Below are 71211 nucleotides of genomic sequence, written 5' to 3' on the forward strand. Positions count from 1 at the left end.
GCACGAGGGCAGTTTCGTGTACCTAAAGGCAGACACCTTTAAGCTCATCCTTTGGGCAAACACCTCAATAAAGGGTATGTGGACCCAGGCCCGTGTCTCAGAGGGCCCCGCGTTTACAAAGCGTTTATGGAGCATTTGCAGAGTAAGCCCCGTGCAGGGGAGGGGTAGGTGGGGTAGGCCAGCGGCCAGGAGGCCTCTGTGGTCTGGAGTGCTCGGCAATGATCTTGGGGTTCCCTGTACCCTGAATCCCTGCAGAGACCTGGTGGTGGGTATGCCTTAGAGGGGAGGAGGCTCAGCTTTGGCTTTAGGCTGATGTCACTAGAGTTGTAGAAAAATGAGTGCCCCACCCCTGTCAGACCCTAGTGTGGGTGGGCATGAGGTATTTTCTGCCAGACTCAGGGGCTTTCCCCAACCTAGGGGGCTGCAGGAGAGATTCTACTCACTACTAGCTTGCTATGTCATGAGGAAGTGCCCAGGAACCTGGGCAGACACTGAGGCCTTTCCATGCTGTGTCTTGTTTCCTGGGGTGTGGCTGCGAGTGACATTGTCTCCCTTCATAGGCAGGAAAGCTGTGTCCATCTGCCTCTGGTTCCAAGCAAACCTGTGTAGATTGGTTTTCCTACTTAATTTTGTTCCTTGGTCACACCTTGGCAATGCTAGGGAGGTCCTCTCCTGAATTGCTTGGTTGGTAGAAGTTGTGTGTGGGGGGGAACCATGCAGTTCCAGGGGTGAATTCTGGGCAGAGCTAATATACATGGAGCAATCACCCTGGCTCAGTGTTCCTACATTTTGCAGAGGGCAAGGTAGAAGTTAGTGGAGAGGTCAGACACTCCCAGGGCCAAAGGCTTCCAGGGGCCTCTCAACCCCAAAGCACAGAGAGGACTTGTGGCCTTTCCTGAGCCTGTGACATGGACATCAGTGAACTGTGGCTTGGCCAGAATGAGACACGGATTCTTGCAGGCTTTGACTTGGTACATCGGGTCTCTCAGTTTTGGAGCCTCGTGGTGAGACCCAGAGTTTTCAGGGCTGAGCCCAGAGAGGCCTCAGATTTCTGGGGAAATAAATGGGGACCCTGAAGGTTGCCTGAAAGCCATCAAAACACCTCTTTCTGTGACCCTCCAAGCCCAAGTCCTTACCCAGGAATCTCAGGCAGGGCGGCCATTTTTTTAATTGGTTTCAACTGTCAGCAAATTGTTAGTTTATTATAAAAAGCCAACTTTCCAGTGTTGGCCTACCTGGAATACATTTTCTCCTGGGGGGCCCACCGCCCCAAGGTCCCTCTCTGTCAACACTGCGGTGGGAGGCCCCTCCCTAGCTGAGGCAAGTTGAATGAGGTGGTTCTTTGCTCCTCCGAAGGAAATATTTCCAGGGGGTTGGGCCAAGAAAACCCCGAATCCGGGGCTGGCCCATGCCCAGAGCTGGGGTGGCAGTGGTACCAGCTGGGGACAGGCCAGGCAGTGTGGCCTAGATGCCCTAGTGTCAGGATGGGGTCCCATTCTCTAGCTGGGCCTGGCCCACTCTGCCAAGACTGCTTTATGGCCTTCCCTTGCTCTGGGCTTTTTTTGGTCTTGAGCTTGGATCTGGTCTTCTCACATCCTTCAGAACTTGGGGACTGCGACTCCATGCGTGAACTGCTTCCTGCACTCAGGCTAGCCCTTAAAGAGTCGATTTTTTGAGGTGAGGAAATGGTGTTCTGGGTGACACCTGGTGGTGTTCAGGGCTTACTCCTGGCCGGCTGCTCTAGGATCATTGCTAGGGATCTTGGGTGATGCTGGGGATTGAATCCGGACAAGCCTTGGGCAAGGCAAGCACCATAACCCTGGACTCATGTCCAGTCCTGAGACTCTGAGTTTGAACTTTATTCTTAGAAAATGACTTTATCGGGGCCGGAGAGATAGTATGGAGGTAAGGCCTTTACCTTTCATGCAGAAGGTCATCGGTTCAAATCCCGGCGTCCCATATGGTCCCCCATGCCTGCCAGGAGCAATTTCTGAGCACGGAGCCAGGAAAAACCCCTGAGCACTGCTGGGTGTGACCCAAAAACCACACACACACACACACACACACACACACACACACACACACACACACACAAAGACTTTATCTTTGTGTCTCCTAAGGGAGAGATGGGAAATGGTCAGCCTTCATGAACGACAACCCTTAGTTCTTTATTTCTTTATGTGTCTTTTCTGGCAGTGCCGGGATGGACCCCAGGGGAGCCCCACTGGACCCCGACCACCTACGTCTTTTTTAAGCTGCACATAATAGAGGTGTGACGTGCCGGTAAAGAATCCACAGGAGTAGGAAGAAGAAAAAAGGCTTCGATTCTATTCACCAAAATAAAGGTTTTTGTTATTTTTTTTTTGAGGGAGGTATTTTTCCCCTTTCTAGGTATTTTTCATTGGCTCTTCTCATGGTAAGGACCCCTAAAGTGACACCCCCCCTTCTTATTAAGACACCCCCTTGCAAGTTGATAGACACCTATCCCCCCTAGTCTTGCCTTGTCCTTTCCTGGGAAATGTTGCATTTTATTTGTTGCTTACTGAATCTCTAGTTTGTCCAACTCCACCAGTCCAGAATTAGGGCTGTGTCTGTCTGGAATGGGGGGAAGGAATGCATGGCATTCCCCACATTGGGTTCTGAGGCAAGCAAAATTCATAGGTTGACCCCCTAAACATTGAGAGTGTGACATAGAGAGGTGGGTATACTTGATATTATTAAAAAAAAATGCCAGTTTATAGGGCTAGAAAAATAGCACAGTGGGGAGGGCACTTGACTTGAATAAGGTCCACCTTGCTTTGATCTCTGACATCCCCTAGGGTCCCCTAAGCCTTGCCAGGGGTGATTCTTGAGCACAGAGCCAGGAGTAAGCCCTGAACATCACTAAGTATGACCCCTCAACACACAACACACAAAACTAGAAGAGAGCCTGGAGAGATCTCTGAATTCACAGTTCTATTTTTCAGGGGAATTCCCCAGATTAGGAAGAGGTGCTGAAAGGGACAGGCCCACAGGGGTTGCATATTGCAGAGCCCTTAAAAAGCAGCTTTCAGGGGGCCCCCTTCTGCCCCAGGCAAACCTCCACTTTAAATTCTGGGTGAATCCGAACACTTGCCCGCAAGTATGTGCCTATGGACCAGAGTCTGCTCACGTGGCCATGGAGGGTTCCCAAGTATGAATTTAAAAAAAAAGAAGAAAAATGTGTGCTTTGAATTAGATCTACGTGAAGAAGAAGGAAAAAAAAAAAAAAGGCAGTGGGTGTAGCTGGGACTCTGGCTGGGGGCCAGGCTCTCTAAGGAGCTGGGTTTCAGCTCGGCCGGGCCGCGGTCTGGGTCTTAGACCTGGATTTCCTGCTCCTCTCTACCCAGGAAAGAAGAACCTAGGCTGCAACAAGCTTCTGTATGGCCAGGCTTGGGCCAAAACCCAGCGTGTGGCACCAAGCAGCCCTGGGCCAAATCTCCCAGTCTCTCCATTCAGGTGTCCTTCGAGGCTCGGACTACCCTAGCTCAGAACCAGCACGTATTGGAAAGTGAGGTCGTGAGCTACAGAAAAAAGCCAACAAAAGCAGTTTAAATAGAGGAGCTGTGCGGATGTGTGTAAATGTGTGTGTGTGTGTGTGTTTAAGCCAAGAGCACTTTAAACAGAGGGTTGTGTGCTTGAGTGTGCGTGCGTGTTTAAACCGTGCTCTGCCCAGATTCATTTTCAGCCGTCTGTCATTTTCTCTTTGGCCTTGTCTCCCCCCTCCCCACACCCCCTATCTTTTTCTTTCTCTCTTCCCTCCTTTTAGGAAGCCAGGAGGATAAACATGTTGCCATGGAGTTCTGTTTAAAATAAAATACAATGGAAAGAAAAGCAACATGATGAAGTAACCACATGGGCGGCAGGATACACCTGATACTAATTACTGTCATGCAGAATGTTCTGGAAGACATTTGACTCGGCTGATGTATACATTCAAATCAAGCCCAGCAGGACGGGAAGGATCCTTGGGGACCATCTTGTCCAACTCTTTCCTTTTTTCCAGATGAGGAAATCGGGGGGGCCCTTGAGAGCAGGGCCTGGCCCTCACTCAGCCTTCCAGCTTGGGTAGAGAGAGACACACACATAGAGAAAGAGACAGAGAAACGGAGACAGAGACAGTAAAGAGACAGAGAGACAGAGCAGGGCCAGGGATTCCAAGTCCTCCTGCTTTTTCTCGGAAATTCAGAAATTTCCAGAGTCCTTTCCTTTGGCCTCTCAGCTAAACCCTGAAGAAGAAAAAAAAAAGAGGGGTGGGATTTATTGCTTAACTCTGGGAAGCCAGGAGCCAGGGAGCCCAGAAGGGGGAGAAAAAAAATGAAGAAGAAGAAGAAAAAAAGCGAGAGGCCCACTGAGCTGGGGCGGCTCGGGGCCAGCAGGGAGAGACTCAGCGGCGGCTGCAGTTGCTCCTAGCGGGGCCTCTCAGGGGCCCCCTGAGCAGGGCCGGGGGTTCCTCCCAGAACATTGACTCATGTCCTTTTGGGGCCCTCGGGCGGGCGCCAGGAGAAGGTACTGGTCTTGGAGGCTGCCAGCTGCAAGGCCTCGAATGCGCGACCACTGCCGCTCCCTGGTGGCGGGCCTTGGCTCCCACGCAGGCGTCCACGCGCGCCTTGGCCCCCCTGGCAAGCCGGGCTCACCCCTCGTCTCTGCCCCGGAGGGGCTAGCAACCAGGCCTGCCGGCGTCTGATTGGCTGTGCTCGCTTGACGACTGGGAATCCTGGCTGCTGATTGGCCCAGCCAGCTCGGGCTGTTTCTTAGCTATTACTCCGGGGCTTCATATGATGTCCCCGGGTGGACGCTGGTGCTCCAAGCCATGGTTTGATTTGGTTCTATTTTATTTTAATTTAAAAGAAAAAAGGCTCCTGACAGTCGTTTGGGGTTCAACATTCACACTTTTTTCTCCAGGGTTCTAACGCCCCTTATTAAGGGGTGCTTAATTTCTCCCTCCCGTTAGGAGGAGTATGAAGATACCCCCCAAAGCCACTCTGAGCCTTTCACCCAATGTCCATGGAATCTCCAATTTAGAATGTCCCGGGGATTGGGGAGGGTCCCCTCAGTTGCAACAGGCTGACCACGGTGGTTTCACAGCCCTTGCCCGTTCCGAGTTACCTGGGCATAAGTCCACGGGGGTCTCCGGGAGCACTATCCCCTCTGTCTTCCTCTCTAGAAGTCCAAGTTAGCAGTTCTAACTTGATCCTTCCCACAGGAGCTCCCTGCTTTCCCCTTTGGACTCATCACTCACTCTCTCCCCGTTTCTGTCGCCGGCCGCTTCATCTATGGCTCCCGGCTGTCACCCACCTGTCACCCTAAGATAGATCCTTGGTCCCTTTCAGCAGCATTCTGACCTTTTGCGCGGGGACATTTGATTGACAACCCAGGCGGTGCTGCCCCTCTTCCCACCTGTTAGGGATTAGGCCCCCGGCTGGCCTGGGAACACATGTTGACACTGGCCCCCTGCCGGAGAGGGGCTTTCTCCCCCTCCAGTCCCCCCCAAATGTTCCAGTGGGCAAAGATCTCCAGGTGGGGGTCCTCACTATGCACCTTCATGTGGCACCCACTGGTTGTCCTCCCCCCGAAAAAAGTTCCTGTCCTGGAAACACACCGATCACGTCTAGATTTTTTTTATTACTTTTCAGGGTCTTGGGAAAGGTACCCGTAGGGTCCATGTGGTGGAAAGGGCCTCCGGCAAAGGAAGGCAGTTGCTGGGTGGGCTCTGGGGAAATAACCCCATCTCCAGTAGCATAGCTGAAACCCCCCAGTCCTCTCCGACTTGGAAATGTTCTTCCCAAGAGGCCCGCCTTCACGACAACCGATTAGAGAGACATGGGGTGGCCAACAACGGAGGGGGGAGGAATGACCACCCACCCGCTCAGGGGTCTCTGAGTATAGGATCTTCCCTGAAAAACAGTTCCCCCACCCCAGGCTGCATCCTCTGGATATTCCGAGAGGGCCCAGTGTGGTTCTGCTACCCTCGGTGGGGCGACCCAGTCCTACCCTCGGGCCGCCCCCCAATGGGAAACCATCCTTTCCCCCCCCTTTTTTTTTTTTGCACAAACACCCCCCTGTGATCCCCAGGGTCTCGTGGGCACTCTAGGGAGGGTGGTCTGGTGAAGGGGGCTCGTGCCAGCCTAAGGTGCCAGCCATGGCGGCGAGGGGGGCACTGCGGCAGAATTTTTTTCCCTCCCTCCTTTGCTGCAATCTGGGTGCGGCTGGAGCAATTTGTCATCGAATCTGGGGGGCTCATTTTTCCGGCCAATCATTTTTAGAGAAATGAGCGCATTGCAGCAGAATGCGCTGACGTCAGAGACCACCCCCTCTGCGCGGCCATAAAAACCCCACCCAGCCGAGCCTTAGCGCAGACGGCGGGGAGCAGAGATACAGCGCGCCTTGGCCCGCTTAGCCTGGCCGGCCCGCTGCTCCCGGACCAGACCGGGGTGCCCTGGAGAGCCTTCCCACGGGTGAGTGGCTCGGTCGTGTCTGCCCGGAGGATGCGCGCCACGGAGATGCCCAGCATCGCTGGACAAGCTGGAGGCGGCCGATGCACCCCGGCAGGCAGGCAGGAGCGTTCCTGGGCACCAAAGAGACCCACTGGGCACCACATCAGGCTCCTGGAAACATGATTTTTTTATTTGAGCATTTTCCCACGGGTGGGCTGCCCTGCCCTCGCGGGAGGCGGGTTCCAGAGAGGGGAGAAACTCTTATCTTTTTCTTCCCCCCGTTTGGGATCCAATGTGCCGAAGCCCCTGGTTGGTGTGTGTGTGCGCGTGTGCTTGAAGCCCCCTGTTAGGGGTCACGCAGAGTGGGAGATCGGGCGGAGGAATCATTTCCTCACCCCTTCTCCATGAATTTTAGGGGGCTAGGAGGGGAGGAAAAGCACCCCCAGAGTCTGCTTCCCATATTAGTTTTGGGGGATCCCTGGTAGCCCGTAGGTGGGAGGTTCCTCGGGAGATTCCCAATCCTTGTGCGCTTGCAAGGCGAGGTGTCCACCTGGTTCACACCCGCTGGCGCCACACTCACCCACTTGATAGTGGAGGGAGATGGCGCCCTAGTGTAGACTTGCCAGACACCCCCCCCCCAATCCTCCCCACCGCCTTTCCCGCATCCAATCCATGCAGAAGAGGTAGCTGAGGGAGGGTCGGGCAACTGGGGGTTCAGACAGCATGGAAATAAGGGTGGGCTGGGGGTGTAGAGAAGATCATCTCCTTGGATCTTAATCAGGAGGGAAGAAAAAAAATTAAGCCTGGTTTTGGGGGTCTGGGATGAGGGATGTGGCGCGGGAAGCTGGGAATTGCGGGGTCTGGGGTCTTTGGGGGGTATCACTTGCGGGTTCTGACAGGTCTAGCTTTGGACTTTTGGTCATGTCGCTTTGGGCTATTTCCTTTGTCCCTGTCAAGCCCCCCAGGTCCCCTCTCCACGTAGCCCCCTCCTCACTCTGGGCAGGCTAGCTAGGTTGGGGGGGGGGGCGGGTTGCTACGTGGCAGGTTTCTGGAAGATTCTCTTGCTGGGCGCTAGGGGGCGTCGGCGGCACTGCGGAATTTTGGGGGGCGGGGTGGGGAGGGGAGGGGAGGGGAGGTGGCCTTTGTTCTGCTGGAGGGGGTCGAGCAGGGATTTGCTAGAGAATTCTGGATTCGCCCATCCCAAGGGGCAATGATGCAGGACCCCGAGAGTGCAGAAGCTCCTGGTGCTTGGGGGGGGGGAAGCGGGGTCGCTGTTGGATTGGTTTCTGTCGTTTTGGGGGGTCTTAGGACAGTGTCATTTGAGTAGGATGAAGGGGCTGTGAAAATGATTAATTAGGGGGTCTTAGCGGGTCTGGAAATTCTGGTGGGGGGAGATGGGGGTGTGTGGGGATGATGATCTTGATGGTTAATATGATTTGGGGCGTCTTTATTAGGATCTTGGAATTATGCTGTATCATATGTCCAGAGACAGCCCCCCCCCCAAAGAAGGGGATATGGTGTTTGGGGAATCGGGTGTTCTGTTGTTGTTGAATCTTAATTAATTGATGCTTAATTGGGTTGATTGATGGTTGGAGCCAGGCTCTGCATTTTGAACCTATGAAAAGTGGAATCGTCTTCTGGAAGGTTCTGATGGCGGGTGTCGTCGTGATTGCCTGATGTCTTTTGGTGCAGAGTGACCTCACAGTTGGGGGGGCCAGAAGACCCCCCCCTGGACATTTTGGTGGGACTGTTGCCTGCTGGCTACAGGTGGATTCTGACTGGTGGTTGTGGGGGTGACCTTGTGGGGAACTCAGTGGACCTGCACAGTGGGTTGGGGTGGGCTGTGCACCCCCCCCCAGCTTGAGACCTGTTGGGCGCCCCCCCCCCCCCGCCCAGCTTCGCCAGCTGTGCCTTGGCAGCTGTGGGCCAGGCGCGGGCGGGGGCACGGGAGACTCCTGCAGTGCGCGTGCGCGCGTGCGCGAGTTTGTGCGCGTGCGTGTATGTGCACGCGCAAGCGCGTGCGCAGCAGGTGGCTTGGCCCCAAAGTCTGGCGGCGCGCCACCTAGCGGTCAATGTCTGCAAGTGCGGTGCGGCCTGCGGAAGCGGGCTGCGGGTGGCGCATGCGTAGTCTGTTAACACTTGTGACCTGTCAATCAAGTCCTCCTTACCCCCTCCCATTTGTCTCCCTCCGCCCCTTTCCTACTCTCTCCCTCCTCCCCTTCCATTTCTCCTCCCCTTCTCCCCGCCCATTTCCCCCTTTCCCTCCCCTCTCCCATTTCTCCTCCCCCTCCCCTCATCTCTCTCTTTCCCCCTCCCCTTTCTCTCTCCCTCTTCCCTCCCACCCTTTCCTCCCTCCCACCCTCCTCCTCCTTCCCTCCCTTCTCCATGCTCCTCCCCCCGCCCCTCCATGCTCCTCCCTCTCCCAGCACACTCCTCCCTCTGTTCTGTTCCTCCCTCTTCCCTCCCGGCTCCTCCCTCCTCTCCGCCTTCTCCCGTATCCTATCCCCCTCCCTCCATCTTGCTCTCTGCTATTCCTGTGCTGGCCATCAGGGGTCGACAGGATGGTCTCTAATCTAGCCCCTCCCATGCCATAGGGTCTCTCCAGGGATGACGTCACCTGCCCACCATCTAGTCTTCAAAGACCACCTGTGCCAGCCGATGCCAGCCGATGCCAGCCGATGCCAAGCAGATGCCAAGTGCCTGCTGATCACCTGCATCTCATGGTACCTCTCCCCTTGTTGGCTTACTTTTCACATGAGTGGGTCATTCCCCCACCCTCCTCCCCTCTCGCATCACCCCCAGACCCATTAACAAGTAAAAGATAATCTTATATTTTAGCTTATTGATGGGTGTTGTCATGAAAGCATTTGCATATTGATTCTTGTCTTTCTCTCCCCCCACCCTGGGCTTTTGTGGGGGACCCTCACTCATGATGTATCAATTGTAGGGGGCACGAGAGTCACCAGCTCTTGGATCCCACCACCCTGCTCCGAGGCCTCCAGCAGCACCACCTCCCACGCCCCCCAGCAGGATGTAGAAGAATGAAGAGGACCAGAGAGGACCAGTTTACCTCCACTCGCCCTCATGGCTCAAGGCTTCTGCCCAGGCCCTAGTGAGGGGGCTCTGGCCATTAGCTCTTCACCTTTGTGCTATGCATTTGCTTGATGCTCTGAGCACCTTCCTGTAAGTCTCTGCTTGCCTTAACATGCCCGTGAACTGGAGTGTTACCTTCCCCCTCCCCTTGGGAGGCCACAGTTTGCCTCGACTTGCCTCCCGTGTGCCCTCCACAGGTCCTGAATTGGAAGGACCCCTTTGGGAATGTTACAGGAGGGGGACCTGGGCTGCGGGCAATTTAGGGTTCAGGAGTGGGAGAATGGAATTAGCATGAGCTTTGAGACCACAGCAGTCCTGATGACTACCAGGGCATGAACCTACCCCGCTGTAGTATCTCCTTGTCTTTCTGGGTCACAAAGTGGGGTGGGATGGGGTGTTTGTGTAAAGAGGAGCACCGTTCCAGGACGGCGTGAGGACTGAAGGAGATCAGGTAACCTGGGGCCACAGCTGGGCATGAAGGACTCTGGAAATGTTTGGTGAAGGGTTTCTGCAGGGATTTCACAGGCCATATGCCCTGCCCCACCCTCACCTGCTCTTGTCCGTTCCCCCCCTCCCCCCAAGCATGCAGACCCAGACCGACTCCTTCCCAGGTAGGTCCCCTGGGGCACACTTAGTCTTAAGTCAGCCACATATGCAAATGAGGACACTCATTGTATGGGAAAGACCCCCTGACACCCACACGATGCCTCCATCTGGTCTCCCACACACCTGGCCAGCCCAGTGGACTGAGACCCACTTGTGGGACGTTCAGTTTTTGGCACCATCAGGGGTTAGAGTTGAACCCAGGATGCCACTGTCTCTGCCCCCTTTCCCTGCCCGCTCCTGCACCCCACAGTCCCCCTCCCCATTTGACTTGGAGCACTTTTATTTCTTACCAGTCACCCATTCCCACCATGGGACAGCAGTGTGTCTGGCCCTGCCAGCCCGACTTCTCTCTCTGTGCCTGTGCAACCTTGAATAAGTTGCCACCCCTCTTTTTTTCCCAAATCTCTTTCCTCTCCAAACCCCAACCCACCCCCCATAGGGGCCTCTATAGGGGACCTTTAGAAGACCCACGAGTGACTCCAGGCTCTATGGTGGGTGTGACAACTTTCTCTGCGCCCTCATCTCCCCTACCCCACACCCCATGTTCTGGCTCTCATCGTCTTGACCCAGAGCAGCCAAGGGGCCTGTCTGTGCACCTGAAGTCCCTGGCTAGAGGAAGCCCCTTGCAGCATCCACTCAGCAAACATTTCTGGACTGCCAACACCCTGGCCTGCCCACCTGGCCTGGTACGTGACACAGAGACAAGAGACTCGCTCACTTGCTCGCTCTTTTTCTCCCCTCTTCAGCCAGCCAGTTTGGTCTGGACAAGACAAAAGTCCCCCCTCCCCCCAAAGGGGCTGGGCTGGATGAACAATGACCACCCCCCACCCAAGTTGTCTGATTTGGATTATTAGGAAGGTGGAAAAGGGGGGTCTGGCTGTGGAAGGGGGAGGGGAGTTGGCAGGCCCTACAGGGCCTTGTCTCTATTTCCTCTGTGCCCTTCACAAGAGGACCTGTGTCATGTCGGGCGTTCGAAACCCAGGCCCCGTGAGTTTGAAATTAGTCCCCTAGGGCTTCTGCTCTAGGGGGTAACTCCGGAGACAAACTATGCCCCACAATACTGGTGGCAAAGGCCCCGGTGCCCTTCTCCATTCACGTAAACCTCACAGCATGTCCTGCCCGCGCCTCCAAAGGGAACAGGGGTCGTCAAGTGACACAGGGGAGTCCGAGGGACTTGTGCACCCCCATTGTCTTCTGCCTTGCAAAAGGAGACACATCTTTGGTGCTGGCCCCACCCCTTACCTGATTTCCCCTCCTCTTCCTTCTAAGCCCTCTGGACCCCAAACTTGGCTCCTTCTATAGACGATTCAGGGCCATGGCTGCTCCCCCCCTCTTGGCTCCCTCACCGGCTTCTACAGTCTCTCTCTTTCCTTTCCAGCCCAGCTTCTTGAAAGGCCCGTCTACACTCGTGCCTGTCTACATTCGCTGTCTCCTTCCTCACCTCCAATTTCCTCTCCAACTCACTGCTTCTAGACTTGCTCTCCTGCAGCGAAGGCCTCTGCCAGGTAAAGGCTTGTCCACAGCTTCCCTGGACATGCTCCCAGCCCATAGACACACACAGAAACACACACATACACATACGGACATGGACATACACATTGACAAAGACACACATAAACACTTTCTAGCACTAAAAAATGAAAAGAAAAAAAAAAGGGCTGGAGTGATAGCACAGCTGGGAGGGTGTTTGCCTTCCACACAATCTACTTCGGTTCAATCCTTGGCATCCCATAGGGTCCTCTAAGCACTGCCAGGAGTAATTTCTGAGTGCAGAGCCAGGAGTACCTGAGTACCACCATGTGTGCTCCCCCAAAATAGATGAATAAAACATTAAAAAACATTCAATTCCAACATAGAAAAAGTTTCTGACAGAAAATTTCTGTTGGCTTCCTTTGTTTAATACAGGGAGGACCAGAAAGCAAAATATTTGTGGGAGTGATAAAAGGAAGCAGAATTCTCTCTGCCCCACTCCCCAACAAAGGCTTAAAGTCAAAAAGGTCAGGAAGGGAAACTTAGAAATTATTGAAATCTCCCCCAAACCCAAACCCCTTCAGAGAAAGGTGAGCTCTTATGTTTGGGGAAGGAAAGACTTTATCCCGTGATCCTGCAAATCCCAGGAAGCTTTCAAGGCAAATAGGCCCATTCTGGTGGGCTCTAAGCTTCTTTCACCAAATTTAGCTTCTTTACCTTCCTGGGGACCCCCCCTTCTCACCACCCCTCAGCAGATGATTAAATCCTGAAGGGGCACTGGGCTTCCTGGGAGGGGCCCCCAGGAAGCGAGGGCCCCCCAACTGAGAGGCCCAGGCTCTTCTCTTAATGAAGTAGCTAATGGGGCACTGGCTAATGAGGAGACTGGGCTCCTTTGTCTGCCCAGGAAAAGCTCCTGATTAGCATAATGAGGTGACCTGTGCTTTGGGCCAGGGCTCACCCCCAACTCCCACTCTCAGTGTCTTATGAATCCCCATGAGCACAGCCCTTGGGACCTCCAGGATATAATCTTGGGATGTTGGGGACCCTGCCTCCTTCCTCAGAGGGACAGAAATTTCACCATCAGGCCCTGTCCAGGAAGAGACAGATGGGGAACCACCAAGAGACTGCCCCCTGTGGTGCTTTGTGGGGTTCACTCTTGGCACCCTGCTAGGCTGAAGAGTCCATAGATTTTTCACTGGAGGGGTATGCCTAGACCTCCAATCTGCAGCAAGAAAGCCCCTGTTACTCATACTAATCAAACATCAGACTCAGGTCAGACCTCTGGTCCCAGGAAGAACCCTGTGGGGGGGGGGGCAGGAGTAAGGGGCCCCATCCAGTACTTAAGAGGACAGTCCCACTCACTCTAACCCTTTAGCTGGGACTCCTTTAGACTTGACTCCTTCATAAGCCTGGTGCCTAGTACCCCATTGATTACACGTGGAGGGAGGGTCCTAGTGGCAGTTGGGGCGCTGCCATACCTTTTTGGAGACTGGGACTCAAGTGTTCTCCACTAAAGTGACTGGGTGAGAGTGAGCACTTCTGAAAATGGAGATTCTATCAGTGCCCCCATCATGAAGGCATATTGGCTGTTCTGGGTGGTTTCAGGAACCCACAGAGGGGTCAAGCTGGCCCTCCCCCTATCGCTCTCTACCCCAGCCCTGGGGTCTCACAGCCCTCATTCCTGGAGACTTAGCAGTCAGGGAACTAGAGGTCAGAGAGGTCAGGAGTCCCCCCACCCCAAGTGCCACCAGTTCTTAGCTGCTATTTCTTGGCATCTCCCTCCCTCTCTCTCTTTCCCCTCCCTCCTCACCCTTGTCCTCTCCACCTCCTCCCCCTCCCCCTCCCCACTCCCCAGCACCATTTTCTAGTTAGATCCTCTGGGGGTGCCTAGGCCAGCCCACATTTCCTTCGGGTGTCCCAGCCCCAGCCTAGCACAAAGTGGGGTTCAGTGAGAGTATGTGGGATGTCTGCTTGAACAGGTGAGTCCAGGAAGGACCCGGACAGCATCTGGAACAGTTGTTAGTGGGATGCTGGGCAGGATAGGAAAAAGGGTGGAGGCGGTGGATCTGGCCTGTCTGTGGAGCCCAATTGGGGGCTTTCGGGTCCTCCGCCTTCCTGCACTCACGCGTCCATCGGTCAGCCAACAGTCGATCCTTGCCGACCAAGCCCACGCCCAGCTCGGAGCGGGACACCCCTCACGCTAGTGGGTCCTTGACGGCCTCTGGTCCCAGGGAGGGCGGCCTGGTGGGGGGGGGGCTTGCGGCGTTGGGGTACATGCGTCGAGGGAGTGTGTTCTTTGTTAGCTAGACTGGGGGGTGGGGTGGGGTGGGGGCGTGATCCACTGAGTTCTGGTGACTGGTCTTGACCTACAGGCCAGTTCGGAACTAATTAGGCCGGAGGACAGGGGTATCATGACGGGGTTTGGTTATTTAGGTCTCGCTCTTGAGTTGGGGGGGTGGAGCTCGAACCGGACCCCCTCCCTCCATTCTGCCTTTCTCCCCAAACTCCACTTGGGCCTGTCCCTGTCCCCATGTGAAGGACAGATGGCCGGAAACCTCCAGGGAAGCGAGTGTAATAGCTCCACACTGCCTGGCTAACCCCCTCCCCCCTCATTGCTGGCCTCAGAATCCCAACTTCACCTTGTCCCCCCATTTGCGGCTTGCACCCTCCCCCGATCTAATTCACCTTTGACCCCTGTCTCAGGCCCCCCCCCTCCCTAACAGGCTGCTCCTCTGAGCCTCTGTGCCCCAGAAATGCTTGCCACCGTGCCCACCTCACACCTGCTCATTTCTGCCCACAGAGCTCTGCTCTCAACCCTGCCCACCCCCAAGTCACGCCTAAGTGAACCTGGGCAAAGCCAGGCTGTGTTCTTGACTTACCTTCCCCATCAGTCCCTGAGACTTGCTCTGAGCCCTCATAGGTCTGCCCCGGTGGCATCCCGGTTCCGGGCCCGGGGCTTTGGTGTGATTTTAGGTTTGGGAGCTGCCCGAGTCCCCCTCGGTGGCCTGGCCCGGCCCTCGCCCACTGGCCCGGCCCTCGCCCACCTTTCTCGGCGCAGAGCAAGCACAGGTGAGCTGGGTTCCACTGAGTTTCTGGGGGTACATGCGGCCCGAGCTCTAACTCCCTGCTCTCCCCAAGGTGGGTGCACCCTGCACCCGTGGTCAAAGGAGAGAAAAGGCCGGACCTGCTGTGGACCTGCTGTGGACCTGCTGTGGACCTGCTGTGGACCTGCTGTGGACCCACTGTGGACCCATCGTGGACCCTGCCCGGACCCCTCCCGGACTCCTCCTGGACCCTGCTGACGCCCCTCCAGCCCCTGACTGCTGCTGCTGCTTCTTTGCTCTGGATTCAGGTGAGTTGTTCTCGCCGGCCATGGGCACGGGGTCTTGGGGCACCACATTCACATTCGCAGACACAGAGCCAGGGCAACCCTTTTACAACCCCTAGGGCTGGGCGTGCAGCAGTGGCTTGAAGTGGAGACCCTGGATGCAAGCCAACTTCCGGACCAGCATGGTAAGTGGTGTGTCGCACTCTGGCAGGGACCCCAAGACAGGGACACAGAACATGCAAAGGCCCCCCACGATGCTGGGGCGTGGCCAACAAGGGAATGGGTCACTAAGGGGCATGGTTCACATTGGGGGTGTGACTCCACTGGGTGCAATTCGTGTGGGGACATGGCCACACTGGGATGCAGCTCACATGGGGGCGTGGCTACACTGAGATGTGACTTATGTTGGGGTGTGGCTACATTCAGGGTCATGGCTGATGCTGGGAGCTATGGACTCTCCACCTTGTGCTCACCACACCCTATAGGAGGCCTGTCTGGAAGTACTCAAGCACAAGTGCTCTCTATCTTCAACCCCTTCCTCAGCTGCTAGCATGAAACAGAGTTTACGTATCCCCTAAAGTCAAGAAGTCATGTATGGGATTGTCGTTCTCATGCCACCTGTAGGGGGATTGGACTACAGGGGTCTCCGGTGGACCTAGATTGGAGTGAGGCCAGTGGAATCCCCACAGACTGATGTTTGGGCCTGGGGCAGAAGATTCCTCTTTTTCAGGGGCTCTGTAGTTAAGCCCCATGTCAAGACAGAGCCTGAGATTTATGGGGGCCCTAGGGGTGCTTTCAGGCGTCACCCAGGGTACCTGCTAGGGAGAAGAGAAATAAGGTGCTGGGGGCCGGTGGGAAGTGAGGCCATGGAGGTTGAGCCTGAACTGTGAGGGGCCTAGGCAGTCTGATGAGATAGGTACTCCCCCCCCCCCATTCTCCCCCTAAACTCGGAAACAAGGCATTTCCCTGCTCTCCGGGGAAGCCCATGCAGGTTGGCTCAGCAGAGGCGGGTAGCCATGATATTTGCTCAGGCCTTGGCATTTGCCCAGTGGCAGGGAGGGGCTTCATGCAGGCAGAAAGAGGGGCTCTCCCCCCCCCCCCCCGCCACCTCCGTGGTTGCATTTTCCAGAAGATTCCAGGACTCAGACTTCTATGCTGGGTCTTTGGACCCTGGGATGGGGGACTTAATCCACCCAACCCTTGCTGGTGCTGGTGGACCCCAGGAGCCCCTAGAAGCCCACATGGGGGGTGTGTCCTTAATCCTGAGGAAGAAGATCTTAGCTATAGAGATCTCCATGGGAGATGCTGAAATTTGGAAATCAGTGTGGAATGTGGGTTGAGAGGAGGACTTTCTTTAGAGGTTGGTTGGCCAGCCCCATCCTGAGCAAGAGGAGGGGGTGCAAGTGAGACCCTTCAGGAACCAGCAGACCCCAAGTCTGTCCTGGGTGGGGTCTCGCTTCCCACTTGTTACTTCGAAAGTCAGGTGTGTCTTCTGTTTGTGGGGGGCACAGTGGTAGGGGAGGTAGGAAGGTCTGTGTGAAACTTACCCCCAGTCTTTCCCATTGGCAGCTCTGGGGCATGTGGCCATGTTACCCCCAAGTTGTGAGTCAAATCCTAAATGCATTTCCAGGCTCTTGGCTTTTCCTCTTAGTCTTCACGCATCTTTCACGCATCTTTCTCATTCAGGGGCAAGACACAGCTTAAGAGTGTGTGTGTGTGTGTGTGTGTGTGTGTGTGTGTGTGTGTGTGTGTGTGTGTGTGTGTGTGTTATGAGCAATCTCACTCTGGAAAAAAAAGAAAAAAAGAAAAGCCTGCCTTGTCTCTAATGAGCTTGCTAATGAATTTTTCCTTGAAAAGAGGAAGCGGAGTCTACACAGAAGGGGGCAGGGGGCACATGAAGGACTCGGGGGTTAGAGAGCAGTGGGCAGGCCAGAGGCCTGCATTGTTTGCCGAATTGGGGAGGTCTGGGGGCTCTTGGGGCCACCTTTGGATGAGAAGATTGGAATTTAACACTCAAAAGCTAGTCTCCCCACCCCCCAACCCTCTGTTCCTGTGAGGCTCAGGATATACCTAGTCCCTTGTCAAGAACAGACAGACACCCCCATATCCCTTCTCTGGAACTCTCCTGGGGGGTCAGAATCTCTTAATTCGAGGAAGCCAAGTCTGTGCTGGGGGGCCAGAGGAAGGATCTCCCTTGGGAACCTTCCAGAAAGAAGCTGCAGGGATGTGTATGTGTGAGGGAGATAGAAGAGGAGGAGGAAAAGAAGGAGGAGGAGGAGAGGGCACCCCACCCACCTGGTCCGACTGCAGGGGGTGCTGGTGAGAGAGGAATTAATTAGGGGAGAGGAGGGCAGTGGAGGGTGGAGCCCGAGCCCCTAATTGCTGTCGGATTTCTTTGGGCTTAAAAGACAATCCAGCTGGAGGCCTCGACGCTCCACCTTTGGTGACCGGGTGGCCGGTGAATGGGGTCTTTGCGAGGCTTTAGGCTGGAGTTTCTCAGCCTGATTGCTTCGGGGTGGGGGGGCCAGGCCATGGGAGCTGGAACAAAGATGCAGGCTGAAAGGAATGTGGGCGCCCCCACAGCCCAGGCCACCTGAGGGTAATTGGAGGGCCAAGCGGCTCAGTCCTGAATGCATTCTTTCAGGGGAAGGTGCTTTTCTTTGGACAGAAAGGAGGAAACCTCAATTACCTTCCTGAGATGAGATTGTGTGTATTTGTGTGTGTGTGTGTGTGTGTGTGTGTGTGTGTGTGTGTGTGTGTGTTCCTCAGGACCCCTGGCCATGCAGACAGCCCCCCCCTGCCCAATGCACAATGACCTGTCAAGCTGGCACCCGACCCTGTGTCCCCACAAATCCCCGCATACCTCCTTTCCTGGATGGCTGGGACCTAGAATTGGGTCAAACTATGCCTGGAAGATGGGATCCTGGACCTGGGAAGTAGAGGAGTGAGAAGAGGTCTCTCCCCAAAACACGACTGAGTTCCTGGCACTTTTTTTGGGCTATCTGGGGGTTCAGAGTCATTTCCAAGGGTTAAGAAATTGGGGGTGTTAGGGACTAAAGCAGGTAAAAGAGATATATCATATAGGAACATGAAGGAGGGGATCCCAAACAGGGGGTCTTTTGTTTCTTTTTTGTTTTGTTTTGGGGCCACTCCTGGCACTACTTAGGGCTGATTCCTGACTGCTGAGGGGATTTGGGGGGCAGTATGGGGTACTGGGGATTGAACCTGTGTTGATAGTATGCAAAGCAAGCTGTCTGTCCACTTTGCTATCTCTTTGACCCCAATAAGTGGTCACTTTGACTTTTTTTTGAGGCACAGTTTGTCTCATGGTGGCCCTTTGGGAAAAGTTAGGGTTAAAGACCCTCCATGGGGCTGGAGTGATAGTACAGCAGGTAGGGCTTTTGCTTTGCATTGTGCTGACCTGGGTTTGATTCCCAGCATCCTATAGGGTCCTATGAGACTGCCAGGAATTATTTCTGAGCACAGAGCCAGGAGTAACCTCTGAGCACTGCTAGTTGTGGACCAAAAACAAAACAAAAACAAAAAAAGGGCCTCAATGGACCTTTGAGCTCTAAATAGCAGCGGGCAGCAATAGTTTAGGGACATCAGCACCCCCAATGTCCAGACTGAGCTCCCTTATGGCTGAGCATGAGATGAACCATATTCCTTGCCAGTATCCTGGGTATGTCAGCTGGCCCCAGCCCGACTCAAGAGCCTTGGTTTCTGACCCTCAGTTTCCCCATCTGGGAAATGGGAGGTGCCAATTGGAGAAACCTCAAAATTTTTCCTGGCTACCCTAGCCTTTACTGGAGCTGGGTCTTCTAGAATCTTAGGAACTGGGATTTTACCTGGGTGTGTGTGGACATGGGAAATTAGGGTTATTTATGTGGAGGATCAGTGATAAGTGACCCCTGCCCCCATTATCCTCTGACTTTGAGCCTTGCTTAGCCACTCAAAACCCAGAAGAAGCCACCAGGGGTGGCAAGTTTGGGAAAAAGTGATGAGTGGTCAGGCACTATGCCAGCTACTGGCCTGGCCCAGGGTGGCAACTGGCCTAGCCCAGACTCTGTCTTCTCTCGCCCACAGCCGTGGGACTGCGCTGGTCTGGTGACCTTGGCACGGTATTGCCTGCCAGCCAAAATGAGGGCTTTGGAAATTGCCAGTTCAATTAGACCTTCGGCTGCCCTTTCAGGGCCGCCCTCGCCACTCTCTCCATTAACGGTAAACACGCCCCAAATGGGCCCTAATTCCCTCTAATTGCTCGTTCCTGGAACACAAGCCCGGTTTCCAGGAAGACGCCCGTGGAAGCATCCTCGGGGACCCGCCCAAGAGGACCAGGCTGGGGACCCCAAATATGTCCCAATTATGTGTCCTGTTTCCATCAGTGGCTCAAGGCCACCAGCACAAAGCCCAGATGAGCTCTGCAGAGAGCTCGCCTTTGTTGGTGTACATGTGAGCGAGGTAGGTGTGTGTGTGTGTGTGTGTGTGTGTGTGTGTGTGTGTGTGTGTGTGTGTGTGTGTGTGTTTTGCTCAACAGGTAGTGCAAACAGGGAATAGAGGGTGATCTACATAGTGGCTTTATGGCTCACACCACACCCACCTTTCTCTGTGGCCAGGGTGGACCTGGCCCATTAGGGTACTACTCAGTCCCCCCTGAACGGAGGATGCTGAAAACATTTTTCTTTGAGATGCAGACTCTGAATTCTCTAACCCACTTAGGGAGGGAGGAAGTTCTGGGGGTGCCTCCCAAGTATTTTGAGCAGATCGAGGTTCTCTGCACCTCATACCCTGATCCCAGGTCACTGGATTTTATCCCTGAATACTTGTCCTCCATTTCCCATTTTTTGGGTAAACACCTCCAACAGCTATTGGAGGGGGACTTGTCCAGTAGCTGGGATCCTCAAGAAAACAAAGTCAGGAAAATGGGGGCTCTAAGGCCCTAATACTGAAGTGGGGAACTGTTATTTGTGTTTTTGCTTTTAAAGCATGAATCCTTTCTCAAAGGCAGAAATTCAGAATAACTTATTTATTTTGACCAGAAATATTAGTCCTTTCCCTGAGAGCTGCTCCAAAGTCTTTTTCTTATATCCCTGTGGGAAGTAGTGGGGTTAGCAGGGGTCATGACCTGATGACCAAGTGGATGATGAGAAGGGCACCCCAGTGCTCATGAATTGGGGCACTCAACACAAGTTGGGGTCCCTAGGGCCTCAGAGAGCAGGAGAGGTGAGACTCACCCACCCTGAGGTGAGACATGACCATGAGTCTGGGAAGACAGGTCTGCAGTGTTTAGGCATGGTCAGTGGTATTTGATTCCAGAATTTGGGTCAAAGAGATTTTTTTTTTTCTGGAAAGATCTTGGCCCCTTTGACCCAGAGCCATTTCCAGGCTTTCACCAGCTTTCCCTGTCTCTTCACCTGCCTGTCTGTCCACATTGCCTGCTGTCCCCATACTGTCACCAGAGTGTGTGTGCAGAGGTGGTCTGTTCCTAAGACATTGGGAAGGAGGCTGGTTAGATGGTTGTGAGGGTGGTTGGACTGGTTTGCTCTTGGTGGTCTCATAGTCCCTGCTTTCTGCAGGCTTGAGAGTGTGAGGGTGTGCATGGTGAGAGTGCTGAGTTGTATCCAACAGGCTGAACCCCTTTAAGAGCACCCCAAGACTGGGGCCGAGAAAAAAAATATGGCTCTGAGGGTCTTCATCTCTTGGTTCCATACTCCCTATAAGTACTCAGGGTTTCTGTTAGATGAGTCAGGATCCTTGTTTGAAGCATGACACTCACTGCTAGCACATGGGGAGTCCCACTTAGATGTGGGGGGGCCCTGATGAGGTGGTGCGGGCCCATTGCTCTGACCCCGTGCCTTCTCCTTCCAGCTGAAACTTCTCTGGGGGGAGGAACCTCGGATCCCTGACCCAGCTTTGACGCGTAAGTGGCTGGAATGTGGGGGACACACATTGTTGGAGGGTGGCAGGGTGAGGCATCCAGAGCACATAGCCAGGTGGGTCTGTGGGTGGGTAAAGGGGTGCCCCTTGAACCAAGCCAAGTGTGGGCCTGAGTGGGGGGGGACTTGTCCTCACAGATGGGTGTCCCTTTGTGTTGTTGAGGGGTGCAGTCCTGGTCTCAGGGCCCTAAAGGGCACATTCATATCTGCTCTCGTGCCACAGGGCAGCGGGACGCAAGTGCCTCATGAACTGGGCCTTCAATGGGACGGGAGACGAGCAGGCCCTGTCCCCGCCTCGTCAGCGGGCTTCGAGCTCCAGTGACCTCTCACCCCTGAAATGTCTGGAAAAGAGAATCTGGGTAGATTTTCTGCTGCCTGCATTTCCGGAGCCTCCTCTTCAAGTTCTTTACTGTGCGGGACTGACACCTTGGGCACCAGGAATGGGTTGTTGTTGGCTTTTGTATTTGCCTTGAAAGGCCAAAATACTTTTTCTACTGTTGTGGACAAATATGCTATTTCATGGATTCCTGGGCCCTGGAGGGGGGCTGCACACAGTGAGTGTAGCTCTCTGTTGTTCAGGGGCTTAGATATTCATGTGGCTGCATGTCCAGATGAGACTGGGTGTGGGGATCTGGTACCTGGATGATGGGGGATGCTCCTTGTCCCTCCACCTATATTTGTCCTTTGTGCCCGAAATCTAGGCCCACCCCCCCCCCCCTTGGTGTGACTTAGGAGGAAGAGTACAAAAGTCTAGGGTATGAGAAAGTTCTCTCTTCCTTGTGGGGTTTAGGGCTATGTGGTGTCTGCCATATTGGCCATGGAAGTGGCTGGATGGATGGTGGAGGATATATGATGGATGATTGGTGGATTGTGGATGATGGATGAGTGATGGATGATGGTTAGATGGATGGTGGATGGATGACAGATGAATGATGGATGATGGATGATAAATGATGGAGACATGGATAAAGTATGAAGGATGAATAGATGGAATCATGGGTTGTTGAACGCTGAATGGTAGATGCATGTACATATGGTGAATTGAGGTTGGGTAGATGAAAGCAGGAAGCAGAATAAATAAATAGGCTAAAAGGTGACCCAGTCAGAGTATCCAGGAAGAACCAAATGTAAATTAGCGCCCCAATTACATGTGGATTATATGTAAATAGCATGTACTCATGTAAATCATGTAAACAAGAAGATCCATATATCAAACAGTAAAATTTCACATCAGACTGAGCCTAGGGCCACTCCTGAGGACCATCTGAGGCCACAGGGATCTGCACTATGACCTTTGCCATCTCCAGGCCACAGGGCAGAACCCCGAGGGAGTGAGGGGAGATAGCACAGATGTGGGTCATCTGTGCTCCATGAACAAAAGAAAGATGGAATGGTAGCAAGAGGTTATGGGAGCCCCAAAGACTGGCTTTAAAATAGAAATTTCTAGACACAAGGAGAGAGAGGTCCTGGGGAGCAAGTTCAGAGGGTCCAGGAGCATGCACAAGAGCTGGAAAAGGACACTAGAGGGACAAGAGCTGATGAAATAAACGAGGAGGAGAGAAAGAGAAGCCCCATCTGTGTCCCCCCCCAACAGCAGAAGGTTCACCTGGACCTAATGTATGGGGGAGAAGGTGCTGTGAAGGCTGTTGTTGTGCCGATGAGCTCATTCAACCCAGGTTTACAGAGCCAGGGAAAGTGGCGAGAATAAAAAAAAAAAAAGCTGCAAAGAGGTAAAAGGAAAGATAATAAACAACCCCAGTGATGAATGGGTAGCTAAGAGATTGTCTGAATAGAGATTATAATTAGTTTACATCCGGACTCTTTAAATAGAAAAATACACCTTTCAGAGGGCGGGGTGAAAAATGGAGGCAAGACTGGCCCCCAGATGAGGCCCCATGTTCCAGCCCCATAATAAAATAGCTGCAGGCGGGGCCCTTAAATAAAAGAATAAACAGCTACATGCAGAACATAGCCAAAGGCAGGGAGCAAAAGGGGCGAATGCAGAGACCCATGACCAGAGAGGTTTCTCTAGCGTGTAAATGGGGGTTTGACATGTCCAGTGACACCACAGCAGTGAAAGAGAAAAGGGAAAAATTGAAAGAATGGTGGTGAATGAATGAAGGTGTGGGCAAATGAAAGTATGTGAATGGATGAAAGTGTGTGGGTGAATAATGAGTGTAGGTGATGAGGGTGGCCCATACGGTGTCTAGTTCATCCTTCTGGCACCTGAAGTAAGAGGAAGGAAAGGGAAAAGGAAAGAATCTAGGAAGAAAAAAATGGTTGAAGGAATGAGTCTCTTGTAGAAGAAAGAATGAATGAATACACCAGCCAAGGAATGAATGAAGGATTAGAAGCAGTGCTCCTGAGGCTCTGAACAGGAGTGGAGGGCAGGGGTTGAGGCAGGAAGGCTGGGTGAGATGGTACAGTGGGCATGGCTTGAGTAGCTGTGTACCCAGCTGGACCACCATTCCACCCACGTCTCAGCCTCAGTTTCTCTGATCAGTAGCAGCTTATGTTGGCTCTGGGCTCAATCTGTCCCCATAGGGGTTGGCAGTGCCCCTTTCATGCCTTGGCCCAATACCAGGGCTTTGGGCCAGGTGGGCCTCTTGGGCCCTGGCGGGGGGCGGCTGCTGGCACTGGGTGCTGCTCCCACTAGGGGGCAGCATTGGCCCTGGGTGGTCCTGAGTCCTGCTAGTGGAGAAAGGGGGACCCCAGGTGCCCGTAGACCATTTGTCCTTGCAACTCATATGTACAGGAGAAATGGGAGTGTCTTTTGTTTTCAAAACTCGGGGGCTCTTCAGGGATGGGCCCAGCAGGTCCCCTGACCCCCTCCCCATAGCCCCTGCACTTGTGGTTTTTGGGGTGCTCTGTGTTTTGGGGGACTGCATCAGTTCTGTATGACAGCCCCTGGTTCACTGTCATCCTTTGTCTTCATCAGAATTTGTGCTATGGGTTGGAGCACGGGAACAAACACCAGAACCTTCTGTGCTCCTTGCCCCTGCTGGGGGTTGTGCCGACACCCCGATTCTAAACAGCGCCCTGACCAGGAGGAGCAGGCTGGGATGGGTGGTCACGGGGCCCCCAGATCCTAGAAGAAAAGGTGCAGGTTAGTGAAGTTGGGCATGTAGCTGTCAGAGCAGCCAGTGCAATGTGGGGGGGGGGGGGGAAGGCAGGGGGGTTGGACGGTTTGCAGAGCAGAGTGGGGGAGGAGATGGACTGGAGGGGTGGAGGCTTAGGGGGGGCTCGTGGGGTCCAGCGTGGTTCGGACATCGTCGACGGCAGCAGAAGACCAAGGCCAGCGCCACCCTTCACCCTCCCGAGCCTCCAGCACCACGTGTCTGGGTCACGTGAGCAGGCCCACGTGGTCCTGATGTGGTGCTGGGGCCGCAGGGTGCTTCCTCCTCTTCTTCCTCCCTGAAGTCTTCAAGGGCACACAGCCCCCCCGAAGAGAAGAGCTTCTGCCAGGGGGCTGGGGTGGGGGGCATCTGCGGAACCCACCGGCAGGCCCAGGAAGACGTGGACTGGGGGTGCAGGAAGGTGGTGGGAGGAAGAAGAGGAGGAATAGAAAGAGGAGCAGCAGCAGGAGCAGAGGCGGGGTGACTGGGCAGGTAGAAAGTTCTAGAACCTTCTAACAAATTCAGAGATGCTGTTAAGGGATTCCCAGGGGTGGAAATGGGCCAATGGAAGGAGAATCTGGTGCGTGGGTGGGTGAGGTGAGCAGGGCCATGAGGCCAGGGTGGGTTGGGGTGGGGTGGGGTGGTGCAGGGCGTAGCTCTGAGGGACTCTCAGACCAGAACTCCTAGTGGGCATATACCCTAGGGGCCAGCTCCTCTGCTCAGGGCGTCTCCGGGGTGCCCTTTGTTCTCTTGCAGTCTGACCCACTGCACAAATCCTGCTGGACACATTGGGGTCCCCTTTGGCTCCTCTCTGTGAATTAGGGGAGGGGTCAGTCTAGGAGACTCAGCAACACCCCCTAGCTCCTGGCACCCTGCACCTCCTCATCTTCCTCTGGTCTGAGGCCATTCTTGGCTTTGACTTCCCGAGGCCCCCATCCTCCACTCCACAGTGCACCCCTGCCCTCCTTCCCTTTCTCCAGTTCTGCTTTTCTAGTGTCACCCAAAAGGTACTCAAGCATGTCCGAGGGGTGCCACCTGGTCTCTCTGCTCACTCTTGCAGAACTAGCCTCACCTCCTTTTAACACTCTGGGCTACACTGTGAGGCCCCCCTGGGTCAGGTGCATGTCCATGGGGGCTGTGTGCATGGGCACTGGCCAGGAGAGTGTGTGTGGGATGTAGGTGGCTGTGACTGGCTGGTGGCTGAGGAGGTGAGTGGACTGGTACGTGGTCTGTCGAGGAACTGTCCAGGGCTAAGTTTTGTGCTGGGATGGGGACTGAGAGTCTCTGAGACTTGCAGCCTCTCACAGTGTCTAGCCAAGGGGGTCTCTGTCACCAAACAGCTCATGTCTATCCTCTGTTAATGGTGCTTTTCTTTTTCTCCTTTTTCCCCATTACTTCACTGGCATTGCTTTGATTGCTAATGAAAATCAATTGTTTCCATTCATGCTTGTTAACAAACTGTCTTTTTAACTTCTGTGAACTGTTTGTCCAGATCTGTGGGTCACAGCTTTCCAATGAAACTAGCTCAGGATGGCCAGGGAATGTGTGTTTTTAGAAGGTAGTGAGCACCCCGTCCCTGGAGTCATTCAAGGATCATACACTCAGTGAGGGTAGTTTGGAGGTGGTCCACATTGTGGGAGTGGGGCTGGCCTAGGGGACCTACAAGGTCTGCTTGACTTTAGGAAGAGAGGCCATTCTCTACTAGAATACCCAGTGTCGGGGCCGGGCGGTGGCGCTAAAGGTAAGGTGCCTGCCTTGCCTGCGCTAGCCTTGGACGGACCGAGGTTCGATCCCCCGGTGTCCCATATGGTCCCCCAAGCCAGGAGCAACTTCTGAGCGCATAGCCAGGAGTAAACCCCTGAGCGTTACCGGGTGTGGCCCAAAAACAAAAAAAAAACAAAAAAACAAACAAAAAAAAAAGAATACCCAGTGTCCAGTAGAATAACCGGACCCTAGTCTTCCCTTTCTTACCTGTTAGGGCAACCAATTTGTTGTTTCTGGTAACCTAGAATACGTGACATTTGTTCATCCATCCATCCACCCACCTACCTATCCACCCATTTATACACCCATCCATTCATTCATCCTTTTTTCCCTCTTTCATCTGTGTCTTTATCAATTCATCTACCTTCCACCCACTCACCCATCACTTCGCCTTCATCTATCACCCGTCACAATCCATCATGATCACTTGACTTCCACTTCTCGCTCTGGTCCCTTTGGTTTCTCCCACAGAGCTCCCTTGGGGTCTGCTGTGACCATGTCCTCATCATCCTGGGTTCACTGAGCTCCTCTACCATCACTGCCACCCCCTGGCCTTCTATCACCTGCTTTCCTGTTTCCTACTTGAAGTGAACCCCTAAGCAGAGATGCCCCCACAGACTATCCTGCATGGTTCAAGCCCCCTACCATGTGCTCTGCCTTCTATCTCTGCCCTCTGTGGAGTGCTTGTCCCTCACTCCTGCATCTCTTTGTTCACCCCTTCACCTCATCAGGAAATGAGGAACTGGTCCTTGAATAAAGCTAGTTTGCCCAGACACACTCCAGTCACCACCACCACCACCCCCAAAACACATACACACATACAATCTGCTCCAACCCCTGGCAAGGAAAAACAAGGAGTTGACCAGCCACTGAGTTTGTGTCAATGACCAGACCGGTCCCTGGATTCTAGAGAGATCTGAGCTCCAGGCAGCTTGGCACTCTCCCAACTTTGTTCCACTGAAACAAGGTTGGTTACCAGCCAACTGTTCTGTGCTCACTGGTCCCACCCAGGTCACAGTAAGATCGTGGCCTGCCCCTCTGTCCCTGTCCCCTCCCTCTCCAGAGAAAAGTAGGGGTGATTGTATGTGAGGCTCATTCATGCCTGGTAGGTATGGGGCCCTCACAGAACACGTGTGTACCCCAAAGTGCAGGTGAGCCCCACAAGACTGTTGTTCTTATTAGCATAGGTTTGGGGGTGCTGCTCAGAACCCTGCTTTCTGTCCTTTGCTTTGCAAGCAGCTGGCCATGGACAAAGCCAAGGTCCCAGAGCTGGACAAATGTGTGTTTGCAATTTTTCAAGGTGGCTTTGATTCTCTGTTTCTGGAGGGTATGAGGGGGCAGCTTTGGGGTGTTATCATGCCTAGGGTGCCAATAACCACCCAGAGAGCCAGCTGGGGGCTCTTTCAGAGGGAGCCAGGTTTCTGGGTATTAGGGAAGGCAGGACAGATCCCCAGATTCCTCTGGAGCCTGGGTGTCAGGGAAGGTTTCTTTATCCCTCTGAGCATGCATTCATATCTGCCTGCATTCACATCTGCCTGTGTTTGCCCACCACTGTGCCTGCCTGGTCAGGGGATCCCCAACTAGATATGATCTTCCCCAGGAGCCTCCTTTCTGGGATACCCCCTAATATTAAGTGCTGACTATCTGTTTGCCAGTTCTGGGACAGGAGACAGCTCCAGGGTTGACCCTAGAAGTAGTATTTTCCCTCTAGCATTTCTGGGGTGGGGTAGGCAGAGAAGAAAGTGGTTGAGCAAACGGGCCAATGTCTGCAGTTCTGGCTCAGACTAACACATCCTCCCATGGGTATCATATCACCCCCAAAGGATTATTGAGGTTCACAAGCTTATAGGGACTGTGCTGATTCCCAGCATGTTTAGGTTAATGAGATGTGTATACTGGGTCCTGGGTGTCCCCCAAGGGTCCCCGCTCTCCCTTGCTTCAAGATAAGCTCATGGAGTGCTGAAGGCTCCAGGAAACATTTAGGGGCAGAGGGCAAGGCTTCCCCATGCCCGACCAGGCTGATTGTCGAAGCCTTGCCATGGGCTTGCCTGGTAAAGAGTGACTGATTTTGAGTGATTAAGAGGCTGGTGTTGACCTGCCAAGAGAAGCTTGCTCAGTCAGTGGGGCTGCTGGGCACTATGGGCACTATGCTGAGCTTACTGGGCTACTGGGGTGCTGAGTGCTGAGTGGTGGGTGCTAATCCACCTGGGGCCTGGACCTGGGGCATGGTTTCTAGCAGCAAGTTGAGTCCAGACAGCAGTGTAACCCTACCGGAGCTGAGCATTTCTGCACCCACAGTTGGTGCTCTTTGGACTTTGCTATGGGCAGTGGGCACTGGAGGCAGGCAAAACCCAAGACTTTCATGTTATCCTCCCAAAATGGGTATGCTGGTTATGGAGGGTACAGGGCACAGGACTAGGGGTTTTGGGGTCTACTCTTGTTTCTGAGCCCTTGGCATGAGCCTCACTTTGCACCCACTGTGGAATGGGCACATCTAGGGTGCTGTACTCCTCACCCTGGGTCTCTCCCATGCCTCTGACCATAGGAGTCCCCAAATCTATCACTACTATAGAGCTGGACCTTGAGACTTGGTGTTTGGCAAACTGGTATATTGGCTGCTCTTGGGGTACCTGGCAGCCTATGCTCCCCTCAATTCTGGGGGCCCAAATCTGTGACTGAGCGATGAAGCACAGGTGTAGGGGAGATTGGGTGACCCCTCTCTGTAGAATATGACTTTGCAGATGGAAACAGGAGGTTTGGGGATTGTTTCAGAGCAGAAGAGAATGAGGGGCTTGACCAAGTGGGGAGTAGTCTGAGCTAAGGTACCTGAGGTAGGACACCAGGGTAGGGGAGAACAAGGGTTCTGGAGAGTTCTGGAAGGTTCTGTGGATGAGGACATGGGTAGAAGGTAGAGTAGGTGCTAGTGGACAGGATGAAGTTGGGGTGTTAGTAGATAGTTGGAGTGGGAGGGTTTGTGAACAGATGGAGTTGGGGTGTTTGTGGACAATTGGATTGGGGTGTTAATGGACTGTTGGATTTGGGGTGTTACTGGACAGTTGAGTTTGGGAGTTAGTGGACAGATGGAGTAAGAGTGTTTCTGAGGAGCCGGAGAGATAGCATGAAGATAAGGTGTTTGCCTTGCATGCAGAAGGTCGGTGGTTTGAATCCCGGCATCCCATATGGTCCCACGTGCCTACCAGGGGCGATTTCTGAGCACTGAGCCAGGAATAACCCCTGAGCGCTGCTGAGTGTGACCCAAAAACCAAAAACCAACCAAACAAAAAAGTTTCTGAACAGTTGGAGTTGGTGTTACTGGACAGGATGGAGTTGGAATGTTTGTGGACAGTTGAAGTTGGGGTATTAGACAGATGAGTTGGGGTGTTATTGGACAATTGGAGTTGGGGTTTTAGTGCACAGATGGAGTTGGGGTATTTGTGGACAATTGGAGTGGGGTGTTAATGGACTGTTGAATTGGGGTGTTAGTAGACAATTAGAGTTGAGATATTTGTAGACAATTGGAGTTAGGGTGTTATTGGACAGTTGGAGCTAGTGTGTTAGTAGATAGAGTTAGGTGTTTGTGGAAGTTGGAGTTGGGGTGTTACTGGACAGTTGAAATTGGGAATGTTAGTTGATAGGATAGAATTGGGTTGGAAGTAGACAGTTAGAATTGGGGTGTTAGTCTATTGATGAAATTGGAATGTCAGTGGATAGTTAGTGTGAGGGTATTTGTGAATAGTTGAAGTTGGAGTGTCAGTGGACATTGAAGTGGGGGTATAGTAGAGAGTTGGAGTTGGGTTGCTAGTGAACAGTTGGAGTTAGTGTATTAATGGAGAGTTGGAGTTGGGGTATTAGTGGACAGTTGGAATTGGGGTGTTTGTGAACAATTGTAGTTGGGGTGTTAGTGGACATTGGAGAGTTGGCATTGGGGTGCTAGTGGATAGTTGGAGTTGGGGTATTAGTAAACAGTGTTAGGGTGTGAACAGCAGAATTAGAGTTGTTATTAGTGCACATTTGAGTTTGGGTATTGTGAACAGTTGAATTGGGGTATTAATAGACTGTTGGAGATGGGGTGTTAGACATTTGGAGTTGAGGTGTTATTGGACAGTCGGAGTTGGAGTGTTGTGAACAGTTGGAAGTGGGATTTTAATGGACTGTTGGAGTTGGTGTTAGTGGATGTGATGAATTTGGAGTGTTAGTGGACAGGGTGGAATTGGAGTTTTAGTGGACAATAGGAGTTGGATATTAGTGAGTGGGGCAGAGTTGGGGTATTAGTGAATAGCTGGATTTGGGGGTGCTAGTTGACATGTGGATTCTCCCTGCAAATCCGGATCCCTCGTGTCTCCAGCCTCCCTGTCTGCAGAAGTACCCCCCAGGGGGACAGAACAGTGGTCTTCAACTGTGTCTGTCTCCCTCAGCCTCCACAGCCACGACCCTCCACACCTTCCCACGAGACAGGCCGCGCCCAGCACCTCGGGACCGGCACCCCTAGTGGCCTCCACCCTCTGACTGATGGACAGCACGCCTCTGACCCCACCCCCTTGCGAGCCCTGAGACTTGGGGGACACGGAGGGTCCTCCTGTGGAAAGGGCCAGGCTCCTACCTCACAGGGCTGTTGTGAGGCATGGGGAGGCGCCGGATGTGGGGTCTCCACCTTGGCCTCAATAAATGTTTGTTTGAACTACTACATGATGGATGTGATGTGATCTCAGGGCTGGGGGGCTGTCATGGACCATGTGGGGGTGCTTTTGGGCCTGCAAGGTGCCCCCAACTGCCAGTGGCCCACTGAATACCAGGCTTCCTTGTCCTGGGCCTATAGCCAGTGTGTTAGCTGGTTCTGAGTGAGGCAGCCACAGAGGTGAGGTCCAGCAAGGCCTGAGCACCACAAGACATGTTTGGGAAGGTTGGGCTATATGGTTAGTCCAGGAGGTTTGAGTCAAGCTCGTGGTGCCTGTCTGGAGCTGGATGAGCTGCACTGGGAAAATACTGCTGCCTTGCTGCTGTCCTCCCATGCCTGCTTTGTCTCCTCCCTGCCTCCCTTTGCTTCCCTCCTTCCTCCCTGCTCCTCCCTTCTCTGTCTTCCCACCTTTTTTCCCTCCCTCCTCCTTCTCCATCTTCCTACCCCTCTTCCTTTTCTCCTTCCCTCTCTTCTCTTTCTCCCCTCCTCCCTCTGCTTCTTTCCCTCCTCTTTCTCATTTTCTTTCTCTCCCTTCTCACCCTCCTCTCTCCCTCTTTCCTATCTTCCCTTATCCTCTTCCTCCTTCTTTTCTTATTTCTCTCTTTCTTCTCACTCTTTCTCTCCCACCTCTACTCCTTCCTCTGCATACCTCCTTCCTTCTCTATTTTCTTCTCTTCCTTCCCTTCCAATTTCCCTCTCTTTGCCCTTTCTCCCTCCTCTTTCCCTTCCTCCCTCTGCTTCCCATCTCCTTCCCTTCCTCTTCTCCCCCTCTTTATCTCCCTCCCTCCTTCTCACTTTCTTTTATCTTCCTCTTCCCATGCCCTTCTCGCTCCTCCACTTCCTCCTCCTTCTCCCTTTGCCCTTCCTCTTCCTTCTTCTCTGTCTCTTCCTCTTCTCTACCTCCTCTCACCCCTCCTCTGCACATTTTCCTGTCCCCTCCTCTCTTCTATCCTCTTCCTCCTTTCTCTCCTCCCCTTCCTCTTTTCACTTCTCTCCCTCTTCTCTCCTCTTCCTCTTTGTATTTCCTCCTCCTTTTTATCCCTTCTTCTCTCTCCTCTTTCTTCTCCTGCTGCACCTCCACCCTGTGCTCACCAAATGTCTCAAGAGAGTGACAAATGAGCCCAGCTATGTGCCAGGGATGGAGCAGAGCCCATTTGAGGGGCCTGAGCACTATTCAGGGGGCATTTAAGAACCTCTTCCCTTGGCAATGGGCCCTTGGCCCTCTTGGGGTAGGAGGGGAGTGCTGGAGGTCAGAAGTCAGATCCTGCAACAGTGATACCCTGGTGCCCAGAGCCAACAGCCCAAGTTCCAGTGATGGTGTCATGAAGACCCCCAGGTTTCAGAGCTGATACCCCAACTTCTGGTGAAGCTCAGATGCATCATGAAGACCATCATGGTTCAGAACCAACACCCCAACTTCTGGTGAAACTCATATGCATCATGAAGACCACCATGCTCCAGAGCCAACACCCCTACTTCTGGTGAAGCTCAGATGCATCATGAAGACCCTAGGTTCCGGAACCAAAACCCTAACTTCTGGTGAAGCTCAAATGCGTTATGAAGACCACCATGATCCAGAGCCAACACTCCAATTTCTGGTGAAACTCAGATGCATCATAAAGACCAACACCCCAACTTCTGATGAAGCTCAGATACGTCATGAAGACCCCCAGGTTCCAGAACCAACACCCCAACTTCTGGTGAAACTTAGGTGCATCATGAAGACCACCATGCTCCAAAGCCAACACCCCAACTTCTGGTGGCTCAGATGCATCATGAAGACCCCAGGTTCCAGAACCAACACCCTAACTTCTGGTGTAGCTCAGATGCGTTATGAAGACCACCATGATCCAGAGCCAACACTCCAATTTACCTGGTGAAACTCAGATGCATTATGAAGACCACCATGCTCCAGAGCCAACACCCCAACTTCTGGTGAAGCTCAGATACGTCATGAAGACCCCAGGTTCCAGAACCAACACCCTAACTTCTGGAGAAGTTCAGATGCGTTATGAAGACCACCATGATCCAAAGCCAACACTTCAATTTCTGGTGAAACTCAGATACATCATGAAGACCTTCAGGTTCCAGAACCAACACCCCAACTTCTGGTGAAGCTCAGTGTGTCATGAAGATGACCATGGTCCAAAGTGACACCCTAACATCTGGTGAAGCTCAAATGTGTTATGAAGACTACCATGGTCCAGAGCTGACACCCCAACTTCTGGTGAAGCTCAGATGTCTCGTGAAGACCACCATGGTCTAAAGTAACACCCTAACTTCTGGTAAAGTTTAGATACATCATGAAGACCACCATGGTCCAGAGCCAACACCCCAATTTCTGGTGAAGCTCAGATGTGTTATGAAGACCCCAGATTCCAGAACCAACACCCTAAATTCTGGTGAAGCTCAGATATGTTATGAAGACCACCATGGTCCAAAGCCAACACCCTAACTAACTTCTGGTGAAGCTCAGATGTGTCATGAAGACCACCATGGTCCAGAGCCAACACTCCAATTTCTGGTGAAACTCAGATGCAATCATGAAAACTTTCAGGTTCCAGAGTCAACACCCCAACTTCTGGTGAAGCTCAGATGTGTTATGAAGACTACCATGGTTCAGAGCCAACACACTAATTTCTGATGAAACTCAGATGTGTCATGAAGACCACCATGGTCCAAAATGACACCCTAACTTCTGGTAAAGTTTAGATACATCATGAAGACCACCATGGTTCAGAGCCAACACCCTAACTTCTGGTGAAGCTCAAAGGCGTTATGAAGACCCCAGATTTCAGAACCAACACCCCAACTTCTGGTGAAGCTCAGAGGCGTTATGAAGACCACCATGGTCCAAAGCCAACACCCTTACTTCTGGTGAAGCTCAGATGTGTCATGAAGACCACTATGGTCCAAAGCCAACACTCTTACTTCTAGTGAAGCTCAGATGTGTCATGAAGACCACCATGGTCCAGAGCCAACACTCCAATTTCTGGTGAAACTCAGATGTATCATGAAGACCTTCAGGTTCCAGAGCCAACATCCCAACTCCTGGTGAAGCTCAGATGCATCATGAAGACTTCCATGTTCCAGAACCAACATCCTAACTTTTGGTGACGCTCAGATGTGTCATGAAGAACACCATGGTTCAGAGCCAACACTCCAATTTCTGGTGAAATTCAGATGTATCATGAAGACCTTCAGGTTCCAGAGCCAACATCTCAACTCCTGGTGAAGCTCAGATGTGTCATGAAGACCCCCAGGTTCCAGAACCAACATCCCAACTTTTGGTAAAGTTCAGATGCATTATGAAGACACCCAGGTTACAAAGCCAACACCCCAACTTCTGGTGAAGCTCAGATGTCTCATGAAGACCACCATGGTCCAAAGTGACACCCTAACTTCTGGTAAAGTTTAGATGCATCATGAAGACCACCATGGTCCAGAGCCGACACCCCAATTTCTCATGAAGCTTAGATGCATCATGAAGAGTCCCTGGTTCCAGAGCCAACACCATTTTGGTGAAGCTCAGATGTGTCGTGAAGACCACCGTGGTCCAGAGCCGACACCCCAGTTTCTGGTGGAACTTCAGATGCATCATGAAAGCCTTCAGGTTCCAGAGCCAATACCCCAACTTTTGGTGAAGCTCAGATGTGTCATGAAGACCCCCAGGTTCCAAAACCAACAATTCAACTTGTGGTGAAGCTCAGATATGTCATGAAGACCACCATGGTCCAAAGCTTACACCCCGACTGCTGGTGAAGCTCAGATGCCTCATGAAGACCACCATGGTCCAGAGCCAACACCCCAATTTCTGGTGAAGCTCAGATGTGTCATGAAGACAGACATGAAGACATGCTCCAGAGCCAACACCCCAACTTCCAGTGATGGTGCCATGAGGATCCCGATGTTTCAGAGCTGATATACCAACTTCTAGTACTCAGATATATCATGAAGATCCTCCAGATTCCAGAGCTGACACTCCAACTTCCAGTTATGGCATCATGAAGAACCCCATGTCCTACAGCCAATATACCCAACTCCAATGATAATGTCATGAGGAGCTCCATGTTTCAGAGCTGACACTCCAGCTTCTGGTGAAGCTTAGATGGAATCATGAGTACTTCCAAGTTCCAGAGCCAATACCCCAACTTCCAGTGATGCTCAGATGAGTCACGAGAACCCCAGTGTTCCAGATCCAACACTCCAAAGTCCTAGAACTGAGAGCCCCCAATTCCACCCTCTGCTGAAGCTTAGAGAAATATGATGAGGATGCTTGAACTTTTGAAACTGAGCCCTGAATTCCTCTCTGATGCTTAGATATTTGTGATGGGGGCCCCCAATGCCCCTGACCTGAGATTCCAGTGCCACCATCATGAAACTCAGCTGTTGATGAGGATTCCCCCTATCCAATGTCCTCAACATCTGATGAAGCACCGAGGTCTGTTATGGGGCCCAGATGTCCCAGCTGATTCACCTATGGCAAAGCACTTACACTCCAACTACCTGGTGTGGAGGCCAGATCGACACCCCAAATCTTGGAACCAGCCCACTCCTAGGTGTGGTCAAGTTTCAAGGCACCCATCCGGACTCAAGGTGGACACTCTGCACTATTGACTCCAACTCTGCTTGGCTGCAACATTGGGGGCCACCCTGGAACTTCCAAAGAACTTATCTTCAGTGATGCATCAGGAGAGAGGTTTGGGGTCACCCATCAATCAGAGGAGCCTGTCAGCCCTCTCATGCCACTACCCACTCCTGCTGAACTCACTGCTGTTATTTCCAGGCCTGTCAAATTGGCGGGACTCTAGAAGTTACCCAACCATCTTTCCCTGAGAACCCTTCCAGGGGACACTCTGCACCCCCAGCCGACCCTGCAGGAAACGGTGCTATGGGGGATCAGGTTGATCTGACTGCCTCTTTCGAGCAGCATACAGTGGGACCACAATGGGCCATGGTGAGGGTTCCCAGGAACTCTGATATCGGCCCCAATAGTTCGTTTGTGCAGTTACCGTAGTGCAGTACCAAGTGGCTCAGTGAAAGAAGAGACTCTGTGGCCAGCAAGGGATGTAGGGCAGGAACTGGATACTGGGGTCTTATATACTCTGACTCTATACTGGACAGTTCCAGAAGCTTGAGCATGGTCATGTGATGGTCAGAAATGGATCCAGGGTGCACCATTGAGGTGTGCAGGGAAGCAGGGACGAAGACCGTGGCCTCTCTGGGGACAACTCCTGGGGCTGCCTGGGACTTTACACATGCAGAGCACTTCTCATGAGCCAATGGAACTGAACACAGAGGCTGGAACTGAGAGGGTTCCAGGCCCCATCCCCACCAAGTCCCTCACTGGGCCCGGCCACCATGGCAGAAATCCAGGATGCAGCGTTGGTGAGCAGCACTTGGCTCTCAGTACTCAGTACTTGAGGCTGAATTCCTAAAGTCCCCATGACCCAAAAGGGTAAGCAGGACACATTGCGGCCCCCACTTGTGAGGACATCAGCTGACATCAACTCTGAGACTTTGCAGTCTACTAGCTCTGACCAAGTGTCCCTCAGTGACCAGAAGGGTCAACATGGAATTTTCTAACAAGTTCATGTCTTCAATGGGCCAGGCTAAAGTGACTTGTCATCAGAATGCCAGGACTCTGGGGTGTGTGGGGATGAGAGACAATCAGTCTTCCCTCACCCCTGGCTGCTCCCCACTTGGACAGCTGAAGACACAATGGGCCCCGATGTCCATGACCACCCAGGCATGCTCTGAAGCCTGCATGCCCTCCGGACCCCAGATAGGCCCAGTCTCACGGGACATGGAGAAGCGCCTGGAAGGCTACGCACACACATTGCCTGTGGTCCCTGTGGAGGTTCCAGAAGGCTTCCCCTTCTGCCAGCAGACTGTTCACAGGTACCCAGAAATTCCTGCTAGAAACCAGGCTGGAAGAGCAGGGCAGAGGGTGGAGGGCAGGGCAAAGAGTAGGGAACTGCCATGGGAAACCACTCTGGGCTTTGTCTGATTTGGGGGCCTCAGTTTCTCTCCTTCAGTGGTAGGGTCTGGGGTACAGGTACCGTCTGGGGTACTGGGGACCCCTTCAGAAGAAGCCTAACAATCCTTTATTTTCCTTACCCAGGAAGATCCAGTTCTGTGCCAGGTCAGCCAAGCTGCAGTGACATCGCCCGGCCCCAATGTGCCTGCACCTGCCCGCCCGTCCAGTCCTGTGCCGGCCGGCGGGAGGCAGTGCTCCAAGTGTCCCCTGTACTTCTCAGGAGACACTTAGGACTCTACCCCCCGCCCCTGCACCCAGCATCACCCAGGGCCTCCGCTCCGGGGCCAAGGCACCCCTGGGCGGGGGTGGGGATGGGGTGGGAGAGGGGGTGGGGGATGGCAGGGCTGCAGGGACTGGCCAGTAGCCTGGGTTGGGCTGGGTGGGGGTGGTGGGCAGCCGGGCACCCCGAGCTCTATACCTGCACTTTCCAAAGCACTTTATGTTTGCGTGGTGCTGAGCAGTGAGTGTTCGAGTGTGTGTGTATGTGTGGATATGTGTCTGTTGTGGGGGGGTCCCTCCCTGGTCACACTAGGGTGTGGGAGCTACAGTGAATGACTCAGCCACATCTACATCCCTGCACTTAGAAAGGACTAGAATGGGCTGGAGGGCCAGAGTGATAGCACAAGGAGTCCATTTACTTTACACACAGCTGACCCGGGTTTGATCCTTGGCATTCCATAGAATTCTCTGAGCACAGCTAGGAGGGATTCTTGAGCATAGAGCTAGAAGTAAGGCCTGAGCACTGTTAGGTGTGGCCCCTCAAAAAAAAAAAACAACAGAAAAAATTGGGACCCTCAAAGGGCCAGTCTTACTTAGTCTACACCCCCAGTCCTGAGCTTTGGAGGTTCAGGGGGATACAAGATTTCACCGCACTGCATTGCCCTCACCACATGTCCTCGAACTAGCTGCTGGCCTCTGGGGGGAGGTGTATGTGCTGCGTGCAACTGTTGTGTGCTGCGTGTAATACTGTGTCGTATGCGAATACTGTGTGCTATAACTACTGAGTGCTGTGTGTTACTATTGTGTGCTGCGTGTTACTATTGTGTTGCTTGTAACTACTGGTGAAGTGTGTAAATACTGTGTGCTGTGTGCAACTGTTGTGTTCCCTGTGTAACTACTATGTTGTGTTTTATATGTGACTAACACATGCTGTGTGCTACTATTGCGTTGTGTGTAATTACTATGTGCCGCATGTTGCTATTGTTTGTAGCTACCATGTGCTACATGTTACTATTGTGTGCTGTGTGTCATTGTTGTGTACTCTGCTGCATGTTACTATGGTGTGCTATTGTTACTGTGTGTTGTGTGTCATTGTGTTTTGCATATAACTATGTGTTGTGTGTATGCCATGTGTTACTCTTGTATGCTGTGTGTTACTACTATGAGCTGCATGGAATTACTATGTACTGTGTATAACTACTTTTTGCTGTGAACGACTACTGTATGTGTTGTGTGTTACTACCATGCGCTACATGTTTACAACTGCATTGTGTGTTACTGTGCGCTGTGTTAGAACTGCACTGTGTGTTACTACTGTGTGCTATGTGGAATTACTGTGTGCTGCATGTTACTCTCATGGGCTGTGTGTTACTTCTGTGTGCTTTATGCTACTTCAGCTACTTTGTGCTGTGTGTTACTATTGTATGCTGCTTACTACTGTTGTGTATGTGGCTGTGTTCTGTACTATGTATGTTGTATGTGCTGTTATATGTCATGAATGCTATGTTGTATGTTCCATGTTCTCTGTGTCACTGTGTGGCCCTGCGTGTGTGCTGATGAAGGTGGTGGAGACCGAGAGGAGAGCCAGAGTGTTGCCCTCAGTCCCATATTGTCCTCCCTGACACACCCCTGCCCCACCAGGCCCACTCCACTGTGCCCGCCCTGCCCTGCAGTGTTCCAGACACAGTGAGGGGCCTCTGCCACATCCCTTCATGTTAAGTTCCCTTTCCCACTCCCCACTTCTGCCCTTAATGCCCCATGTTGGGGGCTCACCCTGATATCACTCACTTCCCCGGGTTGAGTGTGGCTGGCTGGGTCTGATGCCCACCACTGCCACCTCCCCAGCCTCCCTTGCCTCCACGGGGGGCTGTGGGACCCCAGGACAAATTGATGGTCCCAGCAGAAGCGGGACCACACTTCAGCGCTGCACGATGCAGGTCAGTGTCAAGGGGCATCATTGTGGGCGGTATGTGGGGTGGACAAAGCCGGGGGCTCTCAGCTGTGCCAGTGCCCTGTGCTGTAGCAGCAGATGCCCAGCATCTGCCCCCAACCCCGAGCTTCCCTTGGGCCAGGTCTCTGCTGAGTTATGGCAGTGGGGCCCGGTGGAACCTCGAAGGTTCTAGACACTAGGGGTGGCTCCTGGATCCCCCTCACATCGGTTTCCTTGGAGGAGGGCCTGATGCCTTTGGGGAGGTCCCATCAACTCTGCCTGGCCTCTGCCATCTGGCTCCGCTGGCCGCCCGCCCCACCGCTGGACCCAGGGCCTTGTACATGGCAGGCTTTCATTCAGTCGTCACCCAGCGCTGAAGGTCTGCTGTGTGCCAGGCCCTGTGCCAGGCAGCAAGGGAATGGGCACTGCTGGGTGCTTCTGGGAGACGCGCCCGCCAGTGGATGGCAGACCCGGGGCTGGGTGCAGGGGGGCAGGTGCTCACAGGACTGTCATGGTGTGGGACCCTCCAGAATGGTCAGAGTGGGCAGGGGAGGGTTGCTGTGCCCCTGACTGCTGCCGCAGGGGTTCCACAATCCTGAAAGCTCAGGTTCTTCTGTGCCCCAGATATCCTGCCTCCCAACTACCTCTGCACCCCAGATCCCTAAGCATCTTGTACCCTAGTTTTCCTGTCTCCAGTTCCTCCTGTCTCCCAGTCACCTGGCCCCCCACTTTCATCTGTACCCCAATCTCCCTACTCCCCAGCTCCCTATTATCTCAATTCTTCTGCTTCTAGCTCCCCTTTTCTCCATCACCAACTATCCTCTGTTTCCCACTCCCACATCTCCTCTGCATCCCAGCACTCCTTCCCAAATCTCAAAATACCCTATTTCCCTTCACCCCAACTCCCACTGCCCCCACCCCCACTTCTCCAGATGACCCCCTTTCCTGGACACAGGATTGGTGGGGCAGACAGGACCTCAGTTTTTGAGGGGAGAATGGGGGTATAAATCCAGAGGCAAACCCCAAACATGTCCTTTGCACCCTTGGCAGGGCATGAGTGATAGGTGGGCTAATGCTGAGCAAGGTTGGGTCTCTACTGTCCTTTGTGTGTGGGTGGGTGGGGTAATGTGTGTTCAAGAAGGTGTGGGACATCTGGGACATGTTAGCTTAGATAAGGGTAATAGGTGTGGACAGGGCTGTGATCAAAGAGAAGAGTGCATGCTATAGCAGCCTCAGATCCATGCAGGGACTATGGCTGAACCAGTCAGGGGGCCATGAGGGGCCCCCAAACTAACTGTATCAGAAGGTTCCCTGACCTATGACTCAGGTACAGGCAAGGGACTCTAGATACACATGAGATATACACACTTGCTCACCAGGAAACACTCAGGTCCCTGTATACATAGACACACAGTTATTTCCTCACACAGGTGACACTTATGTCCCTGTACACATATGACACTCAGATCTCTCCCCTGACAGAGGGAAATTTCAAGTCTCTGTAAACATGACACTCAACGCTCCCTTTTCTCACCGGGGGCACACATAACATTGTACCCATATAACTCAGATCTTTTCCTCTCACTGGGACAATCAAGTTCCAGTTTATACATATATAAAATTAGCAACTCCCCTCTCATACGTGGAGCATTTAGATCTCTGTACATATATGACACTCAGAGATCACACAAGGGACACTAATGTCACTGTACATATGACACTCAGAGCTGCCCCTTTACACACAGGACACTTAGAATTCAACCATTACACAGGGGGCACTCAGGTCTCTGTACACACATGATACTCAGAGCTCCCCATAACACTGAAAATGCTAATGACATTGTACACATATGACAATCAGAGCTCTCTGTTCACACAGAGGACTCTCAGGTCCCTGTGAACACATGACACTCAGAATTCATATATTACACAGAGGAAACTCAGGTCTCTGTACACACATGATACTCAGCTTCCCATTACACAGGAGACACTCAGGTCCCTCTACACATATATATATATAACTCTTCAGATATCCCCCTTCACACTTAGGACACTCATGTCCCTGTACACATTTGACACTCAGAGCTCCCCATTGACACATGGGATACTTAGGTCCATGTTAATAGATGACACACAACATTCACCAAGCACAGAGGGGATACTCAGGTCCTTCTACACATATGGCACTCAGATCTCCCCCTTCACACGCAGGTCCCTCTACAAACATGACTTTTGGCGTTCACCCTTCAACCTGGGAACATGTAGGTCTATGTGAACATCTATCATGCAGAACTTTCCAAGTCACCCAGGGGACACTCAGGTCTCTGAACACACATGAACACATATCACAATGGGGACACTTAGGACATTGTAGACATATGACACTCAGAGCTCCCCCTTCACACATAGGACACTCAGGTACATGTGAACACATGACATATTCACCCATCACACATGGGACACGCAGGTCCCTGTACACATTTGACACTCAAGCTCCACTTTACACATAGGATAGTTGGGTCCATATGAACACCAGACAATCAGAATTCACCCATCACATATGGGACAATCAGGTCCCTGTACACATATGACACTCAAAGCTCCCCCTCTCTCACACATAGGACAATCAGGTTTATGTGAACATATGACATGCAGGATTCCCCCATAACACATAGGACACTCTGATCCCTGTACACAAAGATAGTCAGAACTCCCCATCCCACTGGAGACACTCATGGCATTGTACACGTATGGCACTCAGAGCTCCCACTCCACTCACAGGACACTCAGAGCTCCTCCTTCACACATAGAACACCCATGTCCCTGTACACATATGGCATTGGAGCTCAACCTTCAATTTGGGAACACTCTTGTCATTGTACACATATGATATTCAGAGCACTCCTTCAGATACATGACACTCAGGTTGATGTGAGCATCTGACATCCAGAATTCACTCATCACACAGGGGACATTCAGGTCCTTCTATACATAGGACACGCAGATCTCCCCCTTCACACTTAGTGCACTTATGTCCCTGTACACATGACATTCAGAGCTCACACTTCACGCTGAGAACACTTAGGTCCATGTGAATAACTTCCCACGTCACCCAAGGGACACTCAGGTCTCTGTACATACATGATACTCAGAGCTTACTATCACACTAGGGAAAGGCATGACATTGTACACATATGATATTGAGAACTCCTGTTCATACATAGGGCACTCAGGTCTATGTGAACATATGTTGCTCAGAATTCACCATTATACTTAGGACACTCCCATATCTGTACACATGTGATGCTCAGAGTTCCCCATCACACTGGGGACACTCATGACATTGTATATATTTAACACTCAGAGCACCCCCTTCACACATACAACACTCATGTCCATGTGAACATATGACATTTAGAATTCATCCATCACACAGGAACACTCTCATCCATGTTGCACTCAGAACCCCCACTTCAAACATAAGATACTCAGGTCCATGTGAACATAGGACACTCAGAATTCACCCATCACACAGGGGACATTCAATTGGATGTACACACATGATAATCAGAACTCCCCATCAAACTGGGGATACTTATGACATTGTAAGCATGACAAAGAGATCCCCCTTTAAACATAATATTTCAGGTCCATGTGAACATAGGACACTCATAAATCACCCATCATACAGGGTACACAGGTAAATCTACACATATGACACTTTGAGCTCCCCCTTTACACGTAGGAGATTCAGGTCCCTGTACACGCATGACACTCAGAGCTTCCCCTTCAGACATAAGAGACAAAGGTCCATGTGAACATCTGACACTCAGAATTCACCCTTCATAGGGGACTCGCAGCTACCTCTCCACATACGACACTCAGATCTCTCCCTGCACATTTAGGACAGTCATGTACCTGGAGACATAGGCCATTCAGAGCTCGCCCTTTCAACTGGGAACACTTAGGCCTAACTGCACATAGGTCATGCAGAACTTCCCAAGTCACCCTAGGAACACTCAGGTCTCTGTACACGCATGGTACTTATCCCACTGGGGACACTGATGACATAGCACACATAGGACATTCAATGGTCCCGCTTCACAAATAGGACACTCAGGTCATTGTGAACATATGACACTCAATTCACTCATCACAAAGAGAACACTCAGGTCTGTACACGCATGATATTCAGAGCTCTCCCTCACACTGGGGATAATCATGACATTACACACACACGACACTCAGATCACCCCTTCAAACATAGGACACTCAGATCTGTGTGAACATGTGATATTCAGAATTCATTCAGACGGGGGACACTCAGGTCCCTGTACCCATTTGACATTCAAGCTCCTCCTTCACATATAGGACACTCAGGTCCATGTGAACATGTGACACTCAGAATTCAGCCATCCCACAGAGGACACTAATGTCTCTGTACAACCACGATACTCAGATGTCCCCTTTCACACTTAGGACACTCATGATATTGCACACATAGGACACTCAGAGTTCCTCCTTCACACAGAGGCACTCAGGTCCCTGTGAATATGTGACACTCTGAATTCACCCATTACACAGGGGACACTCGGCTCCCTCTACAATATGACACTCAGATCTCCCCCTTCACACTTAGGACACTCAAGTCCCTGTACACATATGACATTTAGTGCTCATGCTTCACACTGGGAACACTTAAGTTCATGTGAACATATGTCAGGCAAAACTTCCCATGTCATCTAGGGGACACTCAGGTCTCTGTACAAACATGATACTGAGAGCTTCCCTTCACACTGGGGACACTCATGACATTGTATGCACATGGTACTCAGAGTTCTCCTGTCACACATAATACTTCATGTGTCTCTGAACATATGACATTCAGACTTCGCTTATCACACAGGGGAAACTCATATCCCTGTACACATGATACTCAGACATTTATGTCATGTGAACGTATGACATTCAGAATTCACCCACTGTACAGGGGACACTCAAGTTGCACTACACATATGACACTTGGATCTCCCCCTCCACACTTAAGACTCGAGTCTTGTACACATATGACTTTCGGAGCTTACCTTTCACACTGGGAACACTCAGGTCCATGTCAACATATGTAATGCAGAATTTTCCAAGTCACTCAGGGGACACTCTGGTCGCTCAACAGACATGATACTCAAAAGCTTCCTATCACACTGGGTACACTCATGACATGGTACACATATGACACTCAGAAGTACCCTTCACACACAGGACACTCAGGTCCATGTGAATATATGACCCTCAATTCACCGATCACAAGGGGATATTCAGGTCTATGGATACACATGATATTCAGAGCTCCCCATCACATTGGTGACACTCATGACAGTAGTATATACTTAGAATCCTCAGAGTGTCCCCTTCACACATATGACAAGGTTGATGTGAACATATGACATTCAGAATTTACCCATCACACAGGGGAAACTCAGGTCCCAGTACACATATGACACTCAGAGCTCCCCCTTCACATATCGGACACTCAGGTCCATGTGAACATATGACACTCAGAATTTACCCATCACACTTAGGACACTCAGGTCTTTGTACACACATGATACTCAGAACTCTCCATCACACTGGGGCACTTAGGACATTGTACACACATGGCACTCATTTCTCTCCCTCGACACATAGGAAACTCAGGGCCATGTGAACATGTGACATTCAGAATTCATGCATCACACAGGACCCTTAGGTTTCTGTACACATATGACATTCAGAGCATCCCATTCACACATAGGACACTCAGGTAGATGTGAACATGTGACACTCAGAACTCCCCCTTTCACTCCTAGGATACTCAGGTCCGTGTAAACATATGAAATGCATAATTCACCTATTACACAGCAAGTCAATCCCTGTACACACATGATACTCAGAGCTCCTGTCACACTAGGGACACTCATGGCATTGTACACATATGACACTCAGTGTGCCCCCTTCACACATAGGACACTCAAGGCCATGGGAACATATGACACTCAGAGTTCACCCATCACACAGGGGACACGCAGGTCCCTGTACACATATGATACTCAAGCTCCCCCTTCACACATAGGTCACTCAGACCCATGTGAACACATGACACTCAGAATTCACACATAGGACACACAGGTACCTCTACACATATGACAATCAGATCTCCCTCTACACACTTAAGAGACTTTTGTCTCTGTACACATATGACATTCAGAGCTTACCCTTTACACAGGAAACACTCAGTTCCATGTGAACATATGTAACCCAGAACTTAGCAAGTCAACTTTGGACACTCTGGTCACTCAACACACATAATATTCAGAGTCCCCATAACATTGGGAACACTCATGACATTGTACACATATAATACTCAGTGCGCCACCTTCACAATATGACACTCAGGTTCATGTGAATATATGCCATTCAGAATTTACTCATCACACAGGGGACACTCATGTCCCTATACACATATGACACTCAGAGCTCCCCCTTCACACATAGGATATTCAGGTCCATGTGAACATATGACACTCAGCATTAACCCATCCCAAGGGGACACTCAGGTATCTGGACACACATGTTACTCAGAGCTCCCCATCACACTGGGGATACTCATGACATTGTACACACATGTCACTCAGAGCTCCCCATTCAGACATAGGACACCCAGGTCCTTGTACACATATAACACTCAGCATTCCTCTAGGACACTCAATTCCATGTGTACATATGGTACTCAGAATTCTCTCATTATACAGGGGACAGTCAGACCCCTCTACACATAAGACACTTTGATCACCTCCAACACACTTAGGACACTAACGTCCCTTTACACATATGATATTTGGAGCTAACCCTTCAAACTTGGAACAATTAGGTTTATATGAACATATGTCATGAGATCTCCCCACGTGTCCCAGGGGACCTACGTCTCTGTACACACATAATCCTGAGGGCTTCTTATTACACTGGGGACACTCATGACAATGTACACGTATGACACTCAGAGCTCCCCATTTACACATAGGACACTCAGGTACATGTGAAAATATGGCCCTCAAAATTCACTCATCACACAGAGAACACTCAGGTCCTATACACACATGATACTCGGCTCACCATCACACTGGGGACACTCATGACATTGTACACATATGATGCTCAGAATTCACCCATCACACAGGGGATACTCAGGTCCCTCTACATATATGACTCTCTGATCTCCCCCTTCACACATAGGGCACTAAGGTCCTTGTACACATATGACATTCGGATCTCCCATGTTCACTTAGAATACTCAGGCTCATGTGAGCATGTGACACTCAGAATTTACCCATCACACTTAGGACACACACAATACTCAGGCTCCCCATCACACTTGGACACTCATAACATTGTACACATGACACTCAGTGCTCCCCCTTCACACATAGGACACTCAGGTCCATGCGAACACATGACACTCAGAATTCACCCATCACACTGGGGGCACTCATGCCTCTGTACACACATGATACTCAGAGCTCCCTCGCACACTGGAGGCACTTACGACATTGTACACATATGATACTCAGAGCTCCCCCTTCACATGTAGGACACTCAGGGCCTTGTGACCGTTTGATGCTCAGGGGTTACTCCTGGCTAAGCGCTCAGAAATTGCCCCTGGCTTGGGGGGAACCATACGGGACGCCGGGGGATTGAACCGCTCTCGATCTTTCCTTGGCTAGCGCTGGCAAGGCAGACGCCTTACCTCAAGCGCCACCTCGCTGGCCCTGGCCTTGTGAATTTATGACATTCAGAATTCACCCATCACACAGGGGACACTCAAGTCGCTCTACACATATGACATTCAGATCTCCCCTGTACACTCAAGAAACTCGTCTCTGTACACATATGACATTCAAAGCTCACCCTTCACACTCAGTTCCATGTGAACATATGTAGTACAGAGCTTCACAAGTTACCCAGCAGACACTCTGGTCTCTCAATAGTCATGATTCTCAGAGTCCCCATCACATTAGGACACTCTGACATTGTGCACATATAATACTCAGAGTACCCCCTTCACACATATGACACTCAGGTCCATGTGAAAATATGACAATTAGAATTTACTCATCACACAGGGGAATTCAATCCCTGTACACATGACACTCTGAGCTTCCCCTTTACACAGGATATTCAGGTCCATGTGAACATAATGACACTCAGCATTGACCCAGCACAAGGGGACACTCATGTTACTCAGAGCTCCCATCACACTGGGGATATTCATGACATTGTACACACATGTCACTCAGCTCCCCCTTCACGCATAGGGCACTCGGTCCTTGTACACGTATGACACTCAGCATTCCCCTTCACACATAGGACACTCAATTCCATGTGTACATGTGACACTCAGAATTCTCTCATCACACTGGGGATGCTCAGACACCTCTCAATATAAGACACTATGATTACCTCCAACGCAATTAGGACACTCATGTCCCTGTTCACGTATGACAATTGGAGCTCACCCTTCTAACTGGGAACATTTAGGTTTATATGAATATATGTCTGGAAATCTTCCCAAGTCACCTGGGGGACAAACACATCTATGTACACACTTGATACTCAGAGCTTCTCATCATACTGAGGACACTAATGACACTGTACACATATGGCACTCAGAATTCACCCATTACATAGGGGACACTCAGGTCTGTACCCATATGACACTCAGAACTCTCTTTCACACATAGGACACTCATGTCCCTTTGAATGTATGACACCAAGAATTCATCTATCACACAGGGGATATTCAGGTCCCTCTACACATATGACTCTCAGATATACTCCTTCACACATAGGACACTCAGGTCCATGTGAACATATGAATCTTAGATTCATCTCACCATCACACTTAGGATACTCAGGTATCAGGTATCATGCACATAATATTCAGAGCTCCCCATAACACTGGGACACTTATGAAATTATACACATATGATACTCATGGCACCCCCTTCACACATAGGACACTCAGGTCCAAGTAAACATATGACACTCAGAACCCACCCATCACACTGGGGATACTCAGATCTCTGTACACACAAAATACTTAGAGCTAGCTCCCCATCACTCTGGGGACACTCATAACATTGTACACATATGACACTCAGAGCTCCCCCTTCACACATATGACATTCAGGGCCATGTGAACATATGTCTCTCAGAATTCACCCATCACACATAGAACACTGAGGTCCCTGGACAAATATGAAACGCAAGCTCCCATTTCACACATAGGACACTCAGGTCATGTGAACAATTGACATTCAGAATTCACCCATCACACAGGGACACTCAGGTCTCTCTACACATATGCCACTCAGATCTGCCCTACACACTTAAGAGACTCAGGCTCTGTACATAGATGACCTTCAGAGCTCACCCTTCATACTGGGAATACTCAGGTCCATATCAACATATGTAATGCAGAACTTCCCAAGTCACCCACGTGATGCTCTGGTCTCTCAACAGACATGATACTCAAGAATTTCCTATCACACGGGCATATGCATGACATTGTACATATATGACACTCCTCCTTCACACATAGGACATTCAGGTCCATGCGAACACATGACACTCAGAATTCACCCATCACACTGGGGACACTCATCTCTCTGTACACACATGATACTCAGAGCTCCCTAGCACACTGGGGGCACTCATGACATTGTACACATATGACACTCGGAGCTCCCCCTTCACATATAGGACACTCAGGGCCTTGTGAATTTATGACTCTCAGAATTCATCCATCACACAGATCAGGTCCCTGTACACATATAAAACTCAGGCTCCCCCTTTACACATAGGACACTCCGGTCCATGTGAACATATGACATTCAGAATTCACCCCTCACACAGGGGGCACTCAGGTCTCTGCACATATGACACTCAGTGCTCCCTCTTCACACATAGGACTTTCGTGTCCATGTGAATATATGACACTCAGATCTCCCCCTTCACACTTAGGACACTTGATGCTCCTTTACCTATATGATATTCGGAGCTCACCCTTCAAACTGGGAACACTTAGGTTTCTATGAACATATGTCACACATATCTTCCCAAGTCACCCTGGGGATATGTCTCTGTACACACATGATACCCAGAACTTACATTGGTGACACTCATGGCATTGTACACACCTGACACTCAGAGCTCCCCCTTCACGCATAGGACACTCAGGTCCATGTGAACACATGACAATCAGAATTCATCCATCACACAAGGACATTTCGATCCCTCTATACATATGATACTCTGATATCCCCTTTCATACTTAGGACGTTCATGTCCCTGTACACATAGGATATTCAGAGTTCACCCATCACACTGGTCACACTTAGGTTCATTTGGTCATATGCCATGCAGAAATCCCCAAGTCACCCAGGTCACTGTACACACATGATACTGAGAGCTCCCCATCACACTGGGGATACCATGACACTCAGAGCCCCCCCCCTCACACAATGGACACTCAGGTCCATGTGAACATATTACACTCAGTGCTTCCTCTTCTTACCAGGGACACACATAACATTGTACACATATGACTCATAGTGCTTCTTCTAACTGGGACAATCAAGTCCTGGTACATATATGACTCGCAACACCCCCCTCACAATAGAACATTTAGATCTCTGTACACATATGACACTCAGAATTCACCCATCACACCGAGGACACTCATGTCCCTGTACACACATGATACTCAGAGCTCCCTAGCACACTGGGGACACATATGACATTTTACACATACGACACTCAGAGCCCCTCCTTCACACATAGGACACTCAGATCCATGTCAACAGATGACACTCAGAATTCACCTATCACACAGGGGAGACTTAGCTCCCTGTACACACAGGGCACTCATGTCTCTGTAAAAAGATGACATTCAGAGCTCACATTTTACATTGGAAACACTTAGCTCCACATGAACATACGACATGCAGAACTTCCCGAGTCACCTAGGGACACTTAGATCTCTGTACACACACGATACTCAGAGCTCCATGTCACACCGAGGAAAACCATGACATTGTACTCATGAAACTCAGAGCACCCCTTTCGCACATGGGACACTCAGAATTCACCCATCTCCCAGGGGGGCACTCAGGTCTCTCTGTACACATATGACACTCAGAGCTACTATCTCGCACAGTGGACGTTTAGGTCTCTACTCATAGGACATTCAGTCTCCCCCTTCACTCAGGGTACACTCATTCATGGACATATATGACACTCAGAGATTCCCCTTAACACATGGAACCTTTAAGTCTCTACACATATGACATTCAGAGCTTTCTCATCACACAGAGGACACTTAGCTATTTGTACACATATGACAATTAGAGCTCCCCCTACACTGGGGGACACTTACAACATTGTACACATGTGACCCTCAGAGCTCCTTCTTCACAGTGGGGTCACTTCTGTCTCTCAGGTCACTCAGATTTCCCCCCTCACACAGGGGACAGTCATGTCCCAATACAAAAATTACACTCAGATTTCCCCCTCACGCAGGGGACACTCAGGTGATGTACATATAAGACATTCAGAACTCCCACTTACACAGGGATTTCTTAGGTTTTGTATGCATTTGACACTCAGAGCTTCCTCCACAATGAGGATACTCAGAGCTCCCCACTGAGATCCCTGTAAAAATATGACCCATAACTCCCTCTCACACTGAGACACTTATTTCTCTGTACATATGTGACACTTAGAGTTCCTCCCTCACCTTTGGGACACTCATGACATTGTAAACAGATGTTACGCAGAGCTCCTCAGATAGGATCACAAGGTCTCTCTGTACACATGTGGCACTCAGAATTCCCCCCTCATGCAGGGGACACTTAGGTCTCTGTATACATATGACATCCACAGGTTCTTCCTCACACTGGACACTCAGTCCCTGTACGCATATGACACACATTGCTTCCCCCTTCACGTAGGTGACACTCAGGTCCAATGTAAACATATGACACTCACAACTCCCTGGTCACATAGAGTAGTACACTTAGGTCTCTGTACACATATTACATTCAGAGCTCCTTCCTCACACTGGTGACACTCAAGTCCCTCTACACATATGACACTCAGAGATCCACATGCAAACTGTGAATCCCTGTAAAAATAAGACACTCAGAGCTTTCTCCTCAAACAGGACACTTCTATCTGTAGCTATATGACAATTAGAGCTTCTTCTCACATTGTGGACACAACACGCATGTCCCTCTACATATATGACACTCAGAGCTCCCTCACTTTGGGACACTCAAGTGACTCTACACGTGTGACACTCCCACTCACACTGGGGACACCCATGTCCCTGTACACATATGACACTTAGAGCTCACCCCTCACACTTCAGACACTCCGGTTCATATACACATAAGGCACTCCAACCACCTTTCTAACACAGAACACTCTTCCTGTACTCTATGATACTCAGAGTTTCCCCATTCACACAGGGGACATTCAGGTTCTTAAACACATCAGACATTCCAAATGTCATTTTCTCCACCTACACATTCTTCCCTGTCAAAGTCTCTCTTCCTTCCTATCCCTGTCTTCTCTCCTCTCTGTCCCTGCTTTTTCCCTTCTCTTTACCTGATGCTGGACTCTTCTGTCATGACACTTTTCTGTCATGCCCTGTGCAGGCACTTTTCTCCTGGATTCCTTACTGGGGTTCCCCTTGCCTTCTTGAAGTTCTCCCATCCCCTGTGCTCTGATTCCCCCTCTCCCCCAGCCATGTCCCCTCTGTCCTGTGTCATGTGCATGTTGTGGAATGTGCACTGTCATCTTTCTGCTTTACCTGGGCTGGTCATGTTGGATGATTTTCCTGATGTCTCCTCAGGCCACTTGTTTGTCCACCAGGGGGTTTCCTGGACAGGTTGGGGTCCTGGGGTCCATGGGAGTTCCATCTATTCACTGGAGGGAAGGTCACATCTGAGCTCTGTGTTGCCCCAGCACCACCAACTGCCCTCTTACCCTTTCCCAGACCTTTACCTGCCACCCTCAGAACTTATTGTCCCACCAGGGTGTTTCATGCACCTCTAACCCTTACTCTCTGCCGTGGGCTCTCCCAATTCTCTCCCCTATAGCTATGGCTCCTTTCCCAGAGCTGGGAAGGATTCGCAGCCAATTGATTCCTGCTGTCCCTTGTGGGTTCTCTCCTAGGAGGAGGGTCCAGTCCTGGGGTGAGAACAGCTTCATCTCAACTCCTGAGGTGCTATCTTCCCCTCCAGTGCAGCCCCCATCCTGCCTGTGCCCCTGCTTGGGGGGGGGGGTCCACACTTGCTTTCTTGCCCTCAGCTTCCTATAGCTACTCTTATTGCTGCAAACCTGAAGCCTGCTCCTGACCCCATCCCTGATTTCCATCCCTGACACGTAATCTCTGACACACACTCCTAAACCTATATCCCTGACCCCAACCCTAATTCCGCCTCCCTGACTCCCACATTTCTGACACTCCATCTCTGTCCTTCATTCATGACACCAAAATCATTGGCCCTAGCTGAACCCCAGTCTTTCTGACTCCCAGTCTTCGTGACCCAAAAGTCCTGATCCCTAGCTTTCTGACCCCCCAAAACCCTGACTCCCAGTCTTCATGATCTCAAACTCCCTGACTGCCAAACTCCCAGGACTGCCATCCTGACCCTTAGTCTTCCAGACCCCCAAACCCCCTGACCCCCATCTTTATGACCCTGAAACTCCCTGACCCCCAGTCCCTGATCCCAAACTCCCTGATGCCCAAACTCCCTGACCATCTCTCCCTGACCCCTAATCTCTGACCCCAAACTCCCTGATCCTAGTCTCTGACCCCCAAATTCCACGACCCCAGGCTCTGACCCCCAAACTCTGACCACACTCTCCCTGATCCCCAATCTTTAGTCTCTAACCTCCAAACACCCTGACCCCCAGTCTCTGACCCCCAAACTCCCTGACCCCCATCTCTGACCCCAAAATTTCCTGAATCCACTCTCTGACACCCAGTCTCTAACCCCTAGTCTCCCTGACCCCCAAACTCTCTGACCTCCAAACTCTCTGATCTCCACTCTCCCTGACCCCCACTCCAGTCTCTGACCCAAACTCCTTGACCCCAGTTTCTGAGCCCCAAAGTTTCTGATACCTACTCTCCATGAACCCCACTCTTCTTGACACCTAGACTCTAACCCCAGTCTCCCTGACCCTCAAACTTCCTGACCCCCAGTCTCTAACCCCCAAACTCCCCGATACCTACTCTCCCTAACCCCACTCTCCCAGACCCCCAGTCTCTGACCCTAGTCTCTGATGCCCAACCTCCCTGAGCCCCAGTCTCTGACCCCCAAACTCCTTGACCCTCAGTCTCTGACCCCCAAACTCCCTGACACCCATTCTCCCTGATCCCCAGTCTCTGATCCTCAGTCTCTAACCCCCAGTCTCCCTGACCCCTAGTCTCTGACCCCCAAACTCCCTGATACCCACTGTCCCTGATCCCCACTCTCCCTGAACCCAGTCTCTCTGACCCTCAGTTTCTCTGACCCCCCAAATTCCAGTTCTCCATTTTTGACCCCCAGTCTCCCTGACCTGAAAACTCTGCCCAATCTCTGATCCCCAAAATCCCTGACCCCCACAGTCCCTGTTACCTAGTCTCCCTGACTTCTAGTCTCCCTGATACTCATTTTTCCTGTCCCCAGTCTCCTGACCCCCAAACTCTCAGCTCCCCATCTTTGATCCCCAGTCTGCCTGACCCCAAACTTCCTGAATACCAAACTTCCTGTCTCTCTGACCCCAAACTCCCTGACGCCTAAACCCCATTGCCTCCAGTCTCCCTGATCTCAGTCTTTCTGACTTTAGTCTCCTGACCCCCAGTCTTCTCAATCCCTAAACTCCTTGACCCCCAAACAGCCTTACCTCCAAACTCCCTGACATATCATCTCCTTGACCCCAAACACCATGAACCCCAAGATTTCTTACTCCCAGTCTCCTGACCCCCATTTTCCTGATCCCCAAATTCCCTGGCTGCCAGTCTCCTGACCCCAATCTCCCTGATTCCCAAACTCCACGACTCAATCTCCTGACCCCAAACTTCCTGACCCCAGTCTCCCTGACCCCCAGTCTTCTTGATCTCATTTCCCTGACCTAATCTCCTATCCCCCAAATTCCTTGCTCCAGTCTTTGACCCCTAGTGTCCCTGACCCCCAAACTACTTGACCCAAAACTCCCTGAACTCAAAACTCCTTGAATCTCAGTCTCCCTGACTCCCAAAGTCCTAAACCCCAAACTCCTTGAACCCCAAACTCCCTGACCCCTTGTCTCTCTGTCCCCAGCTTCCTGCCCACCTGAGCCCCAGTTCTGTTGCCTCTAATCCCTCTGCCCTTCCCCACCTCCTCAGCCACCAGCTGGAGCAGACAAGTCAAGGGGGATTGGGACGCCCTGTCCCAGTCACTGAGAAGCGTCTCCTTAAGGGGCCTCTGCCTCCCCCCAGGATTCTGTAATGACCAGGAGGCTGAGGCCCCTTACAGGCGGCTGCTGACTCTCCTCACCGGGCCCCTTCCTCCCGCACCACCCTGGCCAGCTGCCCCCAGATGTGGTTCTGGGATGTGATGTCTGTCACGCTGCCCATCGCAGAAGCTTCAAGCATGTGGTCTGTGGGGGGCCTGCTGCACCTTCTGTCCCCCCATTCCTACCTGAGTCTTCCTGATGCCTGGTTCCATATTGGTAGAGAAGGCAGGAAGAGTTGGTTGGAGGAGATGGGGACCTCAGGGTGTGTTTGCTGGGTGCCCTGGGGTCCCGTGTCTCTAAGGTGGCAGTTGCAGATGGGAACAACAACCAAGGTGTCTCTCCTTTCTTTCTCTCCTGGAAGGGTTCCTCCTCTCACCCTCCAGATACCCCTGACACTGAGGCCAGCCCCAGAGGAGAGGGGCGTAGGGACAAGTCTCCCTGAGTGCCCAGGGTTACCGCCCCCCCCCCCCCCGCCCCTCTCAGCATGGGGCCCCAGATGTCTGTAGGAGGAGACAGTGCTTGGGACTGTCACAAACATCCCAGAAGGTTACAGAAACAGGCATGGGGGTGGGTGGGCATGTGAGGGGGAGCTGCTGGTAGCGCCCACAGCTTCCTGCGCTATTAGGGAGTGTGGTCCACAGTGAGGAACTGGCACTGTCTTGGGCCCCCGAGTGTGGCTCCCTTGTCTGCTCAGCAACGCTGAGCTGTGCATCTCCCTTTCAGGAGTTGAGACGTTGGTTATCTCCTGGCCTCCCAGGGTAACAAGGTCTAGTGCGTGGGGCAGGCAGAGGATTACAATGAGGGGGTCACTGTCGCCACAGGAGGAGGCAGTGACCACTGTGTGTATTTGTCTGTATAAGCATGTGTACATGCCCGCATGTGTCTTTACATGTGTGAGCACTTGTGTCTGCATGTGTACATTCCTGATACATACATGTATGTATGCTCGCACGCATACGCTCACTGTGTTTGGGTATATAAGCAGTGTGTTTGTATATGTAGATGTGTGCACATGTGTTTGTAATGTAAGCACATCCGCTCATGTGTATACACATCTTGTGTCTTTCTGTGTATGCACGCACTTCATGTGTAAGCACGCGTGCACTCACATGTACGTGCACTTTCATGTTTATTGTGTAAATGACGGATCATGTCGTTATGCATCTAAGAATGTGTGCATGCTTACATGTCTATGATTGCATGCCTGTGTACAAATGTGTGCTTTCCTGTTTGTGTGCATGCCTATATGTGTATTTATGTGAGTATGCTCAACTACGCACACATGCATTTGTGCATGATTGTGCATGCAAGTGTGTACGTGTCTGTGTATGTTTGGTCACGTGCAGGTGAGCACAATAGTGCATCTGAATTTCCTGCAGGACCCACAGCTGGGATGTCACAAACCAGGGTCGCCTGCCTAGGGTCAGGGTCTCCCAGGCACTGCACCTTGGTTCTGACCTTCAGGTTCCTTAATGAAGACCTGAGACTGAGGGGGAAACTGAGGCTGGAAGGGCTTCGTGGTCAGCCAGTGGGCAGGAGTGGGGGGAGGCTGAGGCGCCCTGAGCCCCTGACCTGTGACCTGGGGACCTTAACCATGGTCTCCTGGGGATGTGTCCGAGGTACAGGTCTTGGAGGGGACAGAAGGGATGTGGGAGGGGATGTGGGAGCCCTTGACCCTGGGCCAAGAGTCTGAGGGCAGAGTTGCTGTGAGTTACCCTGAGGGCTGGTGAGGGGCTTGAGGGGCTCAGGTTGGTGGCCTTGGTGTTGGACTCTGATTTCTGGGGCCCCTATCCAGGCCAGGATCTAGGCCGTCCCCTTCTGAGTCCCCCAGGACAAATCACAAAGCCAGACGTACTCTAATTTTGCTTTATTTGGGGGGGGGGGTAAGACAAGCTGGGGTGGCAGAGAATGGGGTCCGGGGAAGGGGCTCAGTGCTCCCTTCTCAGGGCCAGTTCAGTCTCACTGGGGAGCTCCCGGGAGGTGGGCATCCCCACTGAGTTCTGGGGGTACCAGTCCAGGAGGCCCAACTTCCATAGCCCGAGCATAGTCCAGGTAAGCACCGAGTTCAGGGACAGGCTGAAGAAGTGTCAGGGGTGGAGGAGCGTGCATGGGGCACGGGATAGGGGGGTGGCGGGCGGCTTGCTTGCAGCGGGTGGGTGAGGGGGCCATGCGCGGACCCTCCCCCGGTGGGTGGGGGCGGGGCGGGGCCCAGGGGAGCAGCAGCACCGGAGATGGAGGTAGAAGAGTCATGAGCACCCGAGGTCAGTGTCCCAGGATGCATGCGGTGGCCACTTGTCACGTGGGGCGGGCGCGGGTGGGGGGCACGCGTGGGTCACCCCCCTCCTGCCATCTGCTTGCTTGGCTGCTCAGCCTCGCGTCCACAGCTTCACCTGTCCCCGTGTCCCCATGGTGTCCCCGTGTCTCCGCTTCTCATGTCTCTCCGTCTTGTGCAACTCACGCCCAGCTGCGAGCCTAGGACCTGGACCCAGAATTAAGACGGGTCGGGAGGGCAGTGGTGGTGCCCTGAGCTGGCGCCGGGCTCTGATGTTAGGAAAGCCCGTGGGCACACGAGATGCTGGTTGATGAGTCCAAAGGAATGTTGTTGTCGCCCTTTGAGAGAGAGGGAGGGAGGGAGGGTCCCCTGGGGTTCCCTCGTGGGTGCAGCCAGGCAGGGGTTTTAGAGAGAGCGAAGCAGCGGCAGAAGCGAGGGAAAGGCGCACAGTGCGCGGTGCGTGTTGGCGCGTGTTGTGCGCACGGGGTAGGTGCTGTTTCTTCAGTGGTCATGCTGGTCGTGTGTGTCTGCATCCTCCAGGAACTCCTCCAGCCAGGCGCCCTCCAGGGCGGGGTCTACGTGCCCGTAGATGATGCGCAGGAAGTGCATGAGGGCGTTGACGGACTCGGGGCTGGGCAGGGTCCGCTGATGGGCACGCAGGAAGGCCAAGACCCTGGCCTGGCTGGGGAGCTGGAAGTGGATGGGGCGGGTGGAGCCCCGCTGCACGTCACTGGCCCCCTGTGCGCCCTGCGACCTGTCTTGCAGGCCGTCGTGCAGGCCCGAATGACGGGAATTTTGCAGGTCGTCTTGCAGGGCTGCTCGCAAGGCGACATCCTCGTCACTCTCCACGCTGCTGACGTGCAGCACATGGGGCTGGGCGGGACAAGGCAGGCCGCGATGGCCGCCCTGGGCCAGGGTCACCCTGACCCCGAAGATCTCACAGAGCAGCAGCCAGAAATCGGGACTGAAGCGCGGGGTCCCAGTGGCCCGGGGCAGCAGCGCCTGGCACTGCCAGTGACCGGGGCCCAGGAACAGTTCAGCCAACTCGTGGGCAGGCACCGTGTGGGCGCCCGCCAGTGGGGGCACCTGTGTGATCAGTCGGGTGATGGCAGCGGCCCTTGGGCAGCTGACCAGGCTGGCGGCCAGCAGCGAGCGCAGGGACCTGTGGCGCACCAGCATCAGGGTGCCACTGGGGATGGCCATGATGGGCAGTGGGCAGGGCTGGGCCTCACGCAACATCACTAGCAGGGCGGCCACGGCCACGTTGTTCTTCCAGTCCAGGAGGCCATGGAAGAAATGCAGGAGGACTGAACGGATCTGGGCCTCGCCCAAGTGGGTCAGGAAATCTGCCAGGATCTGCTCGATGGGGAGGCTCGCCAGGCACTCCTGCTGCCTCAGGCCCCTCTCGCGTGCCCTGGCACACGCTCTGCGCTCCTCGCCTTGTCTGCCGCACGAGGCGGCCCCTGCCAAGCTCCGGGAGGAGAGCCTCTGCCTGGGAGGCAGAGGGCGCCCGTCCTCGCATTCGGGTTCCTCCATGACGTCGAAGTTGTATTTGGAGAAGAAGGCGGCCCACTGCCCCTGGAGGAGTACGGTGAGCCTGTCATTATTCAGAGAGGCTAGATCCTCTGTGTTGAGAAGGATCATGATGGGCTCCTCGGTGTTCTCCAGGTAGTGGCACCACACCGAGAAGGCAGCCCTGATGGGGAGGATCCTCAACTGCAAGCGTGACTCGTTGTTTTCTTCGGGGGTCAGGTAGCGAGAGTAGAAGGCGCAGCAGACACGCCTGCCTGTCTGCTCCTCGATCTGGATGAGGGAGGCATGCAGTGCCGAGCGCACCACGCCCGTCTCCAGGTAGAAGGGGTGCTGGGGCTTGGGGTGATGGAGCAGCGGTGCCCTGCGCACGGCTCGCCTCAGCCCGTCGAAGGCTTCCTGCTCTTCCTCGGTCCAGCGGAAGGGTCGGTTGGTGAGCAGCTGACGCACCAGGGGCTCAGTGAGGATGGCGAAGCGCTCGATGAAGTGGCGGTAGGGAAAGATGAATTGAATCAGGTGCCGCAGGGACTTCTTGGAGCCCGGGATGGGGTAGCCCGTGATGGTCTTGATGATGCTCTTATTGAGCCTCACGCCCCTGGGGTTGATGACAAAGCCCAGGAAGTCGACCGTGTGGCGGTGGAACTGGGTGCGGTCCAGGGAGCAGTAGATGCGGTTTCGGCGTAGGCGCACCAGCACCTGGCGCACATGGCGGAAGTGCTCCTCCTGGCTCATGGAGTAGACGAGCACATCCTGGCCGTAGGAAAGCACGAAGAGGCCCAGCAAGTCAGAGAGGATGTAGTACATGGTGCGCTGGCGGATGATGGGACTCGAGCCGGGGGTAAAGGGCGTGTAGATGCGGTTGGAGGTGTCCAGGCCGAAGGCGACAGCCCACACTGTCTCCACGTGCGTGATGGTCAGGCCCTCCTCCACGATGGTGCCCTGCAGCTCCAGCTTGGTGAACCACATGGCCCCGTGGAGTTGGTTGAACAGCTCAGGAATCATCTGTATGTCGTCCTCTGTGTTGTTCAGCATGCCCCACGGGTCCCAATCGTCATCGTCGTCGTTGTCGAAACCGATCTCATCTCCGTGGGCGGGCATGGCACTGCTCTCTTGCATCCCGGCCCCCACAGGCTCCCAGGGTGCGGACGACAGGCAGTCGTAGAAGGTCTCGCTCTGATCACTGTCTCCAGCCTGCTGAAGCTCAGAGGGCTCTGATTCCGAAAGTTCATCGGATCCGTCTGAGCTTGGCTGGTCGGATGCCTCTTCTCCTTCCTTCGGGTTGAACACGTCGGCCAGGTCGGAGTAAGGGGGCGGCAAGCCGGGCAGCAGGCTGACTGCATGGCGCTCCAGCGCGACGCATGGGGGCGGCGGGCGGAAGCAGTTGGCTAGGCAGTAGGGCGAGTGAAAGGTGCAGCGGCCGCGGGTCCAGTCCATCTCGGGCATGTGCAGTTGGAGCCACTTGATGCCCAGGATGACGGAGAAGTTGGGCGAGGGCACGATGTCGAACTCGAGTGACTCCTGGTGGTTCTGGTGGATGCACACCAGCGGCTCGGTGTACAGCCACACGGGCTCGTTGCCCACGAGCGAGCCATCCAGGTTCTGCACGGGGTTTGGGTAGGTTCTCTCGTAGAGTTCCACGTAGTGCTCCTGGGCGAAGCCCTCGTCCATGTAGTTGCTGGAGGCGCCCGAGTCGACCAGAGCGCGCACGGCCACACTGTGGTACGGGTTGATCCTGACCAGCAGCAGCAGGAAGAGATGGTTGCGGTCGAGGGTCGGGTGCATCTCGTTGGGCAGCCAGCTGCTCACCATCCAGCGCTCGGGAGCCGGCGTGTCGATCCAGGTGAGGTTGCGAGGCCGGGCGGATGGGGGCAGCCGCAGGATGGCCCGGCGCTCAGCCAGCTTCTCTTCGATCTGTAGGATGAGCACAATCAGCGAGTCGAGCGAGTCGGGCCTGGGCACGCGGAACAGGTAGTGGCGGATCTCTTCACGCAGGCCCTGGCACAGGTGGGCTTGCAGCACCTCGTCGGCCCAGCCCAGGATGGGCACCAGTCCCCGGAACTCGGTGATGTAGTCGATGGCGGGGCGGTCCCCCTGGCGCAGGTTGAACATGGTATCTTCGGCCACGCGGACGCTGTGGCGATACTCGAACATCTCGGACATGGCTTCGAGGAAGCCTGGGAAGTCGCTGGCCAGGGGCTGATTCTGCTCTATCAGCCTCTGCGCCCAGTCGCGGGCCATGCCCGACAGGTGCCCCACGATGTAGGCCACGCGGCGCTGGTCGTCATCGGCGGAGGTGCGTGGGTGGCTCTGCAGGATGAGCTGGCACAGCGCGATGAACTCGGGGTAGTCGCGCCGGTCGCCGCTGAATGGGGTCGGGATGGGCAGGCGACCGGTCGCTAGGGCCTGGAGCAGTATCTCCTCGGCTGCCCGCAGCTGCCTCTGCAGGTCTTGCATGCGGAAGCAGAGCGAGATGAGCGAGCGCACCAGCCCCAGGAACTCGGCCATTGGGCCTTGGGCGCCTTCTCCGGGCTGCCCGTGCTGCCCTTCAGGGGCCGCGGCCCCAGGTGGGCGGAAGTCTTCCTCTTCTTCTTCCTCGTCTTCACTTTCCTCCTCCTGAGAGCCCCAGGAACTCGCTGATGCCCCTTCTCTCTCCGCAGGCTCCCCACCCCAGGAACCCGCCACTTCCAGGTGGGAAGCGGCGCATGACTCCTCCAGGTCTTGGAGTAGGTCATTGGGTGGGTCCTTAAATTCCGTATGCGGGCCACTGGATGGCCCCTCCATGTCTTGGCGGACGTCAGTGGGCAGCTCTTCCCCGCCTCCTTGACTGCTGCCTGCCGCACCCTCGGCCTGCGCACCTTTGGCCTGTGCACCTTCTTCGGCCTGTGCACCCTCGGCCTGTGCACTCTCGGCCTGTACACCTTCGGCCTGTACACCTTCGGCCTGTGCACCCTCGGCCTGTGCGGCGCTGCTGGATGAGCCCCCCGAGGACTCCATTTGTTTTGATGATGGATTCTTACGCTCCATCATCGTCTCAAATGAGTCTTCAGAGGGTTCCCTCTTGTCAGATGGTACCATGGTGAGCTGAAGACGGGTAAGATAGACTGCAGCAGACTGCAGAGATCACAGCCTGGGATGGGGAGGGGAGCGAAAGCAGAGGGAGGGGTGGGTGGGAGAGAGACCATGGGGTAGCGATGGGTGAGGAGAGAGACCATGGGGTAGAGTAGGTAGGAGGAGAGGCCATGGGATAAGGATAGGTGGGGAGAGAGACCATAGGGTGGGGGTGGGTGGGAGAAAAACATGGAGTAGGGGTGGGTGGGGAAAGAGACCATGGGGTAGTGGGTGGAGAAAGAGACATGGGGTATGGGTGGGTGGGAAAAGAGACCATGGGGTAGGGGTAGGTGGGAGAGAGACCATGGGGTAAGGATAGGTGGGAGAGAGACCATGTGGTGGGGATGGGTGAGAGAGAGACCATGGGATAGGGGGTGAGTTAGAGAGAGAGACCATGGGGTAGGGGTGGGTTGGAGAGAGACCATGGGGTAGAGGTGGGTGGGGAGAAAGACCATGGGTTCGGGGTGGGGTGTAGAGGTGGGTGGGGAGAGAGGCCATGGGGTAGGGGTGGGTGGGAGAGAGGCCATGGAGTAAGGGGTGGGAGAAAAAACATGGAGTAGGGGTGGGTAGGGAAAGGTCATGGAGTAGAGATGGGTGGGAGAGAGACCATGGGGTAGTGGTGGGTGGGAAAAGAGACCATGGGGTAGGGGTAGGGGTGGGTGGGAGAGAGGCCATGGGGTAAGGATAGGTGGGGAGAGAGACCATGGGGAAGGGGTTGGAGAAAAAACATGGAGTAGGGTTGGGTAGGGAAAGGTCATAGAGTAGAAATGGGTGGGAGAGAGACCATGAGGTAGTGGTAGGTGGGAAAAGAGACCATGGGGTAGGGGTAGGGGTGGGTGGGAGAGAAGCCATGGGGTAAGGATAGGTGGGGAGAGAGACCATGAGTTAGGAATGGGTGGGAGAGAGACCATGGGTTAGGGATGGATGAGAGAGAGGCCATGGGGTAGTGGTGGGTGGGAAAAAGACCATGGGGTACAGGTGGGTGGGAAAAAGACCATGGGGTACGGGTAGGTGGGAGAGAGGCCATGGGTTAGGGATGGGTGGGAGAGAGACCATAGGGTAGGGGTGGGTGAGAGAGAGGCCATAGGGTAGGGGTGGATGGGAGAGAGACCATGGGGTAGGGATGGGTGGGAGAGAGACCATGGGGTAGGGGTAGGTGGGAGAAAGAGATGGTTGAGTATGGGTGGGTAGGGAGAGACCATGGAGTAGGGATGGTTGGAAGAGAAACCATGTTGTAGGGGTGGGTGGGAAGAGAGACCATGGAGTAGGGGTGGATGGGAAGAGTGACCATGTGTAGTAGGGGTGGATGGGTAGAGAGACCATGTGGAGTAGGGGTGGATGGGGAGGGAGACCATGGAGTATAGGGGTGGATGGGGAGAAAGAAAGAGCGGAGGGGTGTGGAGGTCAGAGAAGAATGGGTAGGGAAAGAGCACAGCAGGGAAAGGGAGCAGAGATAGTGGGTTAGATCCTGCAGTGAGGGTTTGGGTTTGGGTCTGGGACCCCCCATCCCCTACTGTATAGGGTCTCCTGCCCTCCAGGAGCACCTGTCTTGGGCCCCACCTCCCTCACAGGCTCTCCCTGGCCCCACTTGCCCCCTGCAGCTGGGAGACTTCATAGCCCATAAATTTAGAGATGATGTGCCCTGGTGGCAGGCAAGGCTCCTGGCATGAAGGGTGCTCTTGGATCACCCTGGGCCTCATGCCCACTCCCTCCCCCCTCCTTCTCTGGCCACGCAGAGGGACAGATGTTACCCAGTCCCTCCTTGGCTCAGGGGTGCGGTGGGGAGGGTTGGCTGTGCTGTGAGGCAGGAGCACCCCTCCCTCGGCTCCCCACTGTTTCACAAGGAGCGAAGGGCCCAGCCAATTGGGTCAATGGCCCCAAATAGCTCATTTCTACTCTTGGCTTCAGACCCAGGGGGACAGATAGACACACACTGGCTTTTTTTTTTTCTGAAAACGTTTTAAAAGGCACCTACTAAGTACCAGAGATGGACTGGGTTGCCCTCCAAGTTCCTCTTCGGGTGTGGGTTGTTCCCTTATTCCGGCTCCATCCAGTGCTCTGGGCTGTCAGTCATTCCTCAGTTTCCCCTAGGCCATTCCCCGATGGACCTCTGTGTTCCACTCCCCTGTCATTCCCCAGTGTCTGTCTGTCTGTCTGTCTGTCTGTCTGTCTGTCTGTCTGTCTGTCTGTCTCTCTCTCTCTCAGCAGGGGCTTCTTAGATATAAAGTTCACCCAGATAGAGGACTGAAATGCCCCCTTGATGTTTCATTAGGGACTCTGCTCTTGGGGACCTCCACTCTTGCTGTTCCATTGGGGATGGATTTGCTGCCACTGGGGGGGGGTATGAGAAGTGATGCAGTTGGGTGTTGAGCAAGGGGATAGCAGCTAAGGACTGGCAAGTGGGATCTTTGACAGTGGGATGCGTACATGTTTGAAGCCTTATCTGGGTGTTTCAGAGGGCAGAGACTGCATTTAAATGGATGTTTTGGCTGTTTTTTGCCTGTTATTTGCCTGTTTTTGCTCTACAATAGAGGGAGGATGGAGATCAGCTCTTTGGTTATAAGATCTGAAAATACTTAACATCTGGGATTACTTGTTTATTTTTTCCCACCCATATCCACCTGGCTGATTGGTCCATTACTAAGAAAATACAATGCATTCTTCTTGTAGGTAAATTATCATCATCATCATCATCATCATCATCATCATCATTAGCATTATCATCATCATCATCCTCATCATTATTGCCAAACTTGCCAACAAGATATTGCATAGGGCCAGCATGATAGCGCAAGGGTAGGGCGTTTGCCTTGCACGCAGCTGACCCAGGATGGACCTGGGTTGAATCCCTGGCATTCCATATGGTCCCCCGAACCAGGAGCTGTTTCTGAGCGCATAGCCAGGAGTAACCCCTGAGTGTCACTGGTGTGACCCAAAAACCAAAAACCAAAAAAAAAAAAAAGGTTTGCTGTAGTCCCAATTTCTTTTTTTTTTTTTTTTTTTTTGGTTTTTGGGCCACACCCGGCGGTGCTCAGGGGTTACTCCTGGCTGTCTACTCAGAAATAGCTCCTGGCAGGCATGGGGGACCATATGGGACACAGGGATTCGAACCAACTACCTTTGGTCCTGGATCGGCTGCTTGCAAGGCAAACACCGCTGTGCTATCTCTCTGGGCCCATGTAGCCCCAAATTTAGCAACAATATTCTGACATTGAAGCCAACCAATATTAGTGTTCTGATGTCAAGACCTTCAATGACAGAATATTCCTAAAGGCTGAGGTGATAACATGAGGGGTACCTCTGGACACTCTGTATCTCTCCATTACCCCCTTGCCACCCCAAGTATGGGCATCACCACAGCCTGGATTCATTTATTGCTCTATATCCTGAACAAGGCCTGGAGACCAGCCAGTCCCAGAATCCTTCCCTTTTCAAGTGGTAATTAAAATACAAAGTTTGAGTAACTCATTTATCTGTAGACTCATTGGTTACCAATGATAATCATAATTAAAAGCCATACAATCTATTCTTGGCTAAAATGAACAAAATTGTAATTGGCTAAGATAAAAACATTTTAAGTGCATGAAATTTAAAGAAAAAATGATTCTGACTCTCTGAAATTCCTTCAAGTCCTCTTGGCCAAAGCTTCAAATTTGAAAATTTTGATGAACTAAAATGTAATATATGAGTATGTCCTCTAAAGACCTTCACAGGCGAAAAATGAAAAAATTAAATTTAAATTGGCTACAATAAGTAAATTGACTAACATTTATGGAATTTCATTGGCTAAAATTCAAAAAGCTTCAATTGATTTTAATTTTTCAAATCATTGTATGTCCCTAAAAACACTCACAGCCCCATATTGATGAAAAATCTAAATTTCAAATGAAAGACTTTCTTATTCCTCTTAAAATCCTTAAAAGTCATTATTGGCTAATATTTAAGAATTAAAAACTTCAAGTTATTTGAAAATTTAGTTTATAAATTAATTTAAGTTGAGTGAAATGTAAAAATTATTAAATTTAATAAAAATTTTAAATATCAAAATTTTTAAAATATCATTAGAAGTCTTAGCTCTGATGGATAAGACTTGAATTTTAAATGAGATATAGTTAAATATTTAAATTTAGTAAAATTTAAGTTAATTACAGTTTAAAAAATATTGTGAATAAAATGAAAACCCTAAGTTGACTAAAAGAAAAAAATTTAGATAGAATAAAATGAAAATTTAGCTTGGTTGTAATCTAAAATTAGGTTAAATTAAATTTTAAAATCTTAGTATGTCTCTCCTAACCTTTAAAAAGCTCTTGATTGGCTAAAATCAAAACATTTAAATGGTATAAAATGCATAGTTAAAAATTTAAATCAATTCAAATAAAAAATGTCAAATTAAATCTCTCTTACAGTTCTGGGAACCCTTTATGGATTCAAATTTAAATTCCTTAACAGAGGGAAATCACCTTTGTAGACCTAAAAGAATGTCATATTAAATACCAGTTACATACATCAATAAAGACCAAAATCCAAACACATAACTGGCCAGACCCATTATTATAAGGCATAAAATCTTAATTTGAATAATGTCTTCATATTCTCCAACATCCCTGTCTTTAATCTAAATATCATACATCCTCTGCATTTATAAGAGTTGCACCCTAATGCTCCTTAAATCAAAGTTCAAACATTTCACAAGAGGCATAAGAAAATATCCCCTGGCTTTCCTATTTAAAACTTACGTCCATTTCTTTTCATTTCATCGCATGTAAATCACAGTCCTCAATTAGCATGAAATAAAATTTTTACCATATAATTTTTGCTGTAAAACGATGGCAGAAAACCCCCGCCTTTCACCAGGCCACTCCTTCAAACCCTTTATTAGCTTAATTCCAAACCTCTTAGCTATCAAAATGTGGCCGTGTTATTCCTCAGAATTCCTTCTCTGTAAGAGATAGGCGTTTGCTCTTGGAACGTCTGCTCAAAAGCCTTAAAAAAAATCTCTTAATCACCTATAAGAAAAGGTTGAAAAGCCTGAGTGCAAAAATACATCTCTCTATAATTCCTGTTGCAGGCTGTTGAGAAAAATTTTGCCCTGTCACTCTTTAGAATCTTTCGGTGGCTAAAATCCAAATTCCTTAGCACAGCACAAAATATGCGATCCTGTTTTTGCTCAGAAAAAAAAAAAAATTCAAACTTGCTCCATAAATTCAATTGGAGAAGTGCTGGGCCAGATCATGCCCGTCCCCGCTCCCTGACTTGCCATCAGATGTCCAACCAGTCCGCACTTGCCCGCATCTGCTTGGACCTGGGGCTGGTCCCTGAGGCATCGCTGCCAGCCCATTTGCTGGTTCAACAAACCCAGACCCCTTTGCCTAAAATGTTTTACCAGCTAATTCCCCTGGAGACGAAACCCTCATCTGTCACTCCTTAAAACCCTCTCCTGGCGCCTAGCCAAACAGGAATATGAGTCTTTCAGCCCCACAATGAAACGCTCCAATGCCCTCGACTCACACAGAAAAATCACATTTCCTTGGCGTGTTATCAAAATCCGATCCTATTATCTTGACCATAAAAAAAAAATCTACATTGAGAGCTCTGCAGAAATGCATTAGAAACTTTATTTTAAGTTTGTTTTTCTTGAGTTACTTGTAACCACATCAGCTACTTACCTACCATCAAACACCGTATCTGACCATCAAGTCATTTATCTTTAGTGGGGGTCTGTCCCTACTTCCTTCTTTGAGACACCCCCCACTATTCTTTATGAGCAGTCATCCCAATTTAGTAGCATGATATTAAAATTGCATCTTAGCCTCCTTGCAAATAAAATTCCCAATCCTTTTTGACTCTGTTGTTTATAAGAGGAGACTGAGGAAATCCGTCTTCACAGCACGCAATGGAGTGGTGGAGATACGGAGCACGGGTCCAAATTTGCAATGTGAATTAGGAAGTTTATTTTGTAATCCCATCCATTGCCCATTATTTATTAAGCAATAACAATTTCCCCCCACCAAAAAAATAAAGTCACCATCTCACTCTCGGGCAAATGTGAAATTGGAGTGATCAAATTCTGAGGCAAAGGCAAAAGTTTTGTCTTGTTAAAACTTCACAATCCCAAATTCTTTCCCCGGATGGGTGGATCAGTTCTTTCCTCTGCTTAAAACCCTGCACCCTTGGGAGTGGAATAACTCCTTCATCCCTCCCTGCGAAGCCCCACAGTCAGACTTGGACTTTCTCCCTCCTCCCCTACAGCAAGCCCCCTAAAAATGTTCCCACAAAGCTACTTTGATTTGGGGCGCTTCCTTTTCCCTCAGAATTTTTGTGCATTTCCTCATTTGTGCATTTGTTCTTAAGCCCAGAGCATAGAGCCATAATAACATCTCGATACATCGATACACATCTTGACTTATTTTTTTTTCTTTTTCTTTCTTTCTTTTTTTTTTTTTTTTTTTTTTTGGTTTTTCGGCCACACCCATTTGGTGCTCAGGGTTACTCCTGGCTAAGCACTCAGAAATTGCCCCTGGCTTGGGGGGACCATATGGGATGCCGGGGGATCGAACCGCGGTCCTTCCTTGGCTAGCACTTGCAAGGCACACACCTTACCTCTAACGCCACCTCACCGGCCCCTTGACTTATTTCTTACCACCCTAAACCCCTCACCCTTAACGTTTCAGCAAAAACACTTGGGCAAATAATCCAGCCTGGTGGTCAAAGTTGGATCCTGTCACTGTCATTCTTTAGGATCATGTCCCAATTACTTACCTCCCAACCCCAAATTTTTTCAGGAAAAAGTGCCTTTTGGGGGAAAAAAAAAGGTTTCCTGCCTTTTTTATGCTTACACAAAGCTCAGTATCTGAGCATGGGGACGGGGTGGACAGCATCAATCTCAGTTGGTGGTGTCCAAATTCCCAGACAACCCCCATCCAAATCAATTGCAGGGCTTGGAAACATGGGGTGCCTTGTCCTTATCAGGGAGATCTATTGACTTAGGGCTTTAATAACTCAATTCCATTGCACAAAATTGAAATTGGCTCCTTTCTAACTTCCCATCCTTACTTCTAGTTGTGCTGAAAAGCTCTTGAATTGGTGGTCATGGAACTTTTGATAAATTTTCCCCTCCTTCTGCTTCATTCCTGAACTTATGCAGCTGAACCTTTTGCTGTTCAATCTCTTCTTTCCACCCCAGGCCTGAATCAGGGCCCCCAAGGACAGTGTGGGACAGGGTGGTCAACTGGCTCTGCAAAGGAGAGAAGTGACACCTTTCTTGGGGGTGTCCAGCCCTGCTGGAGGTGAGTTATGGAGGTTGTGCTGGGCTTATGGGGGGAATGACAGATGAGGTGGTCCCAGGCCTCCATGGGGGCCCCTCCTTGCAGGCTCAGCTGGGCTCAGCTGTTGGTTCTTCTTGGCGGGAGTTGGGGTATTATTGAGCTACCGTCTCTGGCATCTGGCTGTGCCCCTCTCCCCCACTTCCTCCCTGGCTTCTGCCTGCTAAGCCCACTTGCCACAGCCCACCACAGCCCTGGGGGTCCCCTTTACTCTCTTGTAGCCCCTTCCTGAAAGGCTAATGTAATGGATGCCCCTCCCTAATAGTTCCCTTAAGAAACAGCTGAAGATTTAGAAATTCTCACCTGATCGGAAAAGATTAAAAAAAAAGGTGGGGGGCAAATAAAAAAGAAAAGGGAAACAAAACTCAAGATCTAGGGCCCTGGCCTAGGGATCTTCAAGGGGTTCCCGAGACCCAGCGCCTCACCACCTCTTGGCCTTGGCCGTCGGATCAAGTCTGCTTGAGTTGAGTCCCTGGGCCCTGTTGCATCAGGGCTGGGAGCCCCTGTGTCTATGAAGGGTTGGAAAGGGGGGGGGCAGTACGGGGGGGGGAGTGCAGAGGGGGGCCAAATCTTTCAGCAAATACCTTTCCCTGTCAGCTCACTTGTACAGTAAAGGAAATATGATTTTAAAAATAGAGCTTGGAAGAGGAGATGAGAGGGGATTTAGGGGCAGAGTTGAGCCAGGGGCGGGGGCCGATGGGGGCTGAAGGAATTAGGGGAGAGGTGAGCACAGCGGGGAGGGCGAGAAGCCCAAGTGTGGAGGTCCAGGGACACCCCATTTTCACCCTCTGTCAAAAGGGGTCCAGGGAAGACCCCTAACCCCTGCCTCTGAGCCACTTGGCTGGATGGATCCATCTACCTTGTTTCCTGATTGGGAACTGGGATGCACAGGGGAATAATCGAGGAACTGAAGGGGCAACACTGGTCCTGCAGTGAGTTACACTTGCTGATGGTGAACTTAAGACCCTCATGGATTGAGGGGCTGCTTCGGAGTTTCCTGGTGGGACCAGTGGGGTAACTGAGTTGTCATGAGAGCTGCTTGACTCTATAGATTGGGGACACCCCATTTTTCTCTTCCCCTAGGGCTGGATAGGGGTTCCTGACTTTCTGGCCCCTCTGCCAGTGAGGACCCCACACCTCAGTCCACAGTGAGTTTCTGCATAAATGGGGGGCACCCCAGCTGTCCTCTTCATTGCCCTGTGGGCCTAGTGGATGGTTTCCCCCACCGCTGTGTCCTCTCCAACCCCTGAAGTGCCCATTGCCTGCACTCCTTGGCCTGAGCACCTGCCCACTGCCCCCACACTTGACTGGCAGCTCCAGGGGGTAGTTGGGTCACTCTGCTCAGAATAACCCTGGGAGGGACCATGCACCATTGGGGTGCCGGGAGGGAGGGGGCACGGATGAGCATGTCCTTCCTCAGGCCACACAAGTGGGCGCAGCCAATCAGCAGGTCCCGGGCCATTCTTGCCTTTCAAGGCAAGCAGACAAGTGTCAGCCGGTGCTAGCTGCACCCAAGAGCCAGCAGCTCTGTACCCAACCTTCTCTGCAGTGCCTCAGTTTCCCCTCCTGCTAGAAGAATCTAGGGCGTGGTCTCGAGGCCCTGTGACCCTAGCAGGGGTGGCAGAATGGGAAAGAGTTGTCTGAGGAAGCTGGGGTGGGATACTTACATTGCCCATGCTTTGGGACTGGGGGGGGGGGTCCTTCCCTGCCCAGGCCCACTGAATCCTCCAAGCTTGGTCCTTTTCAGATCATCTGCCTACCCTGGGGTGCAGGGCAGATGACTATCTCAGGTGGACCCCGCTGACCTGGAGCTGAGTGCTAGAAATAGGATTAGGGTGAGCTAAGGGGACTAACTAGAAGGCAATGGAGCTGGCTCTAGGGGACCAGGATAAATGGAGTTCAGAGAGCACTGGCCTCAGTTTCCCCACTGATACTCTCTTGCATGTTTGGAGCCCCCCAAATTGTACTGCTCTGTCCCTCTGCCCTTTCCTGTGTTGCCTTAAAGCCCATTTCCCACAGGACGTGACCACTGTCCAAGAACCAAACAGTGGGGGCCTAGGAGACTGGAGGCTGTGAGCCCCAGAGTTCTTTGAAAATGCACATTCCCCAGCCTCCACTCAGTCACTTACCTGTCTAGCGGCAGCAGAGAATTAAGACTCCAGGTCAAGGAGGGGAAGTGAAGGCTAGGGACATGCACAGCCAGGAAAGGGGCAAGGAGAAGCCCTCTGAGGACCCTCTGATGTCCCTCAAGGCCCCATTAGTGCCGTGTTCCCTAATGTTCACGAATTAGCCTGATGGTTTGACTGGCAGCCAGACTTGGGGTCCTGGGGCCTCAGCCGTCGAAGCCGGCGCCCTGAAAAGCTCATGTGCTCACACCCGGCTCATCTTGCTTATTATGGTTCTGTGCATAGGGACCGCAGCCCATGTCCCGCTAATTATAGCCACTAAGTTGAACCCAGAGACAGTGGCCCCCTGTCTCAGTGCCCTCATCAGTCCAGTTACCCCTGAACCCCATCATTTTCCACACCCATCACCCACACCCCCATCCCAGCCTACCTTGGATGGCTGATGACGGGTTGTTTCTGTTCTGTAGAACGGAGAACAGCCGAGACTTGGAAAGCAAAGGAGAAAAAGGTTATTTTTCCTGCTGAGCATGTCCTGGGGACCACCTCCGGTCTGCACCCTCTGGGAAGGGGTTAATTAGGTTTTATCCATTTCCCAGAAAAGGTACCCGAGTCTCCAGGACTCAGTCCCTCATACTAGTGGGG

At 52.1% G+C, this 71211-nt stretch overlaps 2 protein-coding genes across 27 annotated transcripts; one reads left to right on the forward strand and one right to left on the reverse strand.

Annotated features, from left to right (window-relative positions):
• Positions 1-6375: 6375 nt before the first annotated feature.
• On the forward strand, positions 6376-33506 carry LOC126003599 (uncharacterized). Of its 26 annotated transcripts, none has more exons than XR_007493813.1 (10): positions 6376-6476; positions 9050-9178; positions 9403-9999; positions 10131-10159; positions 10594-10645; positions 11533-11659; positions 14598-14693; positions 14763-14976; positions 20821-20872; positions 30114-30449. XR_007493813.1 is itself a non-coding variant. In XM_049769884.1 (8 exons), the coding sequence occupies exons 3-7, from the start codon at positions 10079-10081 to the stop codon at positions 32380-32382; spliced, it is 540 nt and encodes a 179-aa protein (XP_049625841.1). In that variant the 5' UTR covers positions 6377-6476; positions 9050-9178; positions 9403-10078; the 3' UTR covers positions 32383-32409; positions 33471-33506. The 26 variants fall into 26 exon arrangements, 7 of the variants coding, with proteins under 7 accessions (XP_049625841.1, XP_049625840.1, XP_049625839.1 ...); XR_007493810.1 differs by having other exon boundaries at positions 6377-6476; positions 10725-11659; XR_007493808.1 differs by having other exon boundaries at positions 6377-6476; positions 10594-11659.
• Positions 33507-56984: 23478 nt separating this feature from the next.
• RTL1 (retrotransposon Gag like 1) lies at positions 56985-61088 on the reverse strand. Its single transcript, XM_049770752.1, has one exon. The coding sequence runs from the start codon at positions 61086-61088 to the stop codon at positions 56985-56987; it is 4104 nt and encodes a 1367-aa protein (XP_049626709.1).
• Positions 61089-71211: the final 10123 nt, after the last annotated feature.

The sequence above is a fragment of the Suncus etruscus genome, chromosome 3 (genome assembly GCF_024139225.1).
Source record: "Suncus etruscus isolate mSunEtr1 chromosome 3, mSunEtr1.pri.cur, whole genome shotgun sequence".
NCBI classification, from domain to species: domain Eukaryota; kingdom Metazoa; phylum Chordata; class Mammalia; order Eulipotyphla; family Soricidae; genus Suncus; species Suncus etruscus.

What these genes read in the sequence shown, in the direction of transcription:
- LOC126003599 (XM_049769881.1), top strand. Translation starts at nt 10,463, where the DNA reads ATGGGACAGCAGTGTGTCTGGCCCTGCCAGCCCGACTTCTCTCTCTGT. An exon ending in GAGTGACTCCAGGCTCTATG is followed by an intron (nt 10,646 to 11,532) that starts GTGGGTGTGACA and finishes TTTCCTTTCCAG; the next exon opens with CCCAGCTTCTTGAAAGGCCC. An exon ending in GCAGCGAAGGCCTCTGCCAG is followed by an intron (nt 11,660 to 14,597) that starts GTAAAGGCTTGT and finishes GTGTGATTTTAG; the next exon opens with GTTTGGGAGCTGCCCGAGTC.
- RTL1 (XM_049770752.1), bottom strand. Translation starts at nt 61,088, where the DNA reads ATGGTACCATCTGACAAGAGGGAACCCTCTGAAGACTCATTTGAGACG.